General features: G+C 34.9%; 1 pseudogene across 1 annotated transcript; it reads left to right on the plus strand.

The window, feature by feature from the left end:
• Positions 1-28,787: 28,787 nt before the first annotated feature.
• On the plus strand, positions 28,788-30,191 carry LOC149537117 (nuclear transcription factor Y subunit B-8 pseudogene; annotated as a pseudogene). Its single transcript, XR_016357990.1, has one exon. The product of XR_016357990.1 is annotated as a nuclear transcription factor Y subunit B-8 pseudogene (transcript).
• The last annotated feature ends 41,898 nt before the right edge of the window (positions 30,192-72,089 follow it).

Raw genomic sequence — 72,089 nt, forward strand, 5'->3', positions numbered from 1 at the left:
TTTGCATGTTAGTTCTTGGTGAATTTGGTGGTTGCGTGTTGCTTCTAATCAGCTACATGTCAAAATCTATGGTTGCATGCTACTTCTAATCAATTTCATGTTAGTTCTTGGTGTTTAAAGAAGTTATAATCTATTGGGGTTACACTCTACTCTATCCAGAATGGACAGGTATAGTACAGAGTTTGAGAGGACACGATCTTGGACAATTGATATCTAGAGTCAGAACAGTAGAAAGGATGGTTATTTAGACATTCGAGATAAACTAAGGAAAATAAGCCATGACATGTTTGAATAGTTGGTTGAGAACCATCGTATAATGAATGACATGTTGTCTGACCCAGATAAGGTGGATAAGTTGATTGGATTTCTATTTGGCAGATTTTCTCACAGGGCAGATGACACAATTACCAAGAACTTGCATGAGGAGTTTGAGAAACTAGCTTATAGCCAGGTTGAGGTCTCAGATTCTACTCCGCCATAGGAGGTAGTGAGAAAGGATATTATGCAAATTGATAGTAATGGTCAAATTGATACTCAAATTGAGACAATTGTATATAGGTTGTCAAAGGGTGATGTCACAAGTATTCAGGATGGTGTAGTTACAACAGGTAGTGACTACAGCATAGTGGGTTCTGATGATGATTATGAGGATGTTGTTGTGCATGATGGTGAGATACCTGGTAGAGATGAGCAGACATTGAGCATTCATGACTTTGCTGAGAAAGAGTACCAAGCATAGTTAGGTTCTTCGTCACATGAGGTTGAGGCTGGTAGTACTTCACACGATTTGTCCAGCCAGCTGAAAGTGAACAAAGATAGTATTATGACTTCATTATCTCATCATGACAGGTATGTGGAGTTAGTTGGTATTGGTCATATTACTCAAGTGAGGATTTTTCTTGAGTTACCGGTTGATTCTAGTTTATAGATATGGACTCGAGATTGTTATATTAGCATTTGGGATTCAGTTGACTGGATATCTTTAACACTTTTTGGTAGCAGTGTTTGTTTGGGTGCTATCATGGATTTGATTAGCAGATTGCACGGTGTTTTCTTTTCTTGTGCTAGCAGCTTATCCGATGTTGGTATTAGTTTTTATACATCGATGTTGGGCTTTGTTCATATATCCAATCGGCCATACTTGCTGGAATGTGTTGATGATCTTTCATATTTGGCAGTGTGTACAGATGAGTCCCAGGATCATATTGGCATTGATGACATCCAGGAGGATGCAATGGGCAATTTTGAAGAGTTAGTTTCCTTGGGTAAAAAGGAGTTGGACAGCAGTGCTATAGTTTTTGATACTCTGTATGTTGATATGAGCTTTAGAGTTGATTCACATGATATGGATGGTAATACTCTAGAGACTAGTAACTTTGAGGATACTCCTTTAGACAGTGCATCAGAGGAGGTTTGTAGGAGATAGTCAAGCCAGTGCCATCATGTGTCTAATTAGTTGAGAGTTAGTGAGTGAGACATTGCTATCATTTGCCAACATTTCGATGTTGCTCGTCAATTGTTAGCAGTTTATGGATGGGGTTCTCCCACTAGTGATGAGTAGGGAGGCAGTTATCTTTCCTTGATAGAGTTCCACTCTTTATGAGAGGCTATCCAAATTCTGAGATAGGATTATATGCAGTTGGTAGCCAACAGAGATTATCTTATGGAGTGGGGCAATACAGCATATGATGCATTGTTGGCCAAGGAAGATGAGGTGAGTGAGCTTACTGAGAATCTTGAGGTGACTTCTGAGATTCTTGAGAGTACACAGTTGGCTTTCAAGGAGTCACAACTTCATTTGGCTAAGGTGACCATGGAGTTAGAGAAACTACAGTCTTTACTAGATTATGTACAATCACAAGCTATGGTGTCTGATGATCCGAGGATGTCCATGGTCGAGATTGTCAAAGATAGTGGAGATGGGGATGCATCCATCCTTGATACTAACATTGGCATATCAGGTTCATCCCCACTAGAGTCAGGTTTAGTTGAGTTGGGTGCTATAGCAGATTGTTGTGGTATGCCTGACATGGTGGTGACCTCTAGCACTAATGGCACAAAGACTAGAGATGTTGTATCAAAGACCATGTGTGATGTTGGTGAGCCGACAGTTGGCATGGTTCTTGCTAGTAATACTACTCCCTTGGCGATGTCTTTAGAGGTAGTAGTCAGTTCCAACTTGGTTAGTGATCGATTGTAGTTAGTTACATCTAGATTGCAGTCTGAGCCACTAACTAAGATTGGCGCATTCTATCATCATTACATTGTGAGGTATGCTCATCAATTTACCTTTGATGACCATGTTGATGAGATGATGATACAGAGATGTACTTTGGTTCCTAGTGCTTATCATCAATTATGGGATAGTTTGACGCCTCGAGATGAGAGTTGTGATGGGCACAACATGGCGATAGGTTCTGCAGTTGACAACTTGATAATACGTGACTTAGAGTAGGAGTTTTAGAGTGATGCTTCAACGGGTGTTGTTATTGATTATACTCCTTTGGCTATGACATCTCCTGACTTAGCTGGTGATCAATCACAGTGGGTTGTATCACTTGTTCATGGTGAGCTGTTGACTAAGGTTGGTTTTTTTTATCAACATTATATTGCAAAGTATGTACATCAGTTAGAATTTGATCCTTGTGTTGAGGAGTTGATGGCAGGAAAATTTGGTTTGGGTTCCAATTCTTGATGTTTATCTTGTGATGGATTTTCACCATCAGGGGTGCATGGGAGTTATGGTTATGAGACAGTGGTCAGTGATCTACAGAGTTGTGTTGATTGCAGGAGTTGTACAGTGTGTGGATTCTCCATACTTGGTACAGTTTCATTCGGGAGCATTCACCATTGTTGCAGAGTTGGATTGTACATTCCATATAGGCTAGTGGAATGCGTTGATGGTATTTACTATGATGGCAGTTTGATTTGTCCACTTTACTTGGGTTTTGATGTTCTAAAAGTTTGTTTCTCGTGGGTTTCTGACTATGGAAGTTGTGACTTTGGAGTTTGGTTGAGCAGTAATTGTCAGTTTGATTATGGATTCCTCTTGGTTATATTGCAAAGGATATTGCAGGAGCCTATGTTAATTGACAATAGCATAGTTCATGACTACATTTGGGATCCAGGTGGATTGATTGGTTTATTTTTCAGCCATTTCTTGAGGACAAGAAATATTTGGAAGGGGAGGACTTGTCATGTCCCCTTTTCAAATAATTAAAAATAATAATATTTTCTAAGGCAGGCAGGCCCAAAAAGGTAAAGTTTCAAAAAAAGGGGATAATCTTTGGAAGCTAATGGACTAATAAATGAAAATTATTATTAAAATATGTTTTATTAACCCCTCTTGGATGTGAGTTAGGGTTATACCCTCTTTTAAGGAGTTTGGAGGCATTTTGGGCTCATTCCAGAACTTGATTTTTGCTCATTTCTTTGTTATTCTTCAAAGGCTGCCAAACCTGTGGAGAAGGAGACCCAAGAACGGGAGTTTGCAGGTTTCTAGAAAGGCTAAGGCTGGGAGTTTGAAGCCATTCCATGTGCATGCTCATGCAGAGTTTTCCTTTGTGCTGAACAATGCAGATTTGTGGGTTTTCAGGTGTGTTTTTTATAAGAGTTTGGTATTTCTGGTTGAGTATTTCATATCAATTTGGGTTGCTGCTGTATATCAAACTTTAAAGTGTTAAAATAGAGCTGAATATATGTATTTGAATATGATTATACTTCTGTGATAGATTATTAAGTTTTTGTGGTGATTCCGGGCTATTTTGTGTTATTTTCGAGAGCCCAATGAGCACTGTTTTGTCCTCCATTTGGGAGCTATTGTGTGCATGTTATAAAGATCTAGAAATATCATTTTATAGGCTTTTATATTGCTCAAATTTCTGTAAAAATTTCCACTTTCAAATTTATTAATAATAGGTGAAGCTGTGAAGCTTTTGGTAGTATTTCTGGCATACCTGATTTGGGGTTTATTGAGAAATTGGTGGATCTTTGAAATATTGGTTGTTTGATTTTAAAGATCTGATTCAAGGATTGAAATATCATATAAAATTAGAGAAAGGGACATTTCACAATGACACTTAGAGAATGCATGGAGAGGTACAAATGAGCAAGATTGGCATTGAACCCAAAGAAGTGTAGGTTCATGGTGCCATAGAGAAAGCTACTTGGACACATAGTTTTTAAAGAAGGATTCAAGATGGATATTGACAAGGTCTGCGTAATCTTGGAGATGCCAACTTAGATGGATGTATTGGAAGTAAAGTCATTTTTAGGGCACATCAGTTATTACTAGAGATTTATTAAAAACTTTGCAAAAGTTTCTTACCCACTAGACAAACTCACCTGCAAGGGTGAACCTTATAGATGGGAAGCTAAACAAAATGAAGCTCTTGAGGGACTAAAAACAAGATTGGCCATGGCTCCAATTTTGGCCTATCTGAATTAGGGCAAAGAATTTCATGTTCATGTAGATGCATTAAATTATGCCATTGGAGCAACATTGGTGCAAATTGGTGACCATAGATTGGACCATCTAGTATATTCTACAAGTAGATTGTTATTAAAGGCAGAGAAAAACTATAGTACAACAAAGCAAAAGGCATTAGGGATGGTGTACGCAGTGCAGAATTTTAGACATTACTTCTTGGTCACACCATTCGTATTCTACGTAGATCATCAGGCACTTCTATACTTGGTAAATAAGTTGATTATTCAAGGAAGAATAATTCAATGGTTGCTATTATTACAAGAGTTCACATTTAAGATCGTGGTATGGATAGGGAAAAGTCATGTAAGTGCAAATCATCTGTCAAGAATAAAATTAGGGGAGCCACCTAAGGGAATTAATGATGATTTTCTAGATGCACAACTATTTCATGTTATAGTACTACTAGCCTGGTATGCACGTATTGGAGAATATCTATCAATAGGATAGTTTATGAGTGACATGCCACCAAATGAGAGAAGGAAACTGGTGTTGAGGAGCTGACCATTTTAGTTAATCAATGGGCTATTATACAAAATGGGACCTGATCAAATTCTAAGGCAGTGTGTCCTATAGGAGGAAATTCCAAAGGTACTAAAGGAAGCACATGAAGGACAGACAAGAGGACACATGGGGCCAGACACAATTGTGTGGAAGATACTTTTGGTACAAAAATGGTGGCCAACTGTATACAATGATGCCAAGGAGTGGGTCGTTGCATGTGACACATGTTAGCAAGCCGAGAACCCATTAAAGAGTGACTTCATGCCTCTGAACCCCTTGCACACACAGGAACTCTTTGAAAGATGGGGATTGGACTTCATCAGACCTCTAAAGGTGAGCAAAACTAGAAGGTGTCGATACATTATGGTAGTGATGGAGTACCTGACTAAATGGATGGAGGCACATGCACTACCAGATAACTCGATAGTAAGCACAACGAGATTTATTTATGAGCAAATTATTACTAGGTATGGGATCCCACTACAATTGACAAGTGATCGAGGAGGACACTTTGTTAACCATGTTATTTGACAACTCACTATTGAATTTAAGATATATCATTCATTGTCGAGCTCATACTATTCGAGAGCCAACAAACAAGCTGAAGCAACAAACAAGATCCTGGTCAGAGTGATTTATAAATCTTGTGCATTTGAGGGAGAAGATTGGGAAGAAAAGTTACCATCAGCTTTGTGGGCATACTATACTTCATATAAAGTAACTATAGGACATACCTCGTTTTAGCTTATGTACAGACAGGAGGTAGTGGTACCGATAGAATTCATGGTACCGAGTTTGAGGATAACAATTGAGAAAAAGTTGGGCGACATGGAAAGCTTAAGGGAGAGATTATACAATTTGAACAAATTTGATGAGCGATGGCTGCAGGCACAATGGGCCATCAAAGTTACACAAAATGGGTGGAAGGCATAGCATGATAAACACTTAAAATTAAATAAGTTCCAACCAGACCAATTAGTATTAAAGTATAATGAATGAAATGAAATTAGACCAGGAAAGTTCAAAGTTAAATGGGTTTGACCATACAAGATACACAAAGTTGGCAATAACAGGACAACCAAGTTATGGACACTGGACAGGAAAGAAATAATAGATGCAATGAATGGGTCAAAGCTAAAAATATATCATAAGAGAAACTCTTCCCTACTAACAAAGAATTGAAAGAAAAGCTACAGTTAATAATGTATATATGTAAAATAAGTAAGTAAAATATAGAGTTGAACATAGTTTTTAAATAATAAAAGATCAGAGTATTAAAACAGAAGCAATGAATTTTGAATGTGAGTGTTAAATTAAGACAATTAAGGGAAAGACCACACCATACGATATGTCGTATGGCCTCTTGTACAAACTTAAAGATGCTTGCATATAGAAGCCATCACATGGTTAGAAAAGGGATATAGCTGTAAAATTTTGTACCATGCAACGTAAGGAAAGAGAAATTGAAGACTATACGACTAGGTAGCCTACACATTTTAAAGAAAGACTGTATGGCTAAGGGAAAACAATTGAATCCTATGGATTGTATAGCTAGTAAATAATAGCATATGGCTAGAAAAGAACAATTGAATCTTGTGGCACATGAAGAAAAGGAGTGGAGATACAAATAAAGGACATACGGCTTGTGGTGAGGCAATCATATGAAGGTAAGCTTGTATGGTGAACAGAAGAAGGTGCCAGAGAAAGAACTATACGTACAGCGTATGGTAAAAGATAGGGAATGAAAAGTGAGGATCATACAACAAAAGGAGAGTAAAGAAAACAGAACAAGATCCGTACACCATATGATGAAAGACAACAATGAAGAGAAGTTTGTACGTGTGATCCAGACAAAGAAATAAACTACCATACGGATGTGTGTACGAATGACTTGGGTGAGAGTAAAGGTTAAATTGTACAGTTGTGGAGAAATGTCATATGGCCAAAACAGTAATAAAAGTTGCAAGCATTGTACAACCATAAAGAAGGAATCAGAAGGAAAAAAAGGGGGGGAGAAAGTAAGGAGCATACAGCCAAGGCATAAAATAAAGAATTAAGGAGCCATTCTTGTACACCAAAATAGGGAGCCACATTACTATATGGCTAAGACAATCATGGGAGGAGTCATATTCCCCATAAACTATATAGCAAAGAGGGTGGGAAAGGAAAAAGCCATTTACAGATCTTTGAAGGAGGGTCGTACGAATCCATATGAATGCTAAGGTAGGAGAGAAATTTTGTACCAAGTTTGTATGGGGAAGCAACTGACCTAATGGTTTGTGATTTACTTAGCAAAATGACAAAGAAGTGACAATTATGCAGTGAGCTAGAAAAAGGGCTTGGAAAAAGAAACTAGACAAAGGCACAACCATGAACAAGAATGTGAAGACATTGCCATCCAGAATCTGTGTAGCAAGAGGGACAAGTGCAGGTTCAAGTAAGAAGAAAGTAAAGCAATCAAAATAGCCAACAAATTTTCCTACAATACAAAGTGTTACATTCGAAGGGTTAAATGGTGCAAAATGCTGGAAGTGGTGGTAGGAGACTCCAGACAACCACCAGGTGAAGACTAGTATCCAAAAAGCATAGGTAGAATGGGTGGTACAAATGCTAGTATTTTGTATTAGAGACTATGAAGGGTTGTTATGCATAATGATAGAAATTTATGATAGGTTCTCTGAAACCAGTACATTTGAATATCTTGGTTGCAATTTAGTAGTGTCATTCAAACTAGTTGACTTCACATGGGTATTTGGGATACCTGTACATGCTCAAGGCAGAAGGAAAATAGAAAGTAAGCCATAAATGATAAGCTTAGAAGTGAAGATGCAGTTGATACAACTCACATGTGGAGACCTATCGTAGGCAAAACAGGAGGCTCTTTCAAAATCATCAAAGGGTAGAGGGTTGAAGAAATATAATATTCAGGAAGGACACTGGAATTGTTTGATGGACATTGTGAAGAGCTACCTCACAAGTTCTAGCCATGCTTCAGATATTTCATTCCCACATGTAGAAATGATGAACAAGATTTTGCATGATAGGGTATACGACTGGGCAACATTGTTGGTTGAACGGATGTCAAAATTTATGACATTGCAACACAAGACATTCTATATGCCGCATTATGCTATCCATCTATTCTTGGATGCAACAATGCAGATGATCCCCAATGATGCACTAGAGGCCAAACCAGGACCACTTGTGCTTGGCGAACCACCTATTATGTAGTGGAGGCATTTGGATACACTTAGCACCAAAACCATGAGACAGAAATGACCGAGGCTAGATGGTGGAAACATAGATAGTGGTCGAGAGGAGATGTCTTTAGAAGAGAGTGAGACTAAGGGAGAAGAGGAAGAGGACTAGGAGGTAGAGGTGATCACAGCTACGACAGTGAGATTTTTTTAGCCTAGACTTTTAGCTACAACACACTTGGCTCCTATGGGCATACATGGCATTATAGGGTTTGGTCAATTCAGATAGCTAGTGGTGATGACACCGGTTTCAACTATGACGCAACCCACCATAGAGACACGAGCTATTCTGGAGGCAGTAGCAGAGGCACATCTACCACCAATGGAAATAGCCACTCTAGAGGTAATGATGGAGCCAACTTGTGAGACTTTACTAGAGACGAGAGATGATACATTGGTACCTAATACAAAGATAGGCATAGAGATAGGGGCAATGGAGGTACCAATAGGTGAGGAGTTAGGGGCATCGAGTGTCCAATTGGATCTAGTGGTTATGGTGGATATGACACTACTAGCATCACTTGAGTGAGATAGAGAGTCAAACCCAGAAGCTGAGTGCTTACCTAAGTACGTAGTTCCACCGAACCCTGACACCTCAAGTGACGTACTTGCCACACCCACATGGGAAGTAGTTCCAGAGGGGAACCCATTATAGACATAGGAAGTTGGGTAGACATAGGCTACGAGAGTACTACATAGCACTATTGAGTGTATGGTGGAAGCAATAGAGAGGGCTATAGGTGTGCAACAGGAACATCTAGTAGTATGGGAGATAGGGATGAGAGAGGCATTTCTTGCTGATGTAGTAGCTCTAGCGACTCGAGCTCACCAGGTGTTAGCTTTGAGAGAGACTTAAGCATTGGATTTAGTAGTGAAAAAGCTGGAGGGAGTCATATATTTTATGAGATTAGGATGCCCAGCTGCCTTTACAATCTATTTTGAGGAGTAGGGATGGTCAAATGTGGAGACTGTAGAGATGCAACAAGACTGAGCCACAATGAAAGATCTTGGTATGGAGAGCTGAGTAAAGGCTTTGACACATGAGATAGTGAAGTTATATAGGGAGGTGTATTACACTCTTCAAAGGAACTAGGCAAATCAAGTAGTAGCTAAGAGAGCTCAGGAGGAGTTAGCTGCCAAGTTAGCCTCAAAGAGGGCAGCTTGGGATCTGAGAGGGTAGTGTGAGAATCTGAGAGGACAACCCTGTTAGACAGACATAGTCAGCTACAAAAGTTGGCAGCAAAAAAGGAACAAGTGGCAGCAGGAAAGGAGAAAGAGTTAGGAGAAATTATAGAGATGATGCAGTCAACTTTAGAGCTTTAGATGGAGGCAAAAGTAGAACTGAAGATTAGGAAAGAGCAAGTCTACAAGCTACGGGTGGAGCTAAATGAGTTGAGGGCATGGACAACCACTATGCTAGGGATGCATCCCTCTGTTTAGTATTTATGCTTTGATGTACTTGGTTTATTTTGAGTTTTGTTGTATTATTGTCTAGAGATTCTTTTGGAGGGATGATGTTGTCGGTAAAATCTATGGTGTAGTCAACGGGTAGAATAGTATCCAAATAGGCACGTGACACTTGAGTCACCCCTTCAGGAAGATATATGTACACTATTCGAGATGGAATTTGGATCATCATTGCAATCATTGTATTCAGATTGTAAACATTGAGTGCATATACATGAATAAAGTATCTATATTGTGTTGTATCATGCTATACTACATGTGTTAAGTGTCTTTACCCTATATGGTAAACAATTTCCATAAATGACAACATCTATGCATTCATAAGTGCCTACTTGCCAGCAATACACATATACATATACATACACACATGTATGCATGCAACATATGTATACATTTTCAAAGTTTGATTATTAGATAAAGCACAATTAAAGCAGATCAATGGATAGCTTCATCATAAAGAGGTTTTCCATAAGTGGTTTCATGGTTTGGGAAAAGTTGTTTATGATTTTTTGGGTAGTTTTATAATGTGAATGTTTGACATAAAAGTACAAGCCCACAATTAAAATTCTATTGGATAGTTATAAGCTTCAACAAAAACTTATTATAACTATGGTTTAGAAAAAAATATTAATTACATTCCAAACATTTTTTACAATAAAAACTATTAGCAATTTTTTAAAATAGTTAAATAGCAAGAGGGGCCAAATCTCTTATCACTTTTAATTGGAACAATGAGCCAATGAGACCACAATAGGGGACCTCATCTCTAAAATGTGTTTAGCCCCCTCAAATGTAACACAACCTGGTGATAGACCCAAACTTTGTGAGTACGAAAGCCCAGTACGAACACCATACCCATAATGCATGACACAAGTTGACACATCCTACATGGGTGTGACATAGATCCACAAGCACTCCAACCTAGCAAGAGTATGGTTAAATCAGTCAACATGACCACCAATCACAGCTTCGTTCAACATTTACCTTCACTTTTGCCGAGGTGGGTCTAATCAAACATTAATATTTGTGTTGAGCCAAATAAAGATTTGAACCTTAGTTGCCTTAGAAACAAGACAACCAACTTACCACTACACCTCATAGTTAATCCCTCTAGTTTTGTTTTCTAAATATTGATATAAACAAATGATCTAAAAATTACTATAAAAAATATTTTAAAATAAAGCAAATAAAATATAGAAAAATATTAAGAACTTTAGATAACCTAACTTTTTTTTATTATACTAGTACTTATTTTGGAGGGAATTCATATTTCATAAATAGGGGGATGAGTGATTAGTTGTGCACCCTAACATTTCCCTTCTCAAAATTTTACTTGAAAAATTCAAATCACTTCCATTTTTTAATAACAGTTTCCTAATAGGTTCTTACTTATAACTAAGGTTTCATTATCACATCAACAAGTTTTACAACTAAGAAACAAAGTGAGAATGATGGTCCTCCAAAAGAAATATCCATAATTGAACAACATATGTGACATCACATGATTAGTTTTGTTGAGATAATGGGTGTTGCACACATTGCATAATATTGTTATTTTATTATTTTATTTTATTATGTAATGTTGTGCCTAGATGGACGTGCAACATGTAAAGATTCCCATGGAATATTCTTGATGAGTTGTATTGTAACATTGTGAAAATATTTCATGTAATTATTTAATATTGGGGAAAAGAATTAAATGCCCAATATTAAATGTAGGGTCAGTGGGTTAGGTAGCACATGGTTTATGTAATACCACTTAGTGGTTTTTGTTTTTGTGGGACTTGCTACTATATAAGCAGCCACAAGGGTAGTTGTTGTAGAGAGAGAGAGAGAGTGACAAGGAGAAGACAAAAGGCAAGAGTCGAGCGGGACAAAGCTTGATAGGTTAGCCAAGGGAGCATTTGTGAAGGTTGAAAGCATGGCATGGGATGTGTGGATTCATGCTTATTCACATAGTTTGCTCGGTTGTGGCTATGGCCATGAAGGCTTTCATGGTTGTATGGCAATGGTATTTTTGCTGAATAATACGTGGTGATGGATGCTTTTGGAGGCTGGGTTTTTCCCTCAATGAGGGTTTCCCAGGGTATATCTTGTGTCACATGTTATGGGTATGTTGTCTATTCTCTTGCATGTGGATTTTAATTCCATGTTTATTGTAGATTTATTATGGGTTATGTGGAAACAGTTATATTCTTTATTGCCAAGTTTCCTTACAAGTGGTATCAGAGCTATGGTTTTATTTTTTGTAACCCTAGATTGAATCCATGGGAATGCATGAGAGGATATAAAAGAAAGGGCAAGATATATGAATAATTTATTGCAGATCTGAGGGTTTTGGATTTGCTGTTATGATGGGATCTTAAAAGATTTGGGCATTTGAAATTGTTGGACAAAAATATTTTTTCAGATGTTTCATTTAAATGAGGGTTTTGGGGGGTTAGCTTGTAGAAATGACCTCCTGGGTAAAAATAGACCTCACCATTGGATCCGGGTCGACATTTCCATAAATTTTGATATATAATATGTCCTAGTTTGGCCATGTTAAGAGGAAATGAAAGAGTTTTTTTAGTTTCAGCCCATGATGGCCGTCAAATTTAATCTTGTCAGAATTTTTGTCACTGAAAAAAATAAAAAATGAAAAATCGTACTGAAAATGGTAAAAAGACTATCTTAGTAAAACGGCCATAACTTTCTCTCAGAATATCGGATTTTAGAGTTCTTATAGGCGTTGGAAAGCTAATTTAGAGCACTAAAAGATCGTGTAAGTTTGGTTTTGTAATTTTGAAATTTTGATAGGTTTTAAGAGCCCTAAAGTCAGATGTTTTTTATTTTGAGCACGGATTAGGGCATAACTTGAGCATACGGAGTCAAATTTTGGACTTCGAGTAGTCAACGGAAAGCTCTTGGAGAGCTCTACACATTGATTCAAATTTGGTAGGTTTGGCATGATTTATTTATTGATATATTGATCTGAATAGTTTATAAGTATATTTTGACTATGGTAACATTGTGAGTTTATGGCATTGGAGATTTAAGTTTTGATGTCATTGTATACTCAGTTCATATTTCAGATTGGTCTCATGATGACTTGTTGGGTCTACAAGTTGTGCAGTGTTGTAAGCGGTCTATACTTACAGATTGCATTTATAACTTGGTTATGGGTTGTCTTTGCCCATTGATCTTTCATTATTGATGCTTATTCAGATTGGTGGCTTGGATTTGGGTTGTCTATGCCCTAAGTCACATGATTTACTATTTTCTTCATGTAGAAGGGATGAGATGTTGTTACCAGGTATAGTCATGGTGGAGGATTATGGTTGACTATTTTATGTTGACAGGTTGGACACTTTGAGAGCCAAATGCTCAGTTCATGGATGTGATCATGGTGTCATGGATTGTGGCATGACATGATTGGTTATACAGGTACATCTTTGATGTTCATTAGCTTGGATTTTTGATTCAGTTATGGTGGTATATCTTCTTGGTTGAGGATCATGGTTATTTGGTTTCTTTTGAGGAGCTCATGATGTGCACTTTGAGTTCTTTGATGGTTTGATGCCTTGGTTGATTCTCATGGTTACAAAGATGGTTTTCTCATCATTATGTCATGGATAGCTTGGATACACGGTTTAGTGGGAGCTTGTGACAGTGATGGGGTGACAGTGCAGGATTAGTTCCTGGTTTGGTTTATATCTTCTTGGTTTGGAGAGGATGGATTTTATGATGCCATAGGTGACTTGGTACCACGATTGAGTGGGAGTTGTTGGCATTGATATATTTATTGAGTGTTTGCAGATGTTGGAGGTTTGTCTTAGATCCTGTTAGTGTAGAAGCGTCTTTGACATTTGCATGGTGCACTTGTTATCTTCATGGTGTGTGAAGATGGTTAGATCTTAAGGACTCATGGAGTTCTTGGTTATCTTCATGGTATGTGGAGATGGTTCTTCTTGGTATGTGGAGATGGTTTTCTTCATGGTGTGTGGAGATGGTTGCATCTTGAGGACTCACAGGGTTCTTGGCAAAGGTGTGGTTTATGCTTTTATTTGGCATGTTATCCTTGGTGTGAGGATGGTTTCATTATTATGTCATGGTATACTCTTGATAAGTGTTTAGAGTTGTGACATATTATGGTGTGTTCGTATGGAGCATGTTATCTCTTTTAGTTGAGATGGTAAGATCATGTTGTCATGTTTATGTTCCTGAGGCCATGGTTGGAACTTTGACATTGATCTTGGTTTAGTTTCTTGGTATTGAGTACACTGATCATAAGCTGGATACTTCATGATATTGCTATGTTGCATTTGGAGTTGGCATGGATTGATTGGTTACAGGTGCTCATGGATACTTAGAGACGGTGGTGATGCTGATTTCTCTTGGATTAGAGAAGTATTTGTTAGGACAGTTGATGGTTTCAGCAGGAAGTCCGAGGGGCAGTCACCTGATATGGACTTGAGAGGATATTGTTCTTATATGAGTCTTGGTTGGAGACTTGGGTATCTTGATGAGCATTCTCATTCCCCACTCTTGGTCTACTCGGTGGTTTGCTACTTGAGAGGTATAGCCTATTGTTTCTCTTAGTTGCATTATATTTATGCTTGTCTTTTATGGATATGGATCTTGAGCTATGGTACATGAGTTAGTTTTGGAGGGTTCATTTGAAAGATGATTTAGCATTGGTTATCTCCATGTGCATATGTTGTTATGCTGGTTGAATTTGGGAGATGGTTTTATATTGGGCATATTCCTTGGATTAGGAATGGTTATTCCTTGGTTTAGGAATGGGTTTATTGAGTTTGATCTACTTGAGAGGCTTACATCCATGATTAGTTATATGGTATGGTTTGGGTGTTGTTGAGGCTTCTTGTTGGGGTTTTATGGAGGAGATCATACTTGCACAGTTTACATCTAGAGGTGTGTGTAGAAGGACATGATACAAGTTATGATTTGCATGGTTTCTCTGGTCTTGGTTATTTTCTTGGATGTTCAGTTTTTTCCTACATTGGATTTGAGATTGGTTGAAGATTGTGATCACTGGTTTGTGCTCATGTATGTCATGTGAGAGATGACATGGTTATTCTTTTATCTCTTTCCTCTGTTGGTTATGGTGAACTTGGGAGAGCATTGGAGACTTGTTATGAGAGTTGTTCTTGCAGGATATTGGATTATGTATTGTGGATGTCCTTGATACTACATGGATTCACTTCTTTGAGATGTTGTGAGTGGATTGGTTATAGATTTGACATTATCTTTTGCAGTGGGAGCTTCTTGGTATATATGTGGCAGGTATTGCTCTTGAGGCTTATGATTGCAGGTTGCAAATTGGATATGTCGGTGATATAAGATTCACTTGTTATACCTTTGAGGTATGGATAGTTGGATGGGTTTGGCACCTTGCTGTGGGTGCTATTTCAGCTATGGATATTTTGACAACTATGGATATATGTGATTACCTTTGGATCAAGTTTTTTGTGCTTGAAATTTCAGTTGGTACAGGATTTTATGATCTTCTAATGCAACAGGTTGGGTGGTTTTCTCTTTGGATGGCTTCTATGTATGTCCAGTGGTAGTGGCATAATAGGAGGTGAGATCATTCATGTTCGAGATGCTGGATACTTTGATTTTGTTGTGGGTACCAGGATGGAGCACTTAGTGTATTTTGATCCATGATGGTGGATGTGCCGGGAGGGATTGTTCCCTTGTTCATTTTGTGTGGCTACGGATTGACCCTATGCAATGTATACAACAAGTGGGAGATTGTTGAGATAATGGGTGTTGCACACATTGCATAATATTGTTATTTTATTATTTTATTTTATTATGTAATGTTGTGCCTAGATGGACGTGCAACATGTAAAGATTCCCATAGAATATTCTTGATGAGTTGTATTGTAACATTGTGAAAATATTTCATGTAATTATTTAATATTGGGGAAAAGAATTAAATGCCCAATATTAAATGTGGGGTCAGTGGGTTAGGTAGCACATGATTTTAGCACATGGTTTATGTAATACCACTTAGTGGTTTTTGTGGGACTTGCTACTATATAACAGCCACAAGGGTAGTTGTTGTAGAGAGAGAGAGAGAGAGAGTGACAAGGAGAAGACAAAAGGCAAGATTCGAGCGGGACAAAGCTTGATAGGTTAGCCAAGGGAGCATTTGTGAAGGTTGAAAGCATGGCATGGGATGTGTGGATTCATGCTTATTCACATAGTTTGCTCGGTTGTGGCTATGGCCATGAAGGCTTCCATGGTTGTATGGCAATGGTATTTTTGCTGAATAATACATGGTGATGGATGCTTTTGGAGGTTGGGTTTTTCCCTCAATGAGGGTTTCCCAGGGTATATCTTGTGTCACATTTTATGGGTATGTTGTCTATTCTCTTGCATGTGGATTTTAATTTTGTGTTTATTTTAGATTTATTATGGGTTATGTGGAAACGGTTATATTCTTTATTGCCAAGTTTCCTTACAAGTTTCTCTTTAGAAAAGATGTAGTCATCATCAACAATAACAAATTTAAACTCATTAACTGTCAATATAATGTTGTGTATTATATTAGATATTAAATCAATAATTATAAATATTAAATTAATGTACATGAATGTTAATCAACAATTTCTATCATGTTCCTAAAATACCTTATGCCTTGTAGAACATGTAGACACCTAAATCTGATTACATCATTAAGTAATCTTGTTTAGTCATCTCCTAGGACATTACTGATTAAATATTTATTATTTAATTAATTAATCACCATCCCCTAGTTGATTAATTAATTTAATTAGCTATAGTCCAATTGATAAAATCAAATAATAACCCAAAACCAACTTAAAAATTAAAACCCTATTCCTCTATTAAATTAAATAAATTCCCAAATCTATTTAATTTAATCTCACATCCCTTATTTATTAAACAAATGATTTAATAAATTATCCAAACCCCCTAAGACATCCCTAAACCTTATCTTTACCCCTAATCCAACCCATTCACCCATATTAACCTCACTTAGCCACCTAACTAACCCATCCCATCAAAGCTAAGCCACTTGCCCCCTAATCCCCTTCCTAAACTAAGTCTAATCTCCCTCTTAAACATGTACACAACTTTAAGCAAGGGTTAAGACTTGCTAACCCAAGCCAAAGTCAACAAGTCTCCCTTATCTTCTTCCATCCCTATCTAAGAGCATTAATGACTTTTTCATCCCTCTTAATGACTCTTATATCCCTCTTTATGTCTCTTACATCTCTCTTACACACTCATCCTCCCTCATTACTCCCTTTGACCAACCCTTATCCTATCCTCTCACACTCATCCTCCTTGTGAAAAGTGTCACTCCCCTATTGGCTCCAAACAAGCACAATCCATGTGCTTCCCTTTCAAAGCATCTTAGCCCTCCCTCACCATTCTTCCATCTTTGCATCCTAACCCTCCATTTATCTACCCTTTAGCCTATAAATAAACCCCTTCCATCTCACAATCCATCATCTACGTTTATGTAACCTTATAATGCTCCACTAACTACTCCATCATAGCCATTTTACACCATCATAATGTTGAAATCCATCCATACCTCCATTGTTGAAACCCTCATCCATGTATACACTTGGTAAAAATCTCTCCCTTTTGGAAGCTTGAGCACAACGTGAGCATGCATCCGCTATCCATCAAGGACATAACTTTGTCATCATAGATTATGCCTAAGGAGCTTACTAGTCTTGGTTTGCCTTCCTTTTGGTGATAACCTCGTCCTATCATAAGTGTTTACTTATTTGGTTATTGTGAATGCTTTTGTTAGTATTAGTATTCCTTTTACACTAACTAGATTAGGTGATATAGAACCTAATATATTTCTTACTACAATTTAAACATTTTTTTATAAATGGAGGTCTTCCATGAAATCATTTTAGCTTCTCCATATAGAAACACAAGCCTTATGGTTGAACCTCTTCAACTAAGAAGCAAAGACTAAAGGTAACCATTTCATAAGCATAATTGTTTGTTCTAACAATCAAATCTAATTAATCTATCCAATAGGCTATTAATGGGGTGAAGTGTGACTGAAATCATCATTTTTTTCCCCATAATGTTCAACCTTCGGAAAGTTGAGGTTAGAATTTTATTTTCAGTGGACAATAAATGAAACTCAGAAAAAGGTGAATGTTGGTGATGTTCAAGTCAGAAATGAATAAATTAGGGAGTGAAGAGTGTGTATAAAGGTGGGGAGCCTTTTACAACTTTGTATGATTCATGTGAAATGGGATGGACTAGTGGGTGGCATATGTTGTTTCACACTAGAGATCTGGTACTCTTAAATTGATATAAATGTTTGAGTAAATGAATGAATGTATTTTAATGACATCCATGAGACCAACCAGCCTATGGGACCCTTTTCATGTTTTTAACAATGTCAACCCATTTGTTATGAATTTTCTTTAAGAAGCTTGTTATTTTATGTAGTCTTATTTCCTCAAAAATTTGGTATAATTGGCCCTCCTTCAAATTGTCCTCAAACTGCTCCTGGATATCTTTGTATGTTACACACTCAAAGATGAACTAGCATTCCATTTTGACACAACCTTTACTATAGTAGGTGCATTTTCTTTCTTCCCTGTCTCACATCGTAAATGATGGGATCATATTCGTAATTGTAGCAATAACAACCTATTTTTACCTTTCATATCTACATGAAGTAATTTCTTTAATCTCATGGCACCACGTGGGGTTGAACTCTTTCACATAGTGGGCCTTTTTCTTCCTTATTTGTTTTGTCTACATGATTGCTTCCAATTTTTCCAACATAGACCTTTTTATCTATTCATTGGTTTTGGGGCATTCCATTATGTTAATATCCCACTTAATTAGCCATTTTTCATTTTTCTTTATCTACATTTTCTTTCTTTGGGATAACCCCTCTTCAACCACCAATTTGGCCATTATTGCTTGTCCATATTTTCCACCTTGTTTAAATAGCTTAACAGACGTATAACCACAGAGGCTTCCATCAGGAACATCCCTACTTTAGCCAAGAGGATCTCGTATGGTATATAGTTGATTTGACTTTAAGGTTAGTAGTGATGAGGTTCTTTTGTATTCTTTCTATTTGCTTCCATTTATAGTTGGATAGGATGCTCCCCCAAACCTCGCACCCATATAACACAACAGGAGTGACTAATAGTCCAAAAAGAATTTTTTGGTTCTCCAATCCCAAAGCTCTGCCTGTCTACACCTATTTTGCAACAAAAGGGAATCCCTCCAACCCCTTGTATTTTCTTAGCTCTACAAGTTTCCCAATTGAGCTTATTGTTAAAGTCTATGCCCAAGTATTTATACTCTTCTACAATCTCAAGAGTATTTGCTTCAAATTGGAAGTCAACTTGTTGTTGTTTCTTTCTTAGAGAGAACACCATAACTTTAGTCTTGATAGTGTTCACTTGCATCCCAACTTTGTGGCAAAAGCTCTCCAAAATTTTCAAGTGCTCTCTTAGATCCTTGGTTGTTTGTGCAATTAGGATAAGATCATCCGCATAAAGAAGAAACTTCACCACATATTTGGTAAGTTGGACTCCTCCCGCTAAAGTTTTGTTTAACCATTCCTCCAACTTATCAATATATAAGACAAATAGGGTAGGCAAGAGAGGGAAGCCTTGCTTAACCCCAATATAACTACTAAAACATTATGACATGCCATCTTTCATTCTGATTCTGGCTCTAACATTCTCATAAAGTCTATGAATGACTGCTCTAAGCTCATTTGGAATTTTAAGTTCCTCCATCCATTTCCAAAGTTTTTCTCTAGGGACAGTATCAAAAGCCTTTTTGAAATCCACAAAACAACAAAAATTCTCTTTGCCTTGGATATCTCAAACCTTCTCAATAAGGCATCTAAGAGTGATGTAATGGTCAATCATAGAATATTTAGGTCTAAACCCAACTTGCCCTTTTGCTCTCTTTTCTTCTTTCTTAGCCCAACAACTAATTATGTACTCTATCATGCCCTTAAATAGTTTTCCAAGGAGGGAATTAACCATAATCATGATGTGGTTAGAGGGATTGTTGATATTCCCACTCTTGTGTAGAGGTATGACCACACTAGTGATCCAACTTGTTGGAAAGTTGTTTTAATTAACTTTGTTGAAAATACCTAGAATGTATAGAGTGAGAAGTTTCATGACCCACTTAAATTTTTTAGTGTGCATCCCATTAATATCCTTTTCTTTATTACTTGCTAGATTATGTATTCCTTGCTTAATATCGTCTACCAAGAAAAGTTCAATAGAGGTGCTAATTCTGGGAGGTGTATTTCTATCTTGGATTCTCTCATAAAGGAGTTTTGCATACTCAAACCACTAGTTGTCTATAATATTGTTTCTAATTTGTTGCTTCTTTTGGTGTAGTTCTTTCCAAAACCTCCTAGGATTGTGCTTCTCTAAAGAGATTAGCTCTTCTTTTCTTGATGTGACATATCTCTCATTTTTAACTCTTATCAGCTTCTCATATGATATTTTCTTTTGCTTGTTTGATTCATCCTTTTTGAGTACTTTTTTTGTTGTCTTGCACTCTTCATCATACCAAGGGTTTGAAGGGAAAGTGTTGTTGTCACTCTTTTTAGACTGATATATTTTACATGTTTTTAAAGCTTTATGGATTACAAGGATGAGCTGGCTGCTACAAATACATTCCTTGTTCACTTGTCAGATTCAAAGATGATGCTCCGATGCAGTCACAAATAGCTCCTAATTTTCTTGATTTAAGCTAATTTTCCCTTGAGAATTATTGTTCTTGTGCAGGATGTTATTTGCTTTCTACAATCTCTTATTTTGAATATCCAATTTGACTAAGAGTGGCATGTGATTAGACTTCAACTCAAGAGGACATGCTTCAACTTCAAATTCCAATAATCTAGAAATAGCAATTTGAGAACAAAGGATGTAGTCTAGAAATAGAAGTTTGGAATTACAAATTATATAGAGGTGTACTTCAATTTTTTTAGCCATAAGCCAAGCCAATTTCTTGCATGAACAATTGAGTATAAAAAATAAGATTAATACATTGTATAGATATTTCACTCCATAAAAGGAGGAATTGAACACAACAAAATCCCTCTATTCACTTGATAGTTGTGATAGGAGTTGTTGACTTGATAACTACACTTATTGGCTTAATGCTCTTTTTTTTTTTTTTTGACAACATTGTACCAATACTTGTGACTATAAAGTTGTTAGTACAATGATGACCTACCAAAAATTGAATAAAATATACCCTTAGCTATAAAAATTAACCAATGATGTGATGTCACATTAGCTGTGCAAGTATAGGTACTCTTTATTCACGACCATTGGTCTCATTTTTATTTGAGTTGTCTTGGACAACTTGGCAAAAAGCATGCTGATGTGGCATCATAATGGGTGATGTGGACTTGAAACCTTAGTTATAAGTAGACAACTCACCAAATAAACTACTGTAAAAAAATTGGGAGTGATTTGAAATTTTCATGTAAGATTTTGAAAAGTGTGAAGTGTTCAAGTACCGAATCCTCTCCCCTAGAAAAAAAAGAAAAAAGAACAAGGGACTAGAAGCAATAGGGAAATAAGGTGAAATCAAACGAGGAAGGAACAACAAAGAGGAAGAAGAGAGGAGGAGAATAAAAATAAGTGGAACTAAAAGGAGAAGGAGAAGAAACAAAGAAGAGAGAGATGAAAAAGACCATGAAGAAGAGAAAGAGGAGGAGAATAATATATGAATAAGACCAAAAAGGAAGAGGAGGAGGAGAAGAATATATGTAATTGAAAACACTTTTGACAGATTTGCATTATATATATAATTGAGTTGCGACTTTTGTGTTTTTGATAAATTGTCAACTCCAAGATGGTGTCAAGAGTAGGAGATGAGAGGAGAGGGTGAGAAACAAAGGAAAGGGAAGGACACATAAAAAGGGCAGAGAGAGTTCATATGATTACGTCAATATAAGTACTAGATCAGTACATAGAAACTCATAAAACACGCTAGAACCTTGCATTGTTTTAGTTAACTAGCTATATATACCTCTATATATATTACGCCGAGAGTAATCGTTCTCGAGGCGCCTATTTTTATTTAATCCCAAAGTTATTTTAATCGAAGTTGGGATTAATGAAAATAAAAATAGGCGCCTCGAGAACGATTACTCTCGGCGTAATATATATAGAGGTATATATAGCTAGTGGCAGTCATGGCACAATAGGAAAAATATTTACTTTTTATTTTTTATTTTGATAAGGTTACTATAAAATTGTTAATTAATTTTTAATTAGAGTTGTATGAAGTTAGTATAAAATTATGCTTCAAAATATTTTTAAAAATTTAATATAAGAAGTTTAATATAGATTAAAAATATATTTTTTATTTTAGGGATATTGTAATGTAAAATGTTATAGTCATACATAGATATATGGTTAGGGACAAAGTTACCATTATAGTTAATGTTAACCTTAGGGATAGAATTAGGGTTAGGGTTAGCATTAGAGTTAGGGTTGGAGTTAGGGTTAGGGTTTGAGCTATGGTTAAGGTTAGGGATAGAGTTATGGTTATGGTTATTGTTAGAGTTATGGTTATGGTTAAGATTGGAGTTATGTTTATGGTTAAGGTTAGGGTTAATGTTATGGTCATGGTTAAGGTTAGGGTTAGAGTTATGGTTATGGTTATGATTAGGGTTAATGTTAGGGTTATAGTAAGGTTAACGTTAGAGTTATGCTCATGGTTAAGGCTAGGGTTAGAGTTATGCTTATAGTTAGGGTTAGGGATAGGATTAGAGTCCAATTATGGTAGAGTAAGAATTAGGGTTAGAGTTAGGTGTAGAGTTATGTTTATGGTTAAGGTTAGGGTTAGAGTAATGCTCATGGTTAAGGTTAGGGTTACGGTTAAGGTTTGAGTCAAATATTATTTTAAATTTAATATAAGGAGTTTAATTTAGATAAAAATATATATTTTATTTTTGGGATATTGTAATGTAAAATGTTATAGTCATACATAGATATATGGTTAGGGACAAAGTTAGGGTAAGGGTTTGAGCTAGGGTTAAGGTTAGGGTTAGGGTTAGATTCTAATTATGGTAGAGTTAGATTTATGGTTAGAGTTAGGGGTAGGGTTAAGGTTAGTGTTAGGATTAGAATTAGGGTTAAGATTAGGATTAGAGTTAGGGTTAGGATTAGGGTTATAGATAGGGTTAGGGTTAGGGTTAGGGTAAGGTTCTAGGTTAGGGTTAGGGCTAGGGTCAGGTTTAGGGTTAGAGTATGAGTTAGGGTTAGAGTTTGAGTTAGGGTTAGGGTTATAGTTTGAGTTAGGGGTAGACAGAGCATTATAATTTGGGTTAGGATTAGGGTTAGGTTTAGGGTTTGATTTTGAGTTATGGTTAGAGTTAGGGTTAGAGCTAGAGCTAGAGTTAGAGTTAGGGTTAGAATTAGGGTTAGTTTTAGGGTTTGAGTTACCAATAGAGTTAATTTTACAGTTGGGTTAATGTTAGAGTTAGGGTTAGGGTTAGAGTTTTGAGTCAAGGTTAGGGTTAGAGTTAGGGTTAGGGTTAAAATTAAAATCCAATTATGGTAGAGTTAGATTTGCAGTTAGAGTTATGGGTAGGGGTAGGGTTATGCTTATAGTTAGGGTTAGAGGTAGATTTAGGGTTAGGGTTAGGGTTAGGGTTAGGTTTATATTTAGAGTTAGGGTTATATATAGAGAGAGTTATATCAATGTTAAGGTTAGGGTAAGGGGATTGAGTCAGGGTTAAGGTTAGAGTTAGGGTTAGGGTTAGGGTTTCAGTCAGGATTAAAGTTAGGGTTAGGGTTAGAGTCTAATTATGGTAGAGTTAGATTTATAAAAAGAGTTAGATTTAGGATTAGAGTTAGGGGTAGGGTTAGGGTTAGGGTTAGGGTTAGAGATAGGGGTAGACAAAGGGTTAGGCTTAGGCTTAGGGTTAGGGTTAGGGTCAAGGTTTGGGTTAGGTTTAGGGTTAGAATATGAGTTACGGTTAGAGTTTGAGGTATAGTTAGGGCTATAGTTTGAGTTAGGGGTAGACAGAGTATTAGAATCCTAGCTACGATTAGGGTTAGGTTTTGGGTTACGGTTATGGTTACGGTTAAGGTTAGAGTTAGGTTTAGGGTTATAGTTATAGTTAGGGTTAAAGTCCAATTATGGTAGAGTTAGATTCAGGGTTACAGTTAGTGGTAGGGATAGGGTTACAATTATAGTTAGGGTTAGGGTTAGGGTTAGAGTTAGAGGAAGGGTTATATTTAGAAGTTTTCTTATGGTCACAGTTATAGTTAGGAGGGGAGTAAGGGTTGGGATTTTAGATTATATTTATTATTATATAAGGTGCCCTATATAATAATATGTATATTCCCACGCTCATGGATAAGGTTAGGGAAAGAAGTAGGACTGTGGTTATTAGTGTTACATTTAGAATTTCATTTAGGAGGGCATTGTGTGCTATTTTTTCCCCCTATTCAACCCATCACTGATGTCTGATCTGAGAGACCTTAAATGGGATAGGTTCTTTGCAGAGGGTTAACATCGCTAAAGTTGGCGGCTAACATTTTGTGTTGGCTCGGTTTCTTCATTGACCACGTTGGATCATTTTTTCTTGGTCGGGTTGATTCATGCTGCGAGATTCGATAACTCTTATTTCTTCGCGAGCTATCTTCCCATCTTCCCAAAAGTGCAAGATGTTGCCATGCATTCCCATTCTAACGTTTCTTTATATGCTAGTGTCTTCGAAACACTCTAAAGCCTAGAATTGCACAAGATGCTGCCATGCATCTCCATTCTGATGCATCGTCATGCTACATTGTTTCTTCAATTCTCTGAAGCCCAAAATTGCATCATTCTACCACGCATTGCCTTTCCAACATTTCCTCACTCCACAATGCTTTCATGAGTCTTTAAGACCCAAAATTGTGCCACATGGAGGGGGTTCACACCTTTTGTGCTATCTGCTTCGTTTATTGGGAGGAATCTCTTCACTACATCTTAGTCATCCATTGGAAATAAAGCCAATCTTGATCGACGAATGTGACTTAATCCTTCATTGGGAGGAGTTTCCTCGTTGCATCTCAGTCATCCTTTTTGAGGGGAGAATCTACATCGACGGTTGCGACTTAATCCTTCATTGGTGAGGATTCACGATGCATCTATGCCATCTATTTCGAGAGGAAGACCTTCATCGATGACCATCATTCATTTTTGGGGAAACCAAATTCCCCCTTGGGATCAACCTTGCATTTTTTGTGGGAGGTTAAGACATCATGTTATCTCTTTTCATAGTTTTTTGCCAGCGACATGAATGTCTTTCCTCTTCTTTCCATGAGTCTCCATTCTAGCGCCTCCTTAAGCTGCATTGTTTCTGCAATGCTCTAAAGCCCAAAATTGCATCATGCTACTACATGTCACCTTTATGACATTTCCTCACTCTGTAGTGCTTTAGCAAGGCTCCAAGACCCAGAATTGTGCCATGTAGCGGGGGTCCCCACCTTTCGTGCTCTGGTTACAATTTAGATTTTAGGGTTATGGTTAGAATCAAGGTCAATTCTAGAGTTTATAGAATATTTAGAGTTAAGATTAGGGATTAAATATACATGAGGGTTAGCATTGGGTTGTATGATAATTACAGTTAGGATTATAGTTAGATATATCATTTAGATTAGGTTTTAGTTAGGGTTTAATTAGACTTAAGATTAGGGTGAGGATCAAGGTGAAGTCTATATTAGGGTTCATATCATGGTAGGATTGAAACTAATGTTAGGGTTAACATTGAAATTATGATTAGGGGTAAGGTGAAGATTTATATTTGATCATGATTGTGGTTTGTGCTAGGATTAGGGTCTAAGCTATGATTAATTTTATGATTGTACCTTTAGGGTTAGGGTTTTGTTTAAGTTTATGATTATGGTTACAACTATGGTTTATGGTTCAAGTTTAAAGTTGGAAATGTGATTAGGATCAGGGATTAGTAAATTTTTTAAGAGTTCGGTTATAGGTTTACACCATGGTTAGGACCTTGGGACTAGATTTAGAGTTTAATATCATGGTTATCCATATAGGTAGGTTTAGGATTTTGATCAATATTTTGGAGTTTTTTTTTACATTATGGTTAAGGGTTAGATTTTAGGGTTAGGACTATAACCAATATTAGTGTGTAGGTTTTTGGTTTAGATTATGGTTTGGACTGAGATTTTCGTTATATCAATAGGGATATGTTTTAGTGCTATAATTATAGATTAATGTTGGATTATAGTTATATTGTACATCATTGTTGGGGCTAGGGCTAAGGTAGGGGTTGTTGTTAGGGTTAACTAAGGATGGCAATTAGGATGGTTTATCTTTTCAAGTAGAAAAAAAAACTCATATTGATTCAAAAACAAAGAAATTATACTTCGAAAATATTTTTCTATGTCATAATAGATTCATTTATTTTAATTATTGTATTAGTTAATTAGTTGTTTGATGTTTCAAAGTAAACATGGCTTATTTTATTTAAATTTAAATAATATTATTGTTTTGAATTGAATTTAGCTTAATTGTTAATGATCATATTTATATTTCTAATATTAACTCCAATTTGATCAAAGACCAAATATATTTTTGATATTTTTGTAAAAGAACTTGCTTAACACTTCCCTATTTCAAAGTTAATAAAATATCATTTCTATTGTCTTAAATTTGAGAGTAAGTATATTAAATAAGTAATAATAAATGAACATTATGATTAATATATTTCTAAAATAAAAATATATTACTTAAAAACTTGTTTACTTTAAATGAATAAAGTACTCATTTACTTGTAAATTTTAAAAATAGAAATTAATCTACACATATATAAAATATTTATTCTTTTTCCTATTTGCATACAAATTAATTAAAATCTAAACTTTAAACTACATAAATATTTTTAAAATATATATCCATCAATAAATAGTTTAGAATAAAGTAAAATCTAAAAATTAGACACATATAGAATCTTTTTAATTTCTATATACATGTTTTTCTAATTTATTTCTACAAACATGCAACTGATATTTCTATTATCCATTTTTTTCCATTCTAAAAAAATCTAGATGTAAATAGAATTCTTTTCAAAAAAATTTATTTAAATTTAAATAACATTATTGTTTTGAACTGAATTTAGCTTAATTGTTAATGATTATATTTATATTTCTAATATTAACTCCAATTTGATCAAAGACCAAATATATTTTTGGTATTTTTGTAAACGAACTTGCTTAACACTTCCCTATTTCAAAGTTAATAAAATATCATTTCTATTGTCTTAGATTTTAGAGTAAGTATATTAAATAAGTAATAATAAATGAACATTATGATTAATATATTTCTAAAATAAAAATATATTACTTAAAAACTTGTTTACTTTAAATGAATAAAGTACTCATTTACTCGTAAATTTTAAAAATAGAAATTAATCTACATATATATAAAATATTTATTCTTTTTCCTATTTGCATACAAATTAATTAAAATCTAAACTTTAAACTACATAAATATTTTTAAAATATATATCCATCAATAATTAGTTTAGAATAAAGTAAAATCTAAAAATTAGACACATATAGAATCTTTTTAATTTCTAGATACATGTTTTTCTAATTTATTTCTACAAACATGCAACTGATATTTCTATTATCCATTTTTTTCCATTCTAAAAAAATCTAGATGTAAATAGAATTTTTTTAGATGTATGCAATCTTTCTAATTTTTTCTACATACATATATTAACATTTCTATTTTATATTTTGTTTTTACGTTATGGTTATTTCAATCAAAATATCTAGATGTAAATAGAATTCTTTTCAATAAATCTAGATGTATATAGAATTCTTTTAATTTTTTACATACATAAAATCTTTCTAATTTTTTTCTACATACATAAAAGAATTAAAAAAAAAAGCTATCATAAAGATTGATAAAAAAATTGATTGCATATGCATTCTTTAGTTTGTGCACTAAATGCACAAAATAAATTGTATAGATTAAAACTTCCCGTGCTGAGCACGGGAATATACAATAGAAATATCAGTTACCAAAAATAGTCGGCCATAAGCAATCAAATCTTAAACTCTGCAAAATTTCTTGCAAGCAATCTTTGTTCTGTCTTCGGCTGAAAAGGAAAAAAAGAATTTCAGATCTGAGATTGTTTAGATTGCCCTATTCGATTCAAAAAGCCATGGAAGTCACCGCAATTACATCTCCAAGAGGCCTAATGTGCCTTGATTCAGTACCCACATGCTTATCTCCACGAAAAACTCTGCACAGGTCTTCCAGTGGCCTCAATTTCGGTCATATGAACAGAATTCTAAATCTAAATGAAATTAATTAAAATTGAAATATAAATCAAAGTAGAATATTATAACTAATTTTGAATTTCAATTTACTTCTACATCTAAATCTAAATGAAAATGTAAATAAAAAATAGAAATCTCACCTGCAAAAATGTTACTCCAAAACTTCAATTTACTCCTATTCAAAAACTCCAATCTAATCCTCCAATAACCTCCACCTCTTCCTTCCTGCAAAAACATAAAATGAAAATGAAATGAGGAGCCTTGGTTTTATAACTTCTAAGAGGCTCCTCATATCCCCCAACAGACGTCTCTTCACATTCCACGAATTTGTTTCAAATTCCTCCACTCCCCGTAAAAAAAAAACATGAATGTGCATGCAAAATTATATTTAACAAAAAAAAAAATCATATTGAAATTATTTCACCCCTATTTTTTCGAGCCCTATTTTTTCGGGTCCTACTTTTTCGGGCCCTACTTTTTCGAACCTATTATTTCGGCCTCCATTTGGCTTCCTATTATTTCGGCCAGCTATTATTTCGAGAATTCTTTTTTAATATTTAATTTGAAAGTTTGTAACTGTTCCCAATTTTTTTTATTGACAAGAAATCTTGACATATTCCCATACTGGACATTTGTGCTGCCATTGTATAGAACGCCTCTCGGCATAAAAAACATTTAATGCATTGCACACCAATTTGAAGCTTGCCAAGCTCACGCAATTAAGAAAAATCTGCGTTAACTTTTCTAAGCCACTTCTCTACCGACATCCGACGAGAAATCGGGAATCCAATCAGGCAAAAACGGACTCCGTCTTGACGTCTCCAGTGAACTAATGTGGGTCACCACGGAATTCGGAATTGTGACGATTTACGATTAAATGAAGAAGGGGAGAGAGGTTGTTACAGAATCCCCAGCCAGTATTAGATGCCCATCTACAACGCCCAATTCGGATTCGATCCAATTCATCTTCTCCTGTCAGAAAAAGCCTTTGTCTATCCCTCCCGTGTCCGCAGGCGACCGGCACTCCAAAGCCCCCGCTATTTCTCCGCGCAATTCAATTCAATCTGTCTCCACATCGATTGGATTCGCCGACCTATAAAAGCCCCAGGAAAGAAAAGAAAAACCCCACATTCAATTCAATTTGGGCCTCAAACTTGTTTTGGTTTTTATTGAATTTCCCATTTCCCATCAATTGACGTGCTGCCCCTTTCTGATGGCAAGCTCCAGGCAACAGCGAAGCCCAGAGAGCAGCCCGCGGTCGGAGGACGAATCAGGGGCTCAGGGTTATAATAATCCAGATGGGTCGGTGAAAGAACAAGATCGCTTCCTACCCATTGCCAATGTCAGCCGAATTATGAAAAAAGCCCTTCCTGCCAATGCAAAAATATCCAAAGATGCCAAGGAGACGGTGCAGGAATGCGTCTCTGAATTCATCAGTTTCATCACTGGAGAAGCCTCCGATAAGTGTCAGAGAGAGAAAAGGAAGACAATAAACGGGGATGACCTATTGTGGGCAATGGGGACGCTTGGATTTGAGAACTATGTAGACCCCCTCAAGGTTTACCTTCAGAAATACAGAGAGCTTGAGGGTGAGAAGACCTCCATGGCTAAACAAGGCGGAGCTGACCATGATCAATCTCCCAATTCTAAAGATGGGGTTTCTCATTCTGGTAGTGGAAATGCCGGAAATGGGTCGGGTTCGAATCCCGCTGCTTCTAACTCTGGAGGGAGTTCTAAGTATAGTGGAAGTTACTATTCTTCTTATGGAGCCCCGCAGATGTATGGCGGCCATCAGCAAATGTTGCCTGGGTCTTATCATCATCAGATGCACACCAAAACTTCCGCTGGTAACACCGGCGACCATCATCCTAGAGGCCAGTGGTAGGAAGATGTATGAACACTCAATTTTTTCTCTCTTTACATTGTATATTGAGTAGTTGTTGATGCAGAGTGCTGGATTAATTGGCTGTGATACGAAAATTTTGTTTCCTGTTTTTCACTTTCTTCCCCTGTCAGGATGTGACGCCAGAGCACATGGTCAGTTTGTTCTCTTTCTATAGTTACTTCATGGGTATGTTATAAACTATGGAGAGGATGTATAATTCTGATACATAAAATTATAAAAGGTTGTACAGATCTAATTGGGACTTATTGATGGTTTTCTAATATTTAGAAGATTCACTCCACTGGTCAAATTGCTTCACTGGTGCACGTGTTAAACTAATTTGATTTTGGTGGAAATGCTCTGGAATGCAATACGACATCTCTGTTTACTTTCTTCCAATTGGACTTCCTTCATAGGAAAATTAAAGGTTTGTAGGATGCAGTATTTTGAGTTCATATGCCTTATCTGAGAAGGGTCCTCTTGATTTACCAAAACGGCCTTTCTGTCAGGAGTTGTATATTTACCCTTTTTTATGTGTCTGACAAAATAGTGTTGGTGTCTAGTAGCAGTCCCATACATGGTAAAATGGGTTGCTATTTATACGTTTCATGGATGCATCGATATAAAAATGTATATTTCTGTTTATTAAAATATTTAATAAATCTCAATTTTTGGTTCTTAGTTGAAGAGGTTTCAGGCACTGTATCAGGCTGTTAAAACATTTCTGTGGTGACCTTTTCTGATTGATAGCTCGCAAACTTCGTACCTCTGTTAGACTGCCTAGCAGCTTTAGACCCTCCATAAAAAAAAAACTATATACACTTTAATTATTCCAAAGTGAAATGGGTGTCCCAATTGCTTTTATCGTAATGTTGGTTCAACTCCATTTTCTTTAAAATTGCATGCTTTAGATTGTCTTGTAGCCTGTTGCGTTTTGGCAAGCTGATTCCTAGTTATTTGGCTCTTAAAGTCTGTGCTGTTTAATCAATGGGTCTAATGAGATGGATTTTAAGGTCGCTAGAGTCTTTGCATGGATGTGAAGTAGTTTCTGTGAAATAGGGGATCTTGAATCATGTACAATTAAAAATTTTAAGAGGTATTTTTTTAATTCATAGTTCTTTCATTCTGATGAGGGATTGTGGAAATATTGATACTAATAAATTCATACACAATATTACCCAGAAGGAAGCATGAATATAATATTATAAATTAGAAAGATCTGAATCTCATGGATCTGAAATTCAGTGAAGTGATAAAAACTAGTTGTATCTGATATCTCTGACTTGATTTCTTGCCTCTTTTGTTAAGAAAGTTTGCTGTTTTCATCAATGGGTAACACCTAATAAATAGATTTAGTTAAGGTAGCTAAAAATAATCTTTGAACAGGAACTAATTATGTCTGAATTATCTTTCGTCTGTATTGATTAATTTGAAGAGAACAAGTCTAATAGTCTAATCACCCTTGAAATTTGACAAAAAGATAAAGGTGTAGTATTCCATTAAATTAGATCTTTTGGAAATCTGCTGAGGATTTCATTTTGCTTTTTTGGACACTCTCTGGATGGTTTTTTGGTATACTGTAAATGATGTCTCCGCTGTCCACAAGAATGAAAATGCTTCTGGTGAAAAAACCCAGAAGTTTCTTTCTTTTGGTCTTTGGTGCCGAAGAATTCAGAAACGGCCTGATTTGAACTCATATGATCTACTAAATCTACATTTAGATTGTATGGACTTATCTAATATCCCTTGCATGGCCTTCTTGACTTTGTAAACTGCCATTTCTCTGTAGACTTGTAGATCTATCTTATTCTATGTTTCTGACAACATAATCTTGGTCTCACGAACTGAGGAAAGAATGTTTGTTTCCATTACATTAAGGATCATTTATGGTTCCGTAGATATTATATGTTATTAGTGAGATGACTCTGCTCCAATGCGTTTACCATGTTATGGGTTCTATCCATTTTTCTTATGGAATAAATCTATAGTGTTAAGTAAAATTTTGTATGAAAAAACTGTAGGAGATTTCTAGATTAGTTCCGAGCTTGTTGCACCCTTGACCTGTTTGAGTTCTGAGGGTAACAGGAGGTTCTGTATACTGATTTGTGTTGTTTTAAGTTGTTTTAATCAAGGGGTGGAGTTGCGAGATACATTTCAAGATCAGTTACAGTTCTTTGAGAGACGAAATAATGCTCTGAGATGAAAGCTTTCTTTATCTTTGATCCTTATGCTAAAATTGCTTTATTTTATAGATTAACTAAATTTGATTTGAGAATTTCATGTTTAAGAATAGCACTGGACCTGCTAAACTTACAGTAATCTGATCTCCTGTCGTTTGTTCTTTTAGGTGTTTATAGTTAGGAGGTTGGACCGTTTTAAGTCAATGGGTCTAGCCAGATAGAGTCGAAGTTAGCTTAAAATCTTTTAACAGATGTGAGGGGGCTATGCTTGAGATGTAAATTTCCATAATCCTTCTGCTATTTAGATTTAGTTTTGGGAATAACAAATTTTAGATTAGTTTTAGGCCTGTTAGACTTGGGTAATTGGTCTCCTCGTTGGCCTTGCAGCTATTTAAGGGGCTGCATTTTTTTCTCTTAATAGGTCTTTTATTTTTTGTGCAGATTCTTATGTTTTTAAGATTCGTTTTCCTTACCTATCGGTTGATTTAGAGGAAAACTCCGGAAATTTTAGAAAAAACTGATTAAAAAGGTCTTGGAAAGTCTACGATATGCGTGTTCTGTGAAGATTTTTTGGGATGATCCTTGTGCTCGAGTTGCTTTCTGCTGTGGGTTCAACTCGTTAGGCTTTTCCGGGCATAAAGCGTTTGATTTTTTTGGATGCCTATTGCATTCCATTTGTTTTTAATTCTTTGTTATTTGTTCTTTGCTCATTTTCGTTTTAAGCCTCTGTGCTGTTGTGACTGACAGGTGCAACTATAGGGATTGTAAGATAATAGAAGTTGAACAAATGCGACCTACACTGTTAAAGATCTTGTATATTTTACTAAACTAAGTTTGTCTGTTCTATACAAAATCCATTTTTCAGGAAATTCATATCTTTCTATAGACGTGAGAGTGATTCGGGTTATGAATTAGCATGTTTTAGATTATGAATGTGTCTTTTCTGGAGACTTTGATTGCTTGCAACTCATTTTTTGCTAAGAGTCTGGGCTGTTGTAATCAAAGGGAGTAATGAAATGAGATAACTTTTAAGATTGCTTAATCTCTGTGAGCAGTTTTGAAGAAGCGCGCATGAGATATAATAGTCGTTGATGTTATCCGTGAGAATATTCAATAGTCAGATTGTTTGTCATTGGTTCTTTTTGGTACTTTTTCTGATGGTTTAAATATTACATATTAATTTTAGATTCATATACTATGTTTTGATTCTTAGACTAAAATTGTTAAATAATTAAAGTTGTGATGTGTAAAGGTAGTTCTATTTTTTTCTTAAAAATTGATCTTGATCTGCTGCAATCAATGATTCTTAGACTAATAGTGTTAAGTAATCAAAGTTGTAATGTTTAAGAATAGTCTTATTTTTTCCCAGAAACTGCTCTGCTGTAATCAATGATTCTTAGACTAAAAATATTACATAGATTCATATACTATGTTTTGATTCTTAGACTAAAAGTGTTAAATAATCAAAGTTGTGATGTGTAAGGTTAGTTCTATTTTTCTCTAAAAATTGATCTTGATCTGCTGTAATCAATGATTCTTAGACTAATAGTGTTAAGTAATCAAAGTTGTAATGTTTAAGAATAGTCTTATTTTTTCCCAGAAACTGCTCTGCTGTAATCAATGATTCTTAGACTAAAAATATTAAATAATCAAAATTGTGATGTTTAAAAATAGCCTTCCTAAAAACTGATCTGCTGTAATCAAATGACTGTTACTGAACAGCATTTAATGTTGCCCAAATCTGTGAGTAGTTTTCAAGCAGCCAACATGAGATGCGAGATTGCTTGGCTTTCAGAATGCTTTTCCCCATCATATGGATTAATTTTGAGCAACACACTGCAAACTGATAAAACTGTATATTTACTGTATTGAGCTGGCAGGGACTCATCTTTTTTGCCTTTGTATAGCTCTCTCCATATAGAATATATATGTGTCATGTGCGACTATCTTATTTTTTCACCTCAGGTATCATTATTATTTTGTTGCCTGCTCGTTCCATCCTTCACATGTTATGTTTTCTATTGTAGAATGATAGAAATCTTTTGTTCTGTTTATGATAATATAGACTTCGTATATGAGCAAGCTACGAACGACAATGTAAACAAGGGTAGTGGTCTGTTTGCTGAAGTTAGATCAGATTAGACTGTCTTACAGACGTGGAAGTTCCAACAAATGCATTTTGCCTCAGGTATCATTATTATTTTGTTGCATGTTATGCTTTCTATTGTAGAATGATAGAAATCAAAGAAATTGGCCCCAGATACGGCCTATGAACTCAAGGAAAGATATTCCTATGTTGAATTTCTAGAGTTGCCTTTGCCTTGTTGACCTTCGTTGGACCGTTCAGCTCTTTTAATGTGGTGATATGTGTCAAACTTGATAGGTTTAATTAACTCAACACTTAAACCTATATGTTGAAATGATATTTTCACAAGCGTCCACAAACATTTGGATTGGTGAGATGCGTCATGTTCCAGGTTGTATATGACATTAATGAAATGAAGCTTTCACATTGTTCTCCGTCTTTACCTTCGTTTGGGCAAGAAGAGGATGAATGTGCACCCAATAAGCTTGAGAAGCTCTTATTAACTTTAAATGACTCTGCTCTTTGTGATGATGTACTAGGAGTAATGAGTCAGTTGTCATCCATGTATGCAATGTTGTCACATCAATTTCTATCTTTCCTCACTCAATTACGGCTCAAAAAAAATCCGATACCTACACACAAACATGCCAAAACAAATCACCATGAACAGCAATAGCCATTTGCTTTTTTTAATCTTTTAGTTTTCTTGATTGCTGATTGGTCCATTTGTCCAAAAAGTACTATAATGGCTATTGGGGGTCTTAGTGGCGGGTATTGGGTGAACATTTTATAGTGGCACTTTTAGACCACCTCGCACTCTACGAGTTCTACAAAGAGTTCAATAAATGCGGGAAAGCCGAAAGGTTAGCTTTAAGCTCTTCACTTACCTATGAAGGTTCACTAAAAAATTGACAAATTTCAACATACGGATTGGGAACTATAGCTGCATGAAGTTAGCTTGGGCGATTACTGGGTCGTTTCCCCTAATTGTGGAAGTGAGCACTTGTCAAACCTATATCTTAAGCTAGTAATGGAGGTTTTTTTTTATTGATTTTGATTTGGAGAGGGTTGGATTTATAGATTTCTTGTGTAGAAGATGGATGGTTGAGGTTTAATTTGAAGGTCAATAATTGAGGATTCATGAAGGGATGAGAGTTACTGAGAGTATACAAAGTGGCATCACTAAAATCAATAGAGGATTGAAGAATGATCAAGGGCTATATTGTGTTTGACCAAATCTAATAGTGGAGGATGAGTCCTTTCACCCATGTCTGAGGAAATGGGGAAGAGGGATTGAGGATGAGTGTATTCTTACATGTGTAAGAGGGCACATGATTAAGATGGAGGGTTAGAATAGTTGAATGACTTTGTCAGGGTTTCAAGAGGTCAACAAATATGATTACCATTGGTTCCTTATGGAGGACTAAAAAATTAGAGTAGTTTGATATCATATTGGGCCATTAGCAATAGGACAAGTTTCAATATTGAAGTATTTAAAAAAGAAGTTTGATACCTGTTTACAATTTTTACATGATACAATGATTGATAGGGACATGTAGATCATAGTGTTGAAAAGTAAAGTCCACACACAACTGTGAAGGAGAGTGTGGTGGGGGGAAGAGGGGTTGAATTAGTTGTGACAAAATATAATTAAAACCAAACTTGTAAATCCTATCTCCTACAATAAGAACAATGGTGCACAACAAGAAGAAACCATGCACCATAATATAACAATTTCTTGACTAGGGAAACCCTTGATCAAAGAGAAAACATTGGTGGGGATAGTACCCGCGAGATACTATACTAATATATTAGTTTGTTGTTAAAGGATGCGACCCTCTTAGGAGCCAAATACATTGAATTTCATACAATAATACTTGTTTGAGGACAAATCCTTGTTGGGAGACTGGGAACCCTTGTGCAAAGGTTCCAACCATGTTAAAGGTTGAAAGGAAACAAGTAGACTCACTACCTAAATACTCCACCAATTGTGAAAGACAATCTTTCAGGACAACATATCCAAAAGCACGAACTAAGTAAGTTGCAACTTACTTGCCAAAACAATTTCTTTGAAGTTCACTTCAATCATCCAAACCATGATCATTCAACATTAAAGCTCGCATCATATATCATCTTGAATACTCAATTATTACCCAACCAAAGAAAACATTTTTTCTTTATAATCTTTACAAATAATTAATTAGGTCGATAAGTTAGAGCTTACCCAATGCACATTTAATTACATAGGTCCATGCTAAGACATACATGCTTTCATAAGCATCATTACAATTAGTATAGTATTATTCCCACATGTTAAAAAATGTATATCACATTTACCAATGATAAAATACATGCTTCTTCAACATAGTCAATTGCTAGTAAAATATACTACACGGTACACAACATCAACATTTCCAGAATAACCTAAATGCTTCTCACTCAAACAAATGTGCACAAACAAGTCTTGTATCATATTCCAAGTTCGCTAACATTAATTCCTCCTTGCCAATAAGATATAGCGAAAATGCTACCAATTGTCTTTGTCTTTAATTCTTGTATATTGGTATGCTACCAATCTTCACCAAACAAGTTGTACCTCATCTAGTGATATGAATTAAGAATCTAGATTACAATACCTGGTGTAGAACCTATGGTATTGTGATTTAAATGAAAGCAATTAAAATACAACAACAAATATTTTTGCAAGCCAAAAGGTGATCCATTCAATTCGAAAATAGTGTTTATACAAGTTTGATGGATCCTAAGGGTTACCACTATCTCTTGGAAATGAAAACAAAAAGTCTACAAGCTAATTAATTACAAAATAAACTCTAACAACTATGAATTTTACAAAAATCTATATTAAAAAATATGTCTACTTGTAGAAGTCATAACTTTCTACTCGTTGTTCAAAATCATGAACTATCAAATTTTTAGGAATGATCTTTTAATGATCTACATTCAATGGCTGAAGGATTAAGCGTGTCTACACCTTTTGGCCCTATTGAAGCCCATAAATGCCCTAGAGGCCTTTGAAAATGTGAAATATTAGAACATAGAAAATACTGGAAATATAGATTTTGGTATTTTCCCATTTTTGCTTGTGCCAACATCCTTTGCATCTTCCTGGAATGTGTTTTGATAATCTAGAACTCAACATAACAATTAAATAACATAATTGCTAACATACTATGTTTTGCTAGCAATATGTTTCTTACTAAGGTGCAAATATGTTGTTGTGTAGACAATGTTAGTAGTTTGCAAACACTTACAATTAAATAACATAATTGCTAACATATTATGTTTTGCTAGCAATATGTTTTTTACCAAAGTGCAAATATGTTATTGCATAGAAAATGCCTAATCTATATATGGTATGTCGTCCATGTCACAAGAACTCACTATGATATATATGATTTGATGAGCATATATGTTTACCATAGATTTCAACATGTGTTAAGCATGTACTATTGAGTGTTATGTCACATTTTTCTATGTGGGTTTATATATCCTTCTTCCATGTATGATAATTCTTTGTGCCAGTATTAATGGGTTGGACTAGTCGAGCCAATAAAGGGGTCGTTCTCATTGATGAATTGATTAAGGTCTTTGCTCGTTCATGGGGTATTTCTTTCTCATTCCCTTCCGATGCCCTTTTGACTTGGCATTGTTGAATTAACAATGGGAAAGTAAACTCTGAGGGGGGGGTGAATTAGCACTTCAAAATTTTAACCATAAAATATTCACCTCACATCTATCTCATAATTTGCATGTAAATTGAAATAGCTAGTTACACATGTTCATCCATAGCATGAAATAAATAACACATGACACAATAAATTTGTTACCCAAAAATCCTCCAATGAGAAGGTAAAACTGGGGTGGGGATGATACCCAAAAATCTTTACTACTGCAATTGTAAAGTGTATCCAATGAAGGTTACAATGGTTTGATCATAAACTATGATCTACCCTATGAAAGGTCTGCCTTGTTAAAGGCTTACAAATACTGTTAAATCTTACCCTGTTAAAGGATTTCAACACCCTGCTAAAAGTGTGCCTTGTTAGAGGACTTCAACTTACAATAAAGTAAGCACCCTGTTAAAGGATTTACAAAAGCCTCCTAAGACTACTTAGTTAAGAGATTTTTACTAATTCACCTGGTAGAATGTTTCAACCTTGATCCTTTGGTTAGCACCTCTTTGCTAGATATCAAATCTCCTCTTTCTTGATGTGTACTTGATCCTCCTAATAAGATGTATCTCTTATGTCCTTTAACTGCTCTGACCTATTCTCTCCAACTAATTCTACAATTCGTATCTCTCTCACAACCTCCTTAGTCACCATGAATGATCTCTCTGTACTTAGAATTTTCCCTTCTCTTCTTATCCACACATACAAATTCTTTAGGATTTGGCCTCCTTAAAAAGACTTAGGTGAGCTAGGGTTAGGTAGGAATCAACGATTGTGATTCACTCATTTTGTGGCTTAGAATGTCCCTTAATTTGATTAGTTGCGTGCACTGCATAGGGATTCTCAATATACCTTCATATATATCTTCTAGAATAATAAATCAATCCTTAAGTCGTCCCAAAAACAGTTTATATAGGAGCTTGTGTCATTACAAACAACTAAGTCCAAAACTATTTACTACACACTCGAAAGCTCTGATGCTTGGCATTCACTACATCTTCAATGTTGTAACTCATCACCTAAATGACTCGACATCCACTATTTTATTCGGCATATGAATCACTCGGCATATATGTCTTGCTCGGCACTTGAGTGACTCGACACATACCATCTACTTGACACATACCATCTTCTCGACACTACATATATTGCTCAGCATACACTATTTACTTGGCACATACATAGTTCTGTTAAGTAATGAATTAAGTGTTTTTTCATTGCCTTGTCAAAACCAAAATGAGATCAACAATCTCCTCCTTTGACATAAGTAGAAAAACACTTTGTCGTGCATATACAACTTAACTTATGTGCATAACTCAGATAATCTATATCTCATACAAAATTTCAAAATTTTGCACAAATAATGACTTAGTTGTCATACATCTCCAAAATTTTATCTCCCCCTAGGTTGAGTGTTCCTTCTTGTATTTGAATTATGTATAACTCCTGATGAGTAAATGTGTTGTACGACTGTTGTCCCATGTTTCTATCTCAAAATTGTATTCCCCTTATCATCTTCGTTCCCCATTTTTTGACACTTATGTCACTTGGGTGGTACACTGATAGTGTGTTTGTTCAGAAATGTTTTGTGGACCTCCATGATTATCTTTAATGCTACATCCTAACTATTACACACTACTTCTAGAGATTGGTACTAGATGTCTAGCTCGACAGCAAGGTTAACTAACCTTCATGAGTGGAAAGATGAGAATCTTTCTTCATCAATGTGTCAACAAAGGCTAGTTCCTTGTGTAACACTTCCATGTGTGAGTTCAACATGGATTGGATGTTGATCAAGGTAGCCTTGATGTTTACATCTTGTGAATGTAATGCTACTAGTTGACCTTGAGTAGACAATAATTTCTGAAAATGAGTTTGGCTTTGACCAGGAGATAGTTTCAATGTTGTACCTGTGGATTGTAGATCTCCTTGTAGCCAGTCAATAGCTCTTCGTGCTTCTTGTGTGAATAAATTCACATCACAAAGCTTTTTGTATAGAGGAAAGATATTCTCCAACACCTTTTTCACATCTTCCATCTTGGTTGCTAACTCAACTTGTCTTAGTGTAATAGCACTAGATATCTTTTCAAGTACTTTTGTCTGAAACTTGTTTTCTGACCATTCTAACAGATTAGTATTTGAGTCTAAGTCATCATCATTAATCTTGCCAACAATATTTACAAGTTGCTCAAGAATAGGTTTACCTTCATTTGTAGTTGGGAGACCGAAAGCATCAAGAAATATGTCTTTGATGTCATGAAGCACTTGCTTTTGCTTATGCTCCCTTCTCAACAACTCTTGGTGTTTCTTCCTATCCAGAGCTTCCTATAGAATGATTATCTACTCAATGGTGATTGTTATAAGATCAAACTTTGGAAGTTCAATCACCTCATCAAGACTCACATCTACATATGTTATGTCTTCTAAACTTCTAGATGTTTTTGCACTTGGCTTGGATATTTGCAATGGTGTGGCTTGAGTGCTCGATCTCTGAAGAACTTGACTACTAGTAGGAGTCACATAAACTGGTAAGATAACTAGAGGCTAGATAGCAATTTGTTCCTCTAGAGTAGTAGTCACCTTCAATTCTTTAGGCTTGTCAACTTGACTATCTTGTTTCTTCACTTCACCTTGTGGTTGTAATGTAGGTGTAGGACTTGCTTCTTGACCTAATCTAATTTTTGTTCCATCCTTCTCAACTATTATTAAGGCTTTCTTGTGAGAAATGAATAGCACAAGAGGTAATGCAACTAGTGTTGTAAGAACACCTTGATGTTCAATGCTTGCACTTTGTGTTTCTATAGTTTTTACCTTTGGGGGCATGCTAGATGTGTCAATTTGTTTCTCCCCTTCTACTGCCATATCTACCTTTGCAATTTCACCAGTTCTCATCAATATAGGATTTGAGCATAAATTAGCTACCATGGTGGAACTCTTCAATATCTTTTGTAAATCATCCTTAGTCAAAGGATTGATGATTTGAGTAGAGTTGTTAGAAACATCCTTGATTTTCGCTAAGTCCTACTGACTTACTTAGTCTTATGTGGAGGACTAGCACTCGACACTTGTACCTAAGGCACATTTTGATCATCTTGCTACTCCTCCTTAGTTGTGGCCTCTTCTCCTACTATTTTTTAGTGCCTTCCACATGACCATCCTTGACTCACTCATCTTGTGCAGTCTTTGCTGCTTGCTGAGGTTCTTGCAATGTTTGCTCACCTTTCTCTTTTGTTGCTGGAGTGGGTAACTTATAAATAGATCTCCAAATAGTTGTGCTTTTGGTTACCACATCCTCAATCTTCATATTCAATATATGGAAAGCACTATATTTGGGGGCAATTTTTTTTTTGTGCTTTTCCATAGCCTTAGTGATTTGTATTTTATCCAATTTTGGCATTACTTGGGCTAAAGTTGATTCCCTGATTTGTCTTTCTATATGTAGGATGTATTCCCATTTTTGCTCAACTCACTCATAAAGCCTCTTAGGTAATGAGTTGGCAAGCTCTATAGCAGTTGATTTGAATGTAGTCATCATCAAATATATGACTTCCTCTATAGTATTTTTTTTAACTTTGCCTATCTTATCAAAATCTATTTGTGCAAAACGAAACAAATTTGCATTTGATTTTATATTGTCACACAAATTATCTAAATCAGAGGAGGGATCGTGGCTTACCACCTTGAATTGATTCATGTCATCAGATTTTGTCTTCTCCTCATCTAACTCAGCTGGAGCTACATATTTTCTCATTTCATATGTCTTCTTGATTGGTCGACTCGACTCTGTTGAAGCAAAGTCCTTTTATCTCTAGGTTTCTTAGTAACCTTGACTTTCTTAGTCGATGCCCTTGTGCTAGCCCTAGTAATAGGAGTTGCTAGCTTCTGTTGTGACAGTTTCACAATCTTCTTCTTGGGTTTTTCCTCTACAGGCTTCTTAGCCTTTATTTTCTTTTCAGCAAGCCTAGGTGCTTCCTTGGCTTCTTCTCCCTTGACACCTTCTTCATGATCTCCCTCCATCTTCTCCTTTTCTTTGAGTAATTTCTAAAGGGGCTTGGACTTGTTCTTCCTCTTCATCCTCCTCATCTTCATCTTCATCTCCCCCTTCACCAAATTTTTCCTTTAGCCTCTTCACAATTTTGTTCTTCTTTCTTACCACAGAAGTTTTCTTCAAGTCAATTGTAATTCTAGACTTGGCTTCCTCATAATTCCCAAATGCAGTGGCACTTTTATCTATTTCCTTTGCCAATAGAGCTATAATAGTTGTTGATGCCTCAACAATGTTTATCTCATATGGCAAGGGCTTAAGCCATTTGACTTTGGGTAGGACTACCTGCACATATGTATAATCAACATCAACTAGAAATAAAATATCATCATAATGTTTCTAAACTAGTGACACTCAAATCCTTAATTTCTTCTTCATAGACTCTTAAATTCTTCAAAATAACTTGTCATTACTATCTCAAAGTTATCACCAAGTTTTTCTATATGTATTCTGCAATCTAAACTAGAATAGACCTATTGGTCTTCTAAGAAGATTTACCAAATGAGGGAAATGTGTTTTGCACATAAAAAAATATACAAACTAATGAAGAGCCAAATTTGCAAGATGCACTCTTGGTTTTCCTTATGGCCTGCAAGTTTTCAAATAGTTGTTGAAGTTGCAACTCGGCAATGTCATTGGTGTGATCTCTCTTTACTATTTTGTATCTTAAATCTATAGCCATGCAAGAAACATTATTCAATCTGCTAGATTGAAAGAACTTGTGAGCTATCACTCTCACAACAAAAGAAATTAGGGGGTCTAAGATAGAATCTATAGACATTCCCATGCTATTTCATACTGCACCTATGTTCTTCTCAATTATCTCTAAGGAATCACTTTGCATGCTCTTGGGTCAGTCAAGGGTAGGATACCCGAACACTTGGCTAACGATCCTTTTAGTGATCTTAATGGGTCCATCTTCTAGCCATATGCAGTTGTCATGTATTCTACTAAGAACAATCTTGATCCATTCAATCTTGAATACATTAGGGAAATCTAGGGCATGGGTCAACCCTTTCCTTTCTACGATTTTATTCTCTTCCCTTAGAACTCCATCACAAAGTTGACTGCACAATTCCCTTAACTCCATGTCACCTATACTTCCAACTTTTCATGTGTAACAACACCTGACATCTTGAATCATTAAGACTTTTGGTGGTATCATTGATAGCACGCCAGACAGGTCTCCTTTGTATGCAATTTTTGTTATTGCCCAAAAAGGTGGTTGTCTAATCTCATTACTAGTTAATTACACATTTAAGACTTCCTTTCCCTCTTTTCTAACACTTGCAAAAGAGCTTGCTACCATATTTGACACCCACGAAAACTCAAACAATGGAACTCAACACTAATAAAATACCTTTTCCAATCTAATGAATATGTCAAGTTGCAATTGAATTCAATTCACAAATTCAAGAATCTCTTGTTGCAATTCTCCTTTGTACTCTTCATGCTTTCTTTAATCTTAAATGAATGTAGATGAGTCAAGAAATGACTATATAACCCTTAAAATTCTGCAATAAATTCTTAATGCTTATACAGTAGTAAGCTTGGACAATATAGGGTTTCCAACTCACTTGGCTTACTCATGACTTCCACTTTTCTCAATTCACATAGCATGCTTAGCCAATACTACTGTACTTAGTAGCTTGACATCAATTGAATTTCCATATTGAATTTCCATACATGCTTGGTAGTAACTATGAAATATTTCATGCTCAACAACAACATGAAAACTAACAAAACTAAAGATTCCTTCCAAGTTCTAACTATTCCATTGCATCTTAATTCATGCATATATAATCTTTTCAGAACTTAGATTCTTGGAACCAATGTAAAGTATATCATTAAGATATCAATCCCACATACCTTTTGATTGCCTAGTTGTGGGTGATGTGATCACTTGATCTATTGGATGAAGTGACATCATTTGAACTTGATGTACTGCAATCTTCCTTTTTCTTCCATGTTTTGTTCATCTTCACTTTGAATTTCTCAACATCAACTTTCTCTTTGTCTTTATTGAATTTACTACTTGGTGCCTTCGACCTTGTTGGATAGTTTTTTTCTGATATGCCTAGTCTTCAAACAACTAAAACATGTAGTTTAAATCAACCATCTACTGTAATCACTTCTAAAATGTGTTCCAATGCAATTCCTAGTAACATGTCCATACTTTTGACAATAGTGACATTCGTACCTTGTGTTGTAATCCCAATTGTAGGATTTTCCATTGGGTTGTACCTTTGTCTACTTGTTTGATATCCACTTAGCATTATATTTGCATTCATATTCTTTATGTCCACACTTCTAACAATTATGGCAATATCCTTCAAAATCTTTGTGTGCTTAAGGTCTTGGTCATGCATTCATGTGTTTGATGTCCTTGCTTGTTGCACTTATGATAGTAACCCATGAATTTTTGCTTAGGGTTTTGATTTGCATTGTTGCTCCTACAAATATTTGTTGTATGACCTAACTTTCCATAATTATGACAAGTGGGTTTGTAGTTCTTACCTTTGTTATCTCTTTGTTCATCACTTTTAGATGATTCTCCTTTCTCAGTACTAGTGTATCCCAATCTAGTAGTATCATTGTTAGATGTAGGAGATCTCATCACTTTTTCAAAGTATTTAATGGCTTCAATAGGTTTTTTGGAACTTTCAAAAAAATAATTTTCTCTTTGTAGTTCATTCCTTAGTTGTTCATTCTATAACTTTAGGGTTGTGATCTCAATATCTTTTCCATTCAATTCATGATTGGCAACCATCACTTGATTCATTATTTCCAGTTGCATGTTTGCAATCCTTTGTACCTCTAATGTCTTTTCTTTCAATTTGTTGGTCAATGTTTTTTTTGTCATATTCAATCATGACCTTGTCTTCCTCAGCTTACTTTTTCTGCTCGGTTACCTCAAATAGAAATACTAATTGGACTTCTTGTTCTATCTTAAGATTTCTGAGCTCTTCAGTTAGGGTACCATTATTTTCCATAAGATCTACAACTACTACATCAAACTCACTTGAGTTTCCACATGCAAAAAATTTAGTAGTGTTTTCCTCTTGGTAATGTTTGTCATTTTCCTCATTAGCTATCTCTTTCCTTCTCTTTAATGAGCACTTCAACTCATCTCTTGCTTCATTGAGTTGGTGTAAGGCAAGATGGATTTCAATCTTTTGGTTCTCAATAACTTTTCCCAACTTGTAGACTTTCATCTTCAAGAAATTTCCTCAAAGCTACCAAGCTTTCCTTTTTAGAGAACAAGGCTTTAATACCAATTGTTGGAATTAACAATGGGAAGGGAAACTCTAAGAGGGGGGGGGGGGAGGGTGAATCGACACTTCAAAACTTTAACTATAACATATTCACCTCACATCCATCTCATAATTTGCATGTAAATTGAAATAGATAGTTACACATGTTCATCCATAGCATGAAATAAATAACACATGACATAATAAATTTGTTACTCAGAAACCCTTCAATGAGAAGGTAAAATTGAGGTGGGGATGACACCCACAAATCTTCACTACTGCAGTTATAGAGTGTATCCAATTAAGGTTGCAATTGTTTGATCATAAACTATGATCTACCCTGTGAAATGTGTGCCTAAACTCAAGGCTTACAAATATTGATAAATCTTACCATGTTAAATGATTTCACCACCACACTAAAAGTGTTCCTTGTTAGAGGAATTCAACTTACAATAAAGTAAGCATCATGTTAAAGAATTTACAGAAGCTCGCTAGGACTACTTATTTAAGAGATTTTTACTGATTCACCTATTAGAATGTTTCAACCTTGATCCTTTAGTTAGCACCTCTTTGCTAGATATCAAATCTCCTCTTTCCTAATGTATACTTCATCCCCCTGATTAGATATATCTCTTTTATCCTTTAACTATTCTACTCTATTCTCTCTAATTGATTTTTTTAATTCATATCTCTCTCACAACCTCCTTAGGCACCATGAATGCTTTCTCTATACTTAGCATTCACCCTTCTCTTCTCATCCACACATACAAAATCTTTAGGGTTTTTCCTCCTTAAGAAGACTTAGGTGAGCTAGGGTTTGGTAGGAATCAAAATTGTGATTCACTCATTTTTTCACTTAGAACATCCCTTAATATGATTGGTTGCATGCATTGCATAGGGATTCTCAACATACCTTCGTATATATATTCTAAAATTGTAAAACAATCCTTAAATTGGCCCAAAAATAGTTTACATAGGAGTTTGGGTTATTACAAACAACTATGTCTAAAACTATTTACTTGTCTCTTGAAAGCTCTAATGCTTGACATTCACTACATCTTCAATGTTGTAACTTGTCCCTTGAATGACTTGGCATCCACTATTTTACTTAGCATATGAATCACTTGGCATATATGTCTTGATCGGTACTTGAGTGACTTGACACATACCATCTTCTCACCACATACTGGTGCTTGACACTAACTGCGTATATTGTTCGACATACACTCTTTGCTTGTCTTATACAAAGTTTTGTTAAGTAATGACTTAAGTGTTTTGTCATTGCCTTGTCAAAACCAAAATGAGATCAACATGCATTGGTTGTACTTATAGTACATGTACTTAGACCAGTCATGCCATGTGATAATGGGTTGTGTCATTAGTGTAGGAATATGCAGTTTAGTGTATTAAGAGTAAATGTATACTTTTAGTTTAATTAGTATTTTGTGTGATTAATTTTTTAGGAGTTTATTATCTTATCATATTCATAAATATTCTACTTGGTAACTTACCTACTTATGTAATGTACATATATCGATTGATCATTCATTCCTTTGTAATTGTTTATATAATGACTAAGTGATTAATTAGTAACATTTATTTATTTATTTTATTGACTAGTGATTAGTTAATTGTTCTATGCATAATTTTTTTAATAAAAGACAAATAGGTATGTTGATTATGATTTAATAGTAGATTCTATTATTAGGTGAATATTAAAAAAAGGTACCAATATGCCAAAGATTTCTGATCTCCTCTAATCCTAAAACATTCTCCCCCTTTGATGACGATCTCCATCAAAGTACCTATATTGGACCAAGTAAATTGCAATCAAAGAAATTTCAAGAGCCAACAAACACTATTATACAAAAATCATCACATAAGAGCTCTAGCATTATCTCTTCACACTATGACCCTCCCCCTAAGGAGCAATACCAAACATTGTGTCTAGATAAATTAATGTGCTCTAAATACACTAGACCAATGAAAATTTGCATAAACTATTTTGCATCAATCAAATTCAACACTAAGTGAGGCTATTACCCCAAGCATACCTCTAAGGTACTCAAAAGTGTCTTTAGATAATCGTTTAGTAAATATATCCACTACCTATTCTTTTTTATTCAAATTTTCAATTTGATTTCCTTCTCAGTGACATTCTCTCTTAGAGAATGTTAATTGAAATTTTCTTAGTCTTTGAATGTAAAACTAGAATATTAGACATATTAATTGTACTTGTATTGTTACAATGCATGATAGTAGGTTCAGAAATGTAACACTAAAACCCTTTAGCATCTATTTCATCTACATTATCTTATTACACTTTTTTTTGTTGCTACATACCGTGCTTTTTCTGTAGATTGAGAAATACAATCTTTTTTCTTGTTCAACCATGATTTTAACCTTCCTTTAAGGAAAAATGCTCTCTTACTTGTGTTTTTCTTATCATCTACATTTCCTACCCAATCAATATTAGTGTAGTCATACAAAATCATTAGATCTATCACACCACAAATTGTAATCCAACATTCCCTTCAAATATCTAAATATTCTTTTTATTGCTGCAAGATGTGTTTCCTTAGGATCTGCTTGATACCTGACAAGGGAACAACTCAAGACAAAATGAACACAACAAAAAATAAGACCTTTATTATCAAAAATGATATGTTACTAGATTCATTACAAAAAAAAATCTCTACTACATGCCCTATGGTCTTACAACATTATCAAATTCTGGAAAAAATCCTTCTCATAGTACCTTCTCCCAAACTCCACAAAAATTTCTATTACATCATAATAATGACCCTTAAGTCACCTATTTTCGGTTTAGGTTAGGAATACATTTTATGTTGTTCCATTTGTTGGCCACCACCAAAATAAAAGGTTCTAGAAGTCACGTTAGAAGTTGATGCAAAAATTAGAAGATTCCAGAAATGGTAGTCCAACTTTTGAGAGGGGTAACTTTTGATCTAGGACTCTGATTGACAAAGCGTTTACATTTACATAAATATCTCTAAGCTCTCTATATGCTTGTGATCCAACTTTTTTCTCTCCCCAATATTTAGGGCCACACAAGGGCATTTAGTGTCTCAAACTAGGCTTCAAAGGATTCTTAGGAGATCTCTAGGCAACTTAAAAATGCAATAACTTTCAAACTGTGAAATCTTTTGACCCGATTCTTTTTCTAGAATGCTTAATTTTTAAATTAAAACCTTCCCTCCAACATACACCCTCTAACTCTTCATAAAAAATTTGTATAGCAAAATAATCCATTTTCTACATTTGCACATATATAAGGTACACAAAAACATTGAGCTAGAAAAGTAATAAGGGGAATATGACAGTTAGAATCAATATTTTGCCCAAATGGGTATCTAGAAATATAGAAACATTAAACATAAACTGCATATAAGAATATTTTGGGTGATACTAGATTGCCCTTACACCACTCAATGCTCTTACATTAGACACCCATGGTAAATTAAAAAGTGACCTTGTCACTTTTTAGCCAATTGAGGAAAACCCAAACGAGAAAGCTCCACCTTGGATAAGCAAGTCAAATCTTCCACCATTTATCCCTTCCACTTCACCAGAAACTCATACTATGTGTTTCTAGTACTCCTTCCCACATGACTATCCATGATTTCTTCAATCTCCTCCTTACTCTAGTAATAGGACATAGCTCAATGATGCAATGCAAGGTAGGAGAATCCCCAAAGTAGATTTCCTAGCCTCTAGAAAATAACCCCACAACAAAAGATAAAAAATAATGCAAGATTCGAAATCAAGTCACAATAATTTATTCATAGATATAACTAATTACATGCAATGTGTTAGGCTGTAAGGCCTTCCTAGTTATGACCAAATAAAAAGCAAGTAATAGTTCTGCAAGATCCCTAAAGATCCAATCCAAACCCTAGCTAGTCCAGATCCACACTCTAGTAGAAATCTTCAAGGAATATCCAACTAGTATTTGCAAGCCCACCAAGCAATCTCCTTGTTTCCCAAGCCTCAACTACTAGCCTTTCTCAAAATTCACTCCTCTACCACCTCCTCTTCTCCAAGATGGATTAATAATGATTAAAGACTTCACCACAACCCCTACTTATACCCAACTAAGCCACAAATCAGCCAAGTAAGCTACATATTAAATATTCCTTACATTAACTACTTGAAGAGCCACAAGTTGTCCTCCAACATAAATTAAATGTCAAATTCCTTTAAAGGCTTACAATGCTTATTAAATATATCAAAATTAATTACACAAGATGCAAATAGGTTGACTCAACTCCACCAAAATTCCTTAATCATGTAGGATAGCCAACTACCCCAGTATGCTCTTTCATCAAACTCCCTAGGTGCAAAAAGTTGTTCTTAGTATTTGGAAGAACATCTCTTGGGATTCAACACACAAATCCCAAACTAGTTCTTCACATACATGTCCTCCAAGTCTTCAACTTGTACATTGTTTCTATTGCTCTTCTTTTGCTTCTTCACCTCCATCCTTAGTGATCCATAAGTTTTTTGTCCACACTGATCGCTAACCCTTTCAAAATATAGCAACTCAACTTAGCTGCCAATACTTAGGTTCCTTCTACCAACCTCTTCATTTTACAAAGGAATTAGGGAATGCTTCATGTTGCCTTTCTCAATTGTAAACACATTCTCAATGCAATCATGCACAACCTTGCAATCATAATGCCAAGGTCTACCAAGCAACACATGAAAATTGTTCATGTCCACAATATCACACAACACTTGATTCTAATATTGCCCAATTTAGAAATCAACAAGGCACTGCTCCCTCACTTCCAAAGCATGTTCACCTCACAACCATCCAATCCTATAAGGATATGGATGTCTCACTCTCTTCAAACCAAGTTTTTGAACCATCTCCTCAACAACAAGGTTATTAGTACTACCTCCATCCACAATCACATTGTAGACTTTATCACCAAACTTATAATGAGTCTTGAATAAATTACTCCTCTAACAAGATTCTGGTGTCCTTTGACCAACTAGTACTTGCCAAGCTAGAAAAATCTCTCCTTTCTTAGGTTCATGGTCTTCAACCTCATTCACAATAACAACTCTTTTGTCACTAGCCTTTTGTGGACACTCATAAGATCTATGTCCTTCTTCATGACATCTGAAACAAGTACCTTTAAACTCACCTCTACCTATCCTTCTCTTTTGCTCACTAGGTTTTAGTTTATCTTCTGCACTTGGTTTAGCCTTTGCCAAGTAGTATTACTTCTCCTTTCCTCGAGAACTACCTTGATTCTTCCTCTTCAGTTCTCTACTTCTCTCAAAGCATACCAATAAGCATACTTAACCGAAGAAATATTCAACATACCAACCTCATCTTGAATATTGAATCTCAAACCATTAATGTATCAAGCTACCTTCTCTTTTGAAAATTCTCTATACCCAGACTGAATAGTCAACTTGTAGAACTCCTCAGTATAATCCTTCACAGTCATATCCTTTTGCTTTAGATTTTGCAACTTCTTAAACAACTCAAGTTCATAATCAATAAGAATGAACTTAGCCTTAAACTTAGTCACCATCAATCTCCATATAGTGATCTTCACTTCACCTTCTTCCTCTCTATCTCTTTGCAATTATTTCCACCAAAGAGTAGCATGTCCCTTTAGGTTAGTTTGTGCCAACCAAACTCTAGTGGATACTCAATATCCTCAAGCTCAAAGTAGTCTTCTAATTCACCAATCCAATCAATTAGGTCTTTGAGATTCAAAGTACCTAAGAAATTAGAAACCACCATCTTATGCTTCAACTTCAACTCAAATCTATGTCTAACAAACTAACCAACCTTATTTCCCATAGGTCTCTCCACATGGTCAATTCTGACCTCACCACTTGATCCAACAATTTCAAAGTCTTCAATAGCTTCCATAACCATCTTTAGTACCCATATGCTGATGTACACCAACTATAGCACTTATGATCACAGTGATATTATCACTCTTCATCAACACCATCTTAGATCTAAAACTAGCTTTAACCTCCTCTATTTCAGATCTAAAATCTACTTTAACCTTCTTTGAGATCCTTTCTTCTACAACATCACTAAAATCATTAGTCACCCTAGGGTCCAATCTTTTTGGAGGCATCTTTGAAGATTTTTGCAAACCCTAATAAATCCCCTTCACAAGACCCTGGTGCAAAATGCCTCAACTTTGGTGCTCGGTCTACACACTTAGAAACAACCTTTGCTCTGATACCACTTGGTGTAGTGCAAGGTAGGAGAATCCTCAAAGGAGATGTCTTAGCCTCCAACAAATAACAACACAATGAAAGATAAACAACAATGCAAGATTTGAAGTCAAGTCACAATAATTTATTCATAGATATAACTGATTACATGCAATGTGTCAGGCTATAAGGCCTTCCTAGTTACAGTCAAATACAAAGCAATAATAGTTCTACAAGATTTCTCAATATCAAATCCAAACCATAGCTAGTCTTGATCTGCACTTTGGTAGAAACCTCCAAGGAAGATCCAACTAGTACTCACAATCCCACTAAGCAATCTCCTTGTTTCCCAAGCCTTAGCTACTAGCCTTTTGTTAGATTGTGGTGATTGATCAAGGAAGTACTATACATACGCCATAATTTTTTTGGGGCTATTTTATTGGCATTTTATGGCCAACATGTTGTAATTAATTTTAACCCTAAAGTAGAAAAAATACTTATATAAAAGGGCTTAGGGTTGGGGATTTTTTCATTGTGTGGTGATGCAAAAATTGCTTCTTATGGCGGTATTGAGCTGTAAGGGATTACAAATTGTAATTAGGTTGTTGTAAGGCCCCCGCTAATACCCTATCATAGATCTTGGTGAAATCAATATGATTAGGAGTAAATTAGGTCATGATGGAAATTTTTGTTACTAATAATGATTTATGAGACCCTAGTAGAGGCTAATGTAGATTTTGATTAATATAAGAGTGATACCCTATCCAATAACATTAAGATAATAAGAGAATACCATGTGAAAATGAGATTCAAAATGTTCAAGCTAAGAACTTGGTCACAAGATACAAGGTGTGACCTACAAGTGATTAGGAAAGATAAAACAACATTCATTCTACTAAGAACAACTTTGAGCATAGATTAAGATGACATTAAGACATATGGATATGTTTGGAAAATTGGTTCTAAATTGTGACGAAGTAACTATTGGAACATTCTAACTGTCTGAGAAATGAACCCTAGGGGCACACTACTCATAATGGTATAAAAGAACCTTGTTATAATTACTGCTTTAGTCAGTTGATTTGTAAGGATGCTAGTAAACAGTTTGCAAATAACGATGTTCACTTAGGACATATATAGTAAGAATTCATTTTACATATTATAAGGATTTAAAGGATATGACTTGATGTTTCATTGTTAAGAAGGATAAGGATTATGATGAAATTTAGGATGGTAATTTGTTATGATTAAAAAGATTAATGTTATGCATACCTTGATGTTTCAATGTTTCGAATATTTTAAGGAAATAATTAGATGGAAGCTAATGGTGTATGTGCATGAAAATTATGTGATAGAGGATCATTCTGCATTTATCTGTACATATTTTTATATTATTTCACTGAGCTATTGATGTTTAAGCTGAGTGTGCAAGAAAGTGAACCATGGAGATAATCGGGGGAAACAAGGTATAGACACATGTTTAATGACTCTGCCAAGGTGAATCTTTGTAAGATTTGTAAACCTCATTGTGATGTGCTTATTTCGTGAATGTGTGATGTATGTGTGTGGCCCTTGACACTTGTGCTTTTTATGTGAAATGACATGTTATTCATCAATGGATCATGTGGCCACCTTGCTCCATGTTATATGCTTCGATTGAGAAATTTGGTTATTGCCTTAGTTAGAAAAGAACAAGGTTATCACCTTTGGAAAGAAAATTTGAAATTTGAATTACCTAGCTTTAGAAGGGTCATAAAGTAACTTTAAGGTAAATTGTGATTAAAATTAACCTTACCCATGTTAGTATTATAGGTTAGGGGGTTATTAATGACCTCTATGGTGTCTAATGGACCTAGGAGACCCCATGAAAATGACATTCTTCATTGAATCCGAAAATAAGAGGGTTATAAATAGAGGCATGGCTAAATTGAACCTCACTTGGCAACTCTCTACCTTTAGAGACTAATAGGGTTTGAAGAAGGAGGGAGCTCTACCACAATTATTCATTTCCTTGCTTGGAGGAAGGTTGGTAACATGATCCATGAAGCTTCCTTATTCTGCATGTAGAATAGAAATGGTGGTTTTCATTTCATGATGGTATTGTGGTGTCTTGTGGTGTGTTTGTGAATGGATCTTTGTGGTATGTTGCATGTGGGTAGAGTTGTGTGAGCCTTTCTTAATTTTGTTGTTCTTGATCTATGTCTTGTGAATTGGGTGTGAGGCATCACTCACCCTTGGGAGGGAAGAGATGCTTGGGGTGAAGGGGTTAGTTGGGCTCACACATGGTGTTGAGGAATTCTCCCTTGTGTGGAGATGGTTGTATTTATTCTGTGGAATGTGAATGATCTTCCTCTCTTGCTTTTTGGGAGGTACAAGGAGGTATGTAGAAGAGAGAATGTTGATTGCCCCAAAAGGGCATTTTGAGAATGTTGATTATCCTAAAAGGGCATTTTGATATTGAAAAGATGTGAATTTTGAAGGCTATGCAATCCTCCTCATGATGAGAGCCCACCTTCACCCTATACTAGATTTATTTGTTGAATCTTTGTGCATAACCTTGGGTGGGATGTGTTGTGATGTCTTGTGTTAAATCTGGTCTTATTGTTGTGTATTTGCATGGCATGGGATTGTGATGAGTGTAACCGTTTATGCCTTGTTTCACTGAGCTTGGTGGGTGGTCTCCTTGAGGCCTAGGTTGGGAGGTGAGCCTCCATGGTTCATCATTTTATCTCTCACTTGCAGGTCTTGTTGGATGGTCTCATAAGCTTGGAGTTCTTATTGCCCTTCTATGTGCATAATGAGGAAAGAATGTAAGGGTGTTCAAGTGATGATAGGACGCAAGTATATCTTGATTTGTGAATCTAAATGTGTTGTAAGAATAATGTCATTGTTCCATGCTAAATTGTTAATGGCAAAGTCAAGAGTACCTATGTATTGTGGAAGGTATTCCTCTGTCTCAAATTGTGATACTTTATTTTCCACCACCTTTGTGTATCATAAGGACATCTTAGAAGAGTTGTGTTGATTGGGAGATTATCTCTTGTATTATCATACTGTTCAACTCCATCATATAATTAGGCATGCATAAACATTCAAAGTGATCCACTTAAGAGAATCAAATTGATCCTCTCAAGAGATAATTTAGATAGAAAGAATTAGTCTTGTTGTATGTTATGACATTCAAATTGAAATCTGTGTGAGAAAATAATGTTAATCCTCGAACCAATGGTTTCTAAACTCCATAATGCAAAGATGGGACCAATTCAGATAGTTTCATATAAACCTTGTCATGAAAGGATTTTTCACTGCATTGAGTGTAATGTTTGAATGTTAGATGAGAATCATCAACTTGGACTATTCAAGTATGATGAGAAAACTCCAAATTAGTAAAGTAAGAACTTATACATAATATTATAAATTTAGAAGGAAGAAATCAATAGTGAACAAGGAAGTATATGATGTAAAAAAAAATAGACTGGCTGTGCATGCAATTTCAACATTTTGGAATTTGTATGGGATGTGGAAATATTTCCTAGAGATAATACAGTGGAATAAAATAATAAACCTTGAATGACTATTCATATCTTGAAGATGGATGAGTTAGGAACAAATCATTTCCAAATCTTTTCTATTAAATAATGGTCAGACTTATGAGAAAGAATCCTTAAACCATGACATGACCATATGCAAAGAAATATAAATATATAAAAATCAGTAAAACAAAAAAAAGAGAAATGATTTATACTGATGAACTGACCTACATTAATACATGAAGAAATATGTTTTTAAATATATACTCTAACCCATTCTTTCTTCCCTAAACGTACCACCTCCCATTACGCAAAAATAAAGTCAAGCAAAATCTCATCAAAGTTTGACATGTGCAGACATCCCTCTACACGCCTAGCTATGGGAATTGGAAAAAGAATATATACATTTATTGGGTTACGCTACATCTGCACACCTACCATGCATGGGAAAAAGACAAGCACTTAAACAAAGGCTAAGTTGTTTTAAAAAAAATTTCTTGACAATTATATTTGTTAAAATGAGTGTACCCCGTACTTGCCTTCAACAAATCTCTAGGTGCCAAGTTGGAAGGAGGTAATAAAGGTAGATGAGTTTTAAAAAATAAAGTCAACATCTATTAATAAGGAAGAAGCCAGCCTTATCGCCCACTTTGGGTGGTTTATCAACATGTTCCCTTCCTCACACGTGGGTATGATCACCTTAGGCATAAGTCCTCAGTCATAAAGTCAACTTGATTGGGAGAGATGGTGTTTGTTTTAAAATGAAGAAAACTTTATTTATTGTGGGTCTTGTCACCACTCACACCTTCCTAGGTGCCTAGCTGGAGATAGAAATATTTAAGGTACATTTGCAAGCCTCTCCACCCACACCTAGCTATGTGTAAAGGGATGAGGTCTGGTTTAGTGTAGGTTGAATAGGGCATTTTTATAGTTGTGATATTAAGTGTCTAATATATGTGTTAGAGGGACTTTTATATGTCTTTTATTATAAAAGGGTTGTGCCCTTTTAGATATACTTAATGTAGATTTAAATTGAGTAATAGAATAGATTGAAAAGATAGTATGTTAATGAGTGTGGCTTAGTGTGGATTAATATGCACAAGAGAAATACATATATATAGATATATATATATATATCTTTAAATTTATATACTTAGATATTGATACATTTATTTATATACTTGACTTAGGAAAAAGTTTAAAGCTATAAAATCATAACTTAGTCCATGTATCAAATTTGATCTAAAAGTTAAAAGATGAATATTTCCATAGAATATATATTCGACTCGTAATAATTAGATGGTTGGGATTTTACCTGAATATCATTAGTAATGTTGGTGGAATTAAATTGGTTAGTTAGACTTAAACATGCGTAAATGATGGGGAGTCATAGACACAAAGGAGAACAACATCATTAAAACTCTTATCTTTAGAAAAGCAGAATCCAACCACAATAAGGTTAATCAATTTTATCAATTTGTTGTAAGTCTTGAATTATTCAACTAAGAAATTACTCCATGCCATGAAGAACTAGTAAGTGGTAAGGGAGAGTCTAATTCTAAGCATAGGTATTCGGTGTTGTGTTAATCATTCAAATTCATTCCCTTTAACATAAGCCATCACTGTGTAATAGTAAAAATGAGGATATGGGTTGTATAAAAGAAGAACAACTTATCAGGGAGGAACATATATGTAAATTGTACGAAAGCATTTATATGTTGTAGTAGTAGTCCTCATATTGAATTAATGTATATATTATTAGAGTGATAAACATTGATAGTTTCAGGTAATAATAATAATAATAATAATAATAATAACAATGACAAATACAAATCAGGGTATTTAAAGAGTAGCATAACAGATCTTAGGAACATAAGGAATCCTCAATAAACTGTAGGATCTAATCCCAAGACAATCAAGTAGCTCAAGTTAATAAAGATTATTTCGATTAATAATACTAAACAAAGAATATTAAAAAAAAAAAGGTTGGGTGTGTTTTGTTCTATGAATCTTGGGCATGACAGTTGTAATCAATAGATCATAATAATATTGGACTTATTGTTTGGTGGGCATAGCCTAGGGATTGGGTGAACTATGTTAAGTCTTAGTGTCTTGTGTTTTCTTCTATGCGATCTATTATTTTATGTTATTGTTTATATTTGTATGTAATTATTATTTCTGTCTGTGGTTTTATCATAAAAAGTGGTATCAGAGTGAGTTTTTTTTTTTTTTTTTTTTCAGTTATCCTCTATAGGAAAGTCTAATGGTTGAGTGGGAGCTAGGCAAATATGGGTAAGCTGAGGGTTGACAAGTTTAATGGGTAGAACTTTCAGTTATGGAAGATGCAAATAGAAGACTATCTTTATCTGAAGGATTTATGGAAGTCATTGGAAGGAAAAACCAACAATCATGGATCTATGACAAATGACGACTAGGATCTTTTAGATAGAAATACACTTGAAAGAATTCGATCATGCCTAGCACCATCAATGACATTTAATATCACAAAAGAAAAGATGACAGAAGAGTTGATGGAAACCCTAGCAAAATTGTATGAAAAGCCCTCTACTTCAAACAAGGTATTTCTCATGAAGCATTTATTTAATATGAAGATGGATCTATTGAAAATTATTTAAATGAGTTTAATACTATTACTAGTCAGTTATCTTCTATGGGTATTAATTTTGATGAAGAAATTAGGGCTCTCTTGATTTTGTGTTCTTTGCCTAAAAGTTAGAATGGTTGTGAGTAATTCCATTTATGAATATAATACTCTAAAATATGAAGATGTGATTGGTGTTATTTTGAGTGAGGAAACTCATAGGAAAACCTTAGACAGATCTACATCTAGAAGTTCTTTGAATGCACAAAGTCAAGGCATAATGACTGAGAGAGAAAGTAATTTTGAAAATTGTGGTAAATAAAGAGGAAAGTAAAAAAGGAAGAGGTCTCAATCGAGAGGACCAAAAAACTACTGGTATTGTGGGAAACCAGGGCATACAAAGAAAGATTGCTAGACTCAAAAGAAAAATGAAGGGGAAAAGCAAGATGGAGACAAGGAGGCAAATGTGGTATGTAATGAATCCAAAGAGGATGCTTTGCTTTTTCCTTTAGAAAGCATTGATGATTCATGGGTTTTAGATTCTAGTGCTTCATTTCATGGTACACCTCATAGAGGTTATTTCATTATGCAAGAATTTTCCATAGGGAAAAATCACTCAAGATCAAGGAACTCAAGCACAAGCATAGAATGGACCAAAGCATAATCAGAATAACAATATGATATTCAATTGATGCATGTACACACTAGGAGTGCCTAAATATAAAAGCCTCTGGAAAGCTTCTAGAATGTCTAGGATTTAGCAATATGATAAGCCTCATAGCTAAGCTCATGTCCACCAAGTATGGATTATCCTCCATTAAGCACAAGAGTTAGTGCAATGATGAGAGGATAAACCTAAAATGGTGTGTCATGTAAAATTATGTTGTAGACACCATGTGCTAAATTAGAGTTGCTTACTCCTGTATTGTCAACATGACAACTCATAAGAGTACACAGACTCCTAGGTGTCAAACCTAATAAATAATAAAATAATGCATTAACTAAAGTAAACTTAAGTAAAGTGTAATAAGTAAATACCTATTTACACCAACACTACCCCTTAAGTGCAACTTAGGAGAATGCATTTAAGCTTATGAATGCTAGGATGAAAATGCAAGATGGGTCCCAACTACTAGGCCATGTTAGTTACCCATGTAAAAATGAAATGCAATCTCTCATAAAGTGGAGAAAGAGGGAAAACTTCATGGGAAAAACCCTCACCCAAAAAGAGAGATGAAAAAATAAGATGCATGGATGGATGGAGTAACCCCCCCATTACAACATATATCAAGTATATACACTAGAGAAGTATGAGAAGAACATAATGCCAATAGAGGAAAAGGTCCCCCCAATAGGAGAGAAGAAGAAGAGAGACAAGGTAGTCCCCCACCCCAATGTAGAATGTTGATCAGTGATAGCTGATCCAATGTAGAAGTTGATCCATGATTGCGGAATAATTTTCCTCCCCTTTGAAGAAACAATGTTATAGGTACATATGAGATGCTTCCCCAATGTGTAGAAAGAATCCCAAAGATGAATGGTATCTCTGAATCTTGCTCAACTATCCTTGTGTCGATACTGATGGTCACCCCTTCTAATACTACTAAAAAGAACAATGTCGAATCTAGCAAGGATGGATGTAGAACATATCTCAAAGAACCAATTGTCTCCTCATATAATAAAGAGACCTCTTGCAACTATTGTACATAAGGATCCAGAATCATATCAACCTAGAAAGAATGATCATGTAGAGAATGGACAAGAGGGTTAGAGTGAACCCTCACGACAATTAAAGAATGATCTTATTCATCAAAGAGAAGATGTATATCATCAATGATGTCTCCCAAATCTACTATGTGTGACTCCACAAAAAAACTTGAAATATCTATTATGTAGTCATCCCTTGATGCTAGAATTGGAAGACAAGGTGTACCTGACTATGTTGGATTACATGGACCTATCACTGTAGCAATGTATGCATGTGGAATGTTCTGATACTGTGACCTTGGTCTACATCTATCAATAAGATCCCACATATCTAAATTTATCGAATCAGTATCACTGCTATCACTATCAATTTCCATAATGTATGAAGTATGGAGAGGACTAGAGGATAAGCTAGGTGAACTTTCCTCAAAGTGAACATTCCTCTCTATAAAGATCTCATGAGTCTTAGGATCCATAAGTCTATATGCCTTAACACTATCTTCATATCCAATGAAAGTACAAGGTTTTAGTGGTGGTGCCTTGCATTCCCTAGAAGATATGTTTTCCCATACTAGATAACCAAAATCTCTGAAGTGTTTTACAACTAGTTTTCTATAGCACCATGCCTCAAAATGAGTCTTTCCATCTAAGACATAATGAGGAGACCTATTAAGTATGTGATTGACACTACTTATAGCATTGACTTCAAGTGATGGATCAAGAGACTTATCTTGAATCATGCAACTTGCCATTGACTTAAGAGTTCTAATCCTCATTTCTACAACACTTGTCTTTTGTAGACTAAATGATACTAGATTCTAAAGATCAATACCCTAAAGTTCATTAAAGTCTCTAATTCTTGAGTTCACATATCTACTTTCATTATCCATACAAAGAACCTTGATGGCTTTACTTGATTACTTCTTAACATGACTCTCGAAGGATAGAAACTTATCAAACACTTCATTCTTGTGATTAAGAAAGTAGATCGATGTGTAGCATGAAAAGTCATCAATGAAAGTGAGGACATAGCGACCCTTGCTAACTAATGTTACTGAAAAAGAACCTACTAAAACTATGTGAACTAACTCAAGAGCAACTAATGCACTCCAAGACTTCCCTTTATCAATCTTCTCTTCTAGATGGTTATCTATTGAACAAGTTGAACATCCACCCTTAGAAAAGTTGATTCTAGGTAGACCTTTGACCATTTTATTTGAGAAAAGTTGATGAAGATAGCGGAAGGCAAGATGTCCATACTGCTCATGCCGTAATTTGATTTGTGAGTGAGATTGTGTCAACAAGGCATGTGAAGGAGACTTAGGCACAAAGTGGGAGAAGGAATAAAGCCTTTTATCATGATTGAGTTTATCCACCAAATCATTTCTGAATCAAGAAGGAACTCAACTTTATTTCCATCTACATAGTGAGTGATTTCTTAGATTGAAAAGAGATTAGAGCTAAGTTTGGGAACATAGAGAACTTCTTTGAACTCCCCGTTTTCCATCTCAACTTGTCCTTTCCCTTCAACTTCCATTTTTGTATCATCCCCTACAAAGATGTGTGGTACCTTGGACTGCTTCAATGAAGAAAAGTCTCCTTTTGAAGAACCCATGTGATATGAGGCACCTAAGTCAAGAATCCATTCCCCTAAAGAACTTGAACTGGCCACAAGTGCTTTCCCTTTTCCCTTTAAAGTGGGTGGAGTTGAATCCTTGGAAGCATTTGGAACATTGATTTTGTTCTTCCTAAGTAAGTTTTCCAACTCATTGATTCTCTTAGTCTTGCAATGATGCTCATCATGATTCAGTTTCTTGCAATATGTACAAAATAATTTATCCTTCTTATCATTGTTTCCCTTCTTGTTGGAAGAAGAATTGTCTTGCTATGAGGAGGAAGATTGTTGTGTCTCTAATTGTGATTTTTGCTTCCACTACTTTTTCTTGCTATCGGTAGAATGTTTGCCACTTTTATTTGATTGGTTCTCATTAGTAGCCACCAATGCTTTGGTCTTTGATGACTTGAGAATTCCCATAACTATCAAATTGGTTTGTTCCAACATCAAGATTTCTATAAATGCATCAAATGTAGGCTTAGTGAAGGAACTTCCCATGGTCAACCCTTGAGTGTTGTAACTTGAAACAAAAGATGCATACTCTAAAGGTAGCCTCTTGAAGATGTGATGAATCAATCAAACATCCTTCATGGGATTACCACAATCTTTAAGTAGTGCTCTCAATTCATTATCTTTGTTGATATAGTCTTGAATTGTGTCAAAATTCTTAGGATCCAAGAGAAGTAGGTCATCCTCAATTTGGAATCCATTTTCCTCATCCACCTTACCATACAACCCTTCAAGTTTTTCCCAAGAACCCTTGGCTTCCTTAAAGCTAGAAATGTGGAAGAAGAGATCTCTATGAACACAATTCCGAATAATTCCTAAAGCCTAATTGTCTTTGATTTAATCAAATAGTGCTATAGCATCAGTGGGTCTAGTAATTATACCATCAAAATATAGATTTAAACATTTTTCCATTAATCTACTCCATACAATATCTTTTCATGTAGTACAATTATGTGAAGTTAGAAGTGAAATTTTAGGTGAACCCATGATGTAGAAGAGCACAAAGTAGAAAGAGAGACACAAAAAAACAAGACACACCCCCTAATCACTCAATCAAAGAACCCTCCCACCCAAAAAAATTGATGCTTTTGGTACTTTATATGTAGTGCGTTTATAATAGGCCACTTGTCAAAATGGACAACAGTGGGCTTTTGATTTTGCTATTTACAACTACTTTTTGATGTTCAAATCTGATACTAAGCATTGTAGCTTAGATGTACAACAATTTTGAAGTCTTACCAAAGCAATACAATGTAGAAAATGACCTAATTCCGAAAGTGATATTTCTATCTACACAAGCCTATAATCTAATTGCAGATCTAGAAAATAGATGAAGAATTATACATTTTCTAAAAAAATGAAACCTAAAAATTTGTCCAGATGAGCACGTATGGAGCATTTGAAGTTGTAAAATGTAGGATTGGATATGTATAGTCACCAAAAATGTAATTTTTGACAAATTTGTGCACCAAAACCAAAAAAGAACAAGACCACTGAAAAGTTTAGGAAATTATACCGAAAATCAAAAAAATTGCACCTAATTTAGAGTCTAGATGATTGAGATATGGCCTTCCAAAGTTAGACTATCAAATCAAAACTACATCTGGAGAGGGGTCTGGGTAGAAAACTATGAGGTTAAATTTGATGGTCAAACAACCATCATGGAAGTGTATTCTGGGCTACAAATGACTATCAATATTAACATAGTAAAATGCTTGTGTCAGCAAAAAAAGGGTCCCCTAGTGATGTGGTAGTGATATCATCATGATGTTAGCAGTATGATACAGATGGTGGATGATGTGGCAATGTATGGATGTTGAGTCACTGGGTGACATGGTTGTTGATGTGTGGTGACACGTGTCCATAGAGGTGTTGACTAGCGCTAAGGTATACAACTCATGTGGAGGGCACTGCATGGCTGCTGAGTTAGCAAAAGCTAATGTGTCTAAGTATGACATGGCTGGTTGCTAAGATTGCTATGTGGTAGTGTTAGAGCCAGGCTAGAGTGGGAGCGATCACCAAAAATCTCCTATCAGTGGGAATATTGGGAGTAGCTAGTGGTGAAGGAAGAAGCTAGCTTCGATGACTGAGAACCTATTCGACAAGAAGATCTACAATCGATTGGTAGTAGAAGGAATCTAGCAAGTGTGGGTTTTTAATCCCACATCCACTGTGGGATAGAATGAGGAGGGGATTAAAAAGAGCAAGTTTGCTTGTATGAAACAAAGCATAAGCTGCCGAGATTTGTATGTTTGGCTGGTTGTTGGAGATCTGTTGGGGTTTGCCAGATTTGTGTGTCAAAATTCAAAAATATAATGTGTAGTCTACCAAAAATTTCAAAGAATATTCCACCTATGGGGGCTGAGGTTTCACCACTCAGTTCATACAATTTTTTTTCTTTGTAGGCCTAATGGCCTAATTTTTTTTGAGAAATTACTCTAAAAATGGCAAAAAATTGTAGAGAAAATAAAATACCGATTTGAAAAATAAATGTGCAGATCTAAAAAATGATCATACCAAATTTGCAAATTGGGCCTTCAGGTGCTAGTTTGCAAAAAAAATTTCCTAAAATTTGACTTTGTCCTAGGGTAGGCAAATTTATAGTTGAATTTCATTGAATTGACATTCCAGACACAATGGTGAGGTCTTCTTTGGCTCTAGATGCTCCCAATGACTGTAATACTCCAGATCTGAGTTGAGATCCTCTAAGAGGCGAAACAAGAAAATGGTTTCTAATGACTATGTGAAGAGAAATTTTCTCAGCTCTGATACCATGTAAGAATTTGCCTTAAGAAAAAATCACTCAAGATCAAGGAACTCAAGCACAAGTACAAAATGGACCAAAGTATAATTAAAATAACAATATGATATTCAATTGATGTACATACACACTAGGAGTGGCTAAACATAAAGGCCTCTGAAATACTTCTAGAATGGCTAGGAGTTAGCAATATGATAAGCCTCACAACTAAGCACATGTCTACCAAGTGTGGATTATCCTCCATTAAGCACAAGAGTTAGTGTGATGATGAGAGGATAAGTCTACAAAGGTGTGTCACATAAAATTATGTTGTAGACACCATGTGCTTAATTAAGAGTGTGAACTACTATGTTGTCTACATGACAACTTAGTTAATTATGCAAAATCCATTGTTGTAGACACCATGTGCTAAATTAGAGTTTCTTACTCCTGTTTTGTCAACATGATAACTCATAGGAGTACGCAAACTCCTACATCTCAAACCTAATAAATAATAGAATAATGCATTAACTTAAGTAAACTTAAGTAAAATGTAATAAGTGGGGCAAGGGCCCTAGCTCGGTTGGCTAAATATTTCCTGTTGTAGGAGGTTGGTCACAGGTTCTAGTCTCTCCCATCCCTATGGTACTAGTGGGCATGTCATGCCAACACTATTGATCACATTAAAAAGTTTACCTGATGCACTGCAGTTTATAGGGGGGGCTATTCTACACCCGATTCCTACAGTCTAATTAAAAAAAAAAGTAAAATGTAATAAGTAAATACTTATTTACACCAACACATTGATTATGTCCAAGGGGATTTTGGACTTGTTTATTTGGGGATAATAAACCCTGTCAGATCGTTGGAAAGGAAAAAGTTAAGATTAAGTTGTAGAATGGGAATCATTGGCTACTACATGAGGTAAGACATGTTCCAAGGCTGAGTAGGAATTTAATTCTAGTAGGGAAACTCAGTGATGAGGGTTGTGTTGATAATTTTAATGATAAAAATTGGAAGGTTTCAAATGGTTTGCTTGTAGTAGCAAAAGATGTGAAAGTAGGCACCTTATATCTTTGTATAGGTCATATTGTTCCTTTTACTTTAATTGTTTCAAAGAAAAATAAATGTTCAAGAAAAGTTGCTACAGTTGAGTAGGGAGAACAAATAGCTACTATAGATTCTAATACAACACTGTGGCATAATAGATTTGGGCACATGAGTGAGAAAGGTATGAAAGTACTTCATTCAAAGAAAGTTTTACTAGGTCTAAAATGTGTTAATATGGATTTCTATAAAATTTGTGTGTATGAAAAACAAAAAAGAGAGAGTTTTGTGGAGACTGGGAAGGAAAATAAAAGTGATAAATTAGAGCTTGTGCATATAGATGTATGGGGACCAGCTCAAGTATCTTCCCTTGGTGGCTCTCATTATTATGTTACATTTACTAATGATGCAACTAGAAAAGTATGAATTTATTTCCTTAGATAGAAATCTATTGTATTTCAAACTTTTAAGAAATGAAAAAGCTTGGTTGAAAATGAAACTGGTAAGAAATTAAAATGTCTCTGATCTGACAATGGTGGTGAGTATTGCAATCATGAATTTGAAGATTATTTCTCCACTAATGGTATTTGTAGACAAAAAACTATTTCAAGGACTCCATAGGAAAATGGAGTGGCTAAATGCATGAACAAGACTATAATGGAGCGTGCAAGGAGAATGAGGTTGCATGTTGGATTGCTCTTAAACATGTGGGTGGAGACTACCAATACTAATGTATATTTGATTAATAGAGGTCTCTCTACTCCTTTGGGCTATGGTATTCCAGAAGAAGCATGGACTGGTAAGAAGGTGAGTTATTCTTTTCTCAAAACCTTTGGTTGTGAAGCATTTTCTCATATAGATTCTAAAAATAGAACTAAGTTGGAAGCTAAGCCAAAGAAATGTGCATTTGTTGGATATTACATTGATAAATTTCATTATAGGATTTGGAATTTTGAAAATTGTATAATTGTAAGAAGCAAAGATGTCATATTTAATGAGAAAGTGTTGTATAAAGATCTATTGCAACAACATGATAAGAAAGAAGATGATTATGTAGTATTGGATGATACTCTAAAAGATGATGTTGCAACAATTTCTAATGACGTGCAACTAAATAACATACACACCAATGAATGTTAGAATGTCAACAAGGCTAAGTAAGCCTCTTGAAAGATTTTTTCCCTCTTTGTATTCTATTTAACTAATTGATGCTAGCAAACCTGAATGTTATGATGAAGCTATGTAGGTGGATACTAAGATCTAATCAGAGTTTGCAATGGAAGATGAAATGGACTTGTAGTGCCTGACCCTAGTTCACATTTTGTTTTAATTGCCAAACTCTTTTAGGCCAATTTTATACTTGATGTTTAGTAGCATTACTTTCAGATTATTAGATGTTGTTTTGCATTTAGTTTATTATATAGTGAGATTACTTGGTACTCTATATTCAATGTATGTATGATGATTATTCAATGTTTTCAGTTATTGATGATGATTAGCTAGATGGTTTACTATCACATGTGCTTTCTTATGGATACTTACCCCATACTGCATGTGTATGGTGTGCGTGTTTGTTTTTTTTATGTATAGTGTTTCTGATGTGGTTAAGGAAGAGATTCGTAGTCACCTGCTAGTCAGGATCTACACGATGCACCACTACCTGCCATTGCTTGTTTAGTTTACAATATTGTATCTGTACATGCGTGAATTTTATGCAGGTTGTAGGTACCTAGTATCGACTTCCCTGAATTGTTAAAATGAGCGTACCCTATCACATTATCTCAATGGTAAGAGAGGGGAGATAGACTCTTAAGTCCAAATCCTAAACCCTTTAGCCAATCGTCCTAATTGATAATTAGGACAAGTATCTGAGTTAAGTACCCTCTAAATGCATCAAATGATGTTATTTCGTGATTATAACCCTTTGTTGCTTTAGTATGTGTTTTGCTATGTTGGGTTTTTGTATGTTGTCTTTATGAGTCTTTGGTGTATTTTTCTATTAATTAAGTTTAATTAAAATATTAATTAATGATTTAATTTAATAGAAAATTAATATGATTTTTTAAAAATATTTAATTAATTGAGAAATTAATTAAATAAAAAGAATTAAAATTTGGAGATAAAAGTTTAAGGATAAATTTAGAATATGATAATATTTATTCAATTTAATAATAATAAATTTAGAGTTCATTTTTAAATAAATGCTAAATATTATTGTTATTTACATTAATTAAATATTTTATCAATTAAGTTTCTAAAATAAATTAAAAGTTGAAAGATATTAAATTATTAAAGTTTCTAGATCACATGATGCGGGCATGAGTTGAAAATAAAAGAAATTAATTAAAAGATAAAATAAGTGAAAATAATAATGTTATTTTAATTTCATAAAGTATGCATGGGATTAAAAATAATATAGATAAAAAAATAGAAGTCAAGAGGGAAACTAAATTAAGATATTTAATAATTCAACTTAATGTGCATGAAAAGATTAATGCAAGATAAAGAAAGAAAAATAAAGTTAATTTGGAGTTTGAGTCTTGTGAGCAAGGAGTCCTCTCGGGTGAACGCACAATTAGTGCCCCAATTTGAGGAGGAAACTCCTTATCACAACTTTGGGGGTTCATTTTTGAAGGATGGGGAATTTGGAGACAGGATTTTGGGGAAGAACTTTTGTAAGCAAATTTGAGAAGGAGAATTCTAGGAAGGATTTTCAGAAGAAAGTTATTGAAGAGAAGCGAGTCCTCTTACAGTTTTGGGGATTGCGTATTAACATCAAGTTCAGGTAGGGTCTAGTATTTTGACCCATAAATGATTTAAAAAATTTAATATGTTCTGTCTACTTCATGATTGTAAGAACTTATCTTTTCGAATGTGTGAATTATTCGTTCTAGATCTGTTGCTATTTGATTTCATCTGTAAATCTAGATTGAAAAACTATTAAGGAAACCTCGTGCAACAATTGAAAGAAATTAGTCTTCAATCGAGATTTGGGTTTGAAGATTTTTGATTGAAATTCGCATGGTTATAATTATTTTCTCTATCAGATTATAATGGTAAATGTTTATAAAAATAAAATAAAATTATTTAAATACTTAAAATATTATAATTGGAAATCTAAATTAAAAATAAATTACATATTTTAAAATAGGATTGTATTTGAAAAGAGTTGAATTTAAAGATGAAATTTAAAACAAATTGGACGGTTGCTAATACGTTCTCTATTAGAGTAATGTGGAAAATCAATCTTTTAAAAAAAATGCATTAAAACTTTTTATGTGGAAGGATATTTAATTAAACTTTATTAATTTAAAAAAAAAACATAATTAAAAAAATTACATAATAATTGAATTTTAAAATATGAATATATATATTTAAATATTAATATAAAAAAATTTATTTTTATATATATATATATTATGGGGGGGGAAGAGAATTACCCCATACCCCACCCCCACTGCTGCGGCTCTGCACGAAAGTGCCTGCATCACAGGTACTGCGACATCAGGTACTGAGTACCTGCTGCTGCAGGCCCTACGATCGCAGGACTGCGGCAGGCTGCAGGCTTGTTATATAAGCCGACGGGCTTTAAAAAAGAAAGTTGTTTAATGTTTTTTTTTTTTTTGTTTAATTTTTTTTTTAATATCATTTTTTTAATATTATGTTTTTTAATAATATTTAAATTATTAAATTTTAATATTATTTTATATAATGTTTTAATTAATAATTAATAATTAATATTGTTTTATCAATATTGTTTATTAACAAATTTTAATAAATAATTAAATGTTAATTGTATAGTTTTTTTTTAGATTGATTAAATAAGATATTATTTAATAATGAAAATTAGATAATTAGATGGAAGTTATTAATGAGGGTTTAATTAATGATGTTAAAATTTTATAAATAATGATTTTAATAAAGTCGTAATTGTTTTTATTTAAAATCATTAAGGATCATTTTTATAACTTAATAAATAAAAGATTATCCTTAGATTGTTTATAGGGTAATTGTGCAGTCATTTAAATATAGCAATGGGTTAATTGTGAAAACTTATTACTTGAGACATACATGAAACTGGAACTTAAAACCTTACATTAACTCAACAATGTTTTATCATTCATACCTAACTGTGTGATGATTATGTTTTCTATGTAACTATTCTACTATCTATGCTTTTGGGGTTTTTGGGGATTGTTCTAGTGGTGGCCAGTTTAGGTTGTTACTAAAAAGCTCGGTCTTGTGAATGTGATGTTATGATGATTTGGTCTTGATCTTTCTTAACCCGACCATGGTAATGTGATGGAGTGCTCTATGATATGGATGTTTTTACTAGTTGTTATTGCTTTCTAGTTTCCTTGTGTGAAGCTGAGGTGTATGTATTTGAGTTACTTGACTTAACCATTTTTGAGTCATCGATCAGTTATACTTGGGTTGCTTTCTAGTTGCCTTGATGGGACTGAAGTGTTTTGCTATGCTCTTGATGATGTCATGTTGTGACATGTTTGACTTGACCATTTTGGATTCTTCGATCAGTTTTGTGTTCTATTAGTGGGATTCTTTCTGGTTGCTCATTGGAGAACCATTGGATATTGTGATTTATCATTGATGTCTTCAGATGCTGATAGAGATTCGTTGTGATCATTGTGATTATTATTTGATGCTAATCAGTTGCTCATGGAGAACTGATGTGATGATTGTGGATTGTATTTATGATGTTTTTAGTCGCTTTTATAGGATTGAGGCAATTTTATTATGATTCTTTGATTTGTGATTTCATGAGCCTAGGGTAGGTTATCTATGTGTAGTGTCAGGAAGTGGCTTGAAATGGGGGTCGGGGCCCTAAGAGGCTACCTAGAGAAACCCATTGTAAGTTGTTTTAAAAAGTGAAAATATCTCACCTAAATACTGACTTAAATGAACCTAATAAGATAACTATATGTTCTCTCCCATGCCTTGTGTGTTAGTACAGACTAGGATGGGTTAGAGAGAATGCTTGGTTATGACCTTACATTCCGTAGTATGCCTCGTTAGTACAGGAGGATACTAGTGGCCGCAAGATCATAGGGGACTCGAGATTCCTAAGTGATTGCTCGGGTAACTTCCAACGTGACTTCTATGATGACACTTTTCCACTTGCATAGTAGGTTTCCTACATGTCTTTGTTGTGCCTCTGGGTCTAGATGTCTATCTATGTTGGAACCTTTGAGTTAGTGTACTTTTAGGATTTCTCAGACTTAGAGAGTACTTGTGCTTTGTGTAATGTGATTTATTATCCTGTTTGGGACTTGAGACTATCTCTTCAGCACGGTGGGAGTGGGCCATTTAGGTTCCATGTGGTCGAGTGGTAGTGCTTTTTACTCTTACCATTGAGATCTGTCCGTGGTCACCATGGCTGGAGCTTTCTTGGTTGGCATTTACCTTCATTCTATTCATGGATTATTAAGATGGATGGTTAGATTTTATGATGGATATTTTATCATTATGGATGTATGGATGTATCATGTATGGTGATTGGTTTCATTTATTTTACTGCACTTTGTATCATGGATTTGAGGATGATGTATCTTTATTGTTACATATGTATATTCTTTTAAGCCTTTCATACCCTGTGACATGTATAGTGGATGGTTGAGCATTCCGAATTAATTTTCCAAGAGGCATTCGAAATAACTGTATACTATGGACATTGAACTTTCTTAATATTCTTTCATGTGGATGTAGTAGTTGTTAGACTTAGAATTAATTAAATTTAAATGTGACTCAATGTCTTGGGATCCTTAAGGAATGTAACCTATTATGTATGTTTTTGATGATTACATGTTATTGCTTTCGGTACTATGTGTTTGATGTGTATGTTATACTTTATCACTTCAAAAAAAAAATGTTTAGCAAACTTTGTAAAACTTTAGGTTAATTCTTTTGGATCCCTTGGCGGGGCGTTATAGGACTCTTTGCTAAAAAATAAGACATGAGCTTTATGTAAGTTGTTTATAGGTAAAAGGGCTTTACAAAATAAGTGGGTTTATAGGTTGAAAGAAGAGAATGGAGGTAAGAAAAGATTTAAAGCTAGGTTAGTTGTAAAAGAATTTGCATAGAAAAAGGGCATTGATTTTGATGAGATATTCTCTCCTTTTGTTAAAATGAATTCTATCTATACTATTTTGAGTATTATGGCTAATGAAGATTTTTATTTGGTGCAACTTGATGTTAAAATTACCTTCCTTCATGGTTATTTAGATGATGATATATATGGCTCAGCCATAGGGATTTGAGGTAAAAGGTAAGGAAAACCTAGTGTGCAGATTGAAGAAAAATTTATATGGCTTCAAGAAAGCACCTTGGCAATGGTATCTAAAATTTGATAATTTTATGCATGAGCATGGATATAGTAGCTATCATTTAGATCATTGTGTTTACTTTAAGAGGTTGGATGATGAAAACTATGTTATTTTATGTTTATATGTTGATGATATGCTTGTAGCTAGGTCTAACATGGATCACATTAAGAGGCTGAAATGCTAGTTAGCACATACATTTTATATGAAGGATTTAGGGGCAGCAAAACAAATCCTTGGTATGAAGATTTGTAGAGATAGAAATAATAGAAAATTGACATTATCTTAGGTTGATTATATTGCGAAGGTATTGCAACATTTCTCTATGGAGAATACTAAAGCTGTCAGCACACCTTTACTTAGTCATTTGAAGTTGACTAAGGAGATGTCTCCAAAGACACAAGAAGAGGAGGAAAAGATGTCCAACATACCTTATGCTTTAGCTGTAGGAACCTTGATGTATGCTATGGTATGTACAAGGCCATATATTGCACATGTAGTGAGAGTCGTTAGTCGGTATATGAGTCATCTAGGAATTGAACATTGGAATGTAGTCAAATGGATTTTTAAATATTTGAGAGGAATATCTAATAAGTGTTTACACTTTGGGGGCTCTACTACTGATTTATAGGGATATGTTGACTCAGATTTGGTAGGGGATATTGATACTAGGTAGAGTACTATAGGTTATGTATTTACTATTAGTGGGGTAGCTATGAGCTAGGTTTCTAAGTTACAGAAGGTTAATTCTTTATCCACTATAGAGGCATAGTATTTTGCTACTACATGGGTAGTGAAGGAGATGATATGACTTTAATTCTTCTTGGAATAATTGGGACTATTAGTTTGTGGTGACTGATTAAGAAAGTACTATACATACTTCATAAATTCTTTACAAAAATTTGGGTCGTGGTCGACATTGATGTTGACATATGGCCAACATGTTGTAACCCTAAAATGACATAAAATTACTTGTATAAAAGGGCTTAGGGTTAGGTACTTTCATTAAGTTGTGATGCAAAAATTAGTTCTTGTGGCGATATTGAGTTGTAAGGGATTACAGATTGTAATCAGGTTGTAATCATTAGATCGTAATAATATTG

Source organism: Cupressus sempervirens, chromosome 10, assembly GCF_028749045.1.
Source record: "Cupressus sempervirens isolate cs-2001-9-10 chromosome 10, ASM2874904v1, whole genome shotgun sequence".
Taxonomy (NCBI): domain Eukaryota; kingdom Viridiplantae; phylum Streptophyta; class Pinopsida; order Cupressales; family Cupressaceae; genus Cupressus; species Cupressus sempervirens.